The following is a 72,089-nucleotide window of genomic DNA, read 5'->3' as shown; positions in this document are numbered from 1 at the left end:
ATTCCCAAGGTGGCTATCTCAGACATTTATCATAGGGGAACATTTAATTTAAAACTTGGTTATGCAATTAAAACAGTGGAAGAAAGCTTATCGGTAACTCAACATCAAGAAGACTTCCAACCGTTATCTAGAAAAATAATAGAAAATCATAAAGAAAATAATTATAAGTATTTACATATTGGATTAATACAAATAACAATAAAACCTTTAACTCGTTTAAGTTTAAACACTTCAGTGCTCGTATGCCTAAGAGATACGAGACACAATAAGTTTTCGGACTCACTCCTAGGCATGGTTGAATCCAGCCTCTGTAGTGGACCCATTTATTTTAACTGTTTTCCAAATTTTTCTGTTTCATTAATAGATCCAAATATCCTAGATAAATTAACAATAAACCTTAAGACCCATGGATTCCATATGACTCATGGATCTCAAAAGCTAGCCAAAATATATCGTATCTATTACAAAGTTATGAATACTCTTTGTCCGAATATTATGCAAACAGATAAGAAGGATCAAATGATATTATTCCAAAAAAATATAGAAAAATGAAATACTATTATTCCAAAAACTATTATTTGGTCAGATATTATTCTACCTCAATCATGGTCAATTCAAAATGAAAACCAACCACGAGAAGTACCCATGAATAATATTCCCAATCAAATAATTGAACATCAAGACGGTAATATTGAAATAAAATTTCAAAATAATAAACCAATAATACAAGATGATTTAGAAATAAATAGAAAAAGGATTAGAAAACCAATTATTTCAGCAAGAAAATCTTGTTCTACAACCCCAAAAGTCATCATCCTTTCTCCACCATCAATACCTATAGGATCTTCAGATTTACAACTACAAGGAATAAAACGAACATCAGATCTTGTAGTTATACCTATCAGATCATGTAGTTATACCTACTTATACATCTGAACCCGATATAGCCGATTTTCAAATATTAACCCTACAAGTCGAAGAAAATATGGAAATAGATGAATACTTCGTAGATAAATACCGAGCAAAATCACAAAAGAAGAAAGTAGATATTGAATATCTAAAACATGATTATTTAGCTCAAGAAAACCAAAGCATTAGAGAATGGTATCTCTAAGCTTTTCAACCTAGATTAATAGAATTATTCCATAAAAAATACAATAAATTCCTAAAGAAAGAAAAACAAACAAAAGGATTTTTTATCTGGTTACAAGAAATTTGTGCTTAATATAACATTCAAATTCCTCAGTTTAATATTCAAACAATAGAAGAGAAAACTTATATTAACGCAGATGGAACTACCACTGCTAGTACTCATCCTCATGAGAAAAGCATAATACTTAAGGGTGTCAAAACTCCTCCATTAAAAGGTGAACCACCACAATCCTTATATGAAATCATTGCCACACCTTATAAAGTTGTACCCAAGGATATGGGAAAAAAGCATGAATTAATTCCCCATATTGTAGAACAAAACAACTATACAAACTTATACATGCAATCCTTAGGGAAACAGGCAGAACGTATAGAAAAATTAGTCACTCCTCAACCTAAGGGAGTAACCTTTCCTATTCCTAAAGCTGTTTTGTTTAAACCTCATCCGAAACTTAATAGAACTAAATTTCATATTGGCGAAGGCAACAAAACCTTAATGGATCAGTTAATATCCAAATTAGCCCAATTAGATATCAAAGGAATCCCCTCTCCAAAAATAAGTTTTCCTGTACCTATACCTAGTATCCCAGAATCATCTGATAAAGGTAAACAGAAGATTCCTGAGCATGATACTTTAATGCTCCAAGAAGAAGAATCAACTATCGATGATACTCTACAAAACAGAGAACTCGCTTTTATGGATACCACAACCAATGATATCAATAGAATAACATATGGTAAAACATGGAAGCCAATTACAGCTTTACCATATTATAAAAGACCTACACCTGTTGATGTCTAATTAAAAGAAGATGCCATACAACAGACAGTATCCCATTCAGGCAGATCAATTGTCAACTGGATTATAGATGGCCTATCTGATTTAAAAATATTAGATGTTATGAGACATATGACTATGTTTGCATCAGCTAATAAAATGGCTGGCAATCCTGATCAAGAGGTTGCCAAAGCAATAGTAAATGGATTTATAGGCTAGCTACGAGGCTGGTGGGATTATTATGTTGATGATGAAACAAAAAATAGAATCCTAACCAACACCAGACAATGGACAGTCAGAAATGAACAAAATCAAGAAATAATTTATACAGAAAGTGATGCTGTAAACACTTTAATATATACTATCACCATGCACTTTGTAGGAAGCACGACCTTATTAGCAGCAAGATCAGAAGATTTGCTGTCAAACTTATGATGTCCTACCTTATCCCATTATAAGTGGTATAAAGACGTATTCTTTTCAAGATTATTGATAAGAGAAGGTTGCCAACTGGATCATTGGAAAGAAAAGTTTATAGCAGGTCTTCCCTACCTATTTGCTTAAAAAGTCATGGAAAGACTTAAAAAGAAACATAATGAAGTTATCATATATTATGCTTATACATTAGGAGAATTATCAGCAGAAATATGTGCTGAAGGTATGCACAGACTTAAAGTTTGAGCGCCAACTAGATAAACAACAAATTGCTAAATGAAAAGAGCTTGGTGATTTTTGCGAACAGTTTGGTTATCATATAGACAGAAAAAATAAACCTGAAAAACTATATAAGAAAAAGAAAAAATATAAGAAAGAAAAATATAGGTTCGATAAATTACATAAAAAATATAAGACGACTAAACAACAAAAATTTATAAAAAAGTTTTCTCTCCACACTAAAAATAAAAAAAAAATACCAGTATGTTATAAATGTGGAAAACTTGGCCAATATAAACATCAATGTAAATTGAAAAAGAAAATAGATGCTTTACTATTAGATGAGTCATTAAAAACAAATATATATACTATTATCAATTATGATAGTACATCTTATTCAAGTACAAATTCCAATGAATCCTTAATAGGAAATATATAAGAAGATGATTTTAAATGGACAGATTCTTCAGATTCCTCAGAACAATCTACTAATCTTATGCAAGAATCAAATTGTGCTTGTCCCCACCAAACACATAGTCTTCATACCTTAACACAAAAAGATATATTGATTTTAGATCTTATAGAAAAAATTACAAATCCAGATGAAAAAAGATCTCTTATTACTAAATTTATTAATCTAACAAAAACCAAATCCAAAACACCTCATATCATTAAACATCAGATGAATATATATTTGCAGCCATTATAAAAAGGGTAAGTGAACAACATCTCACTATCTAAAAAGAACCTTCTATTTCTGAGTTAAAACAAGAAATAAATGAAGTAAAGAAAGAAGTACACCAGTTAAAAAACAGACTCAAAATCTTAGAATTACAAAATCTATCTAATCATAATTTTGATACAGACGAACTAGAATTCAACCATCTGGTTACAACATATAGTCCTGACAAAGCAGTAGATACTCCAGAAGCGTCAGAAACTAAACCACTTCTGATTAACAAAAGTCTTCCTTTTGTTAACCTCTTGGATAAAATTATTATACAAAAATGGTTTGTACAAGTAACCATTATAGTAGCAGAAGATTATAAATTTCAAACATCAGCTTTAATAGAATCAAGAGCTGATTTAAACTGTATAAATGAAGGACTTGTACCAACAAAATATTTTGATAAAACAACTCAAATCTTAAATACTGCAGATGGCAGTAGACTCTTTATATATATATTTTTAAATCAGATAGGCCATCTATAGTCCAGTTGACAATTGATCTGCCTGAATAGGATACTGCCTGGTGTATGGCATCTTTTTCTAATAGGACATCAACAGGTGCAGATCTTTTATAATATGGTAAAGCTGTAATTGGTTTCCGCGTTTTACCATATGCTTTTCTATTGAAATCATTGGTTGTGGTATCCATAAAAGCGAGTTCTCTGTTTCGTAGAGTATCATCGATAGTTGGTTCTTCTTCTTGGAGCATTAAAGTATCATGCTCAAGAATCTTCTTTTTACCTTTATCAGATGATTCTGGGATACTAGGTATAGGTACAGGAATACTTATTTCCGGAGAGAGGATTCCTTTGATATCTAATTGGGCAAATTTGGATATTAACTGATCCATTAAGGTTTTGTTGTCTTTGCCAATATGAAATTTAGTTCTATTGAGTTCCGGAGGAGGTTTAAACAAAACAGCTTTAGGAATAGGAGGGGTTACTCCCTTAGGTTGAGGAGTGACTAATTTTTCTATACGTTTTGCCTGTTTCCTTAAGGATTGCATGTATAAGTTTGTATAGTTGTTTTGTTCTACAATATGGGGAATTAATTCATGCTTTTTTCCATATCCTTGGGTAAAACTTTATAAGGTGTGGCATGATATCATATTGTGGTGGTTTACCTTTTAATGGTGGAGTTTTGACGCCCTTAAGTATTATGCTTTTCTCATGAGGATGAGTACTAGCAGTGGTAGTTCCATCTGTGCTAATATAAGTTTTCTCTTCTATTGTTTGAATATTAAACTGAGGAATTTGAATGTTATATTGAGCACAACTTTCTTGTAATCAGATAAAAAATCCTTTTGTTTGTTTTTCTTTCTTTAGGAATTTATTGTATTTTTTATGGAATAATTCTATTAATCTAGGTAGAAAAGCTTGGAGATACCATTCTCTAATGCCTTGGCTTTCTTGAGCTAAATAATCATTTTTTAGATATTCAATATCTACTTTCTTCTTTTGTTATTTTGCTCGGTATTTATCTACTAAGTATTCATCTATTTCCATATTTTCTTCGACTTGTAGGGTTAATATATGAAAGTCGGCTATATCGGGTTCAGATGTATAAGTAGGTAGCTGTTCTTTTTTTTCCTTATAGTTGTAGATCTGAAGATCCTGTAGGTATTGATGGAGGAGGAAGGATGATGACTTCTGGGGTTGTAGAACAAGATTTTCTAGCTGGATTAATTAGTTTTCTAATCCTTTTTCTATTTATTTCTAAATCATCTTGTATTATTGGTTTATTATTTTGAAATTTTATTTCAATATTACCATCTTGATGTTCAATTATTTGATTGGGAATATTATTCATGGGTACTTCTCGTGGTTGGTTTTCATTTTGAATTGACCATGATTGAGGTAGAATAATATCTGACCAAGTAATAGTTTTTGGAATAATAGTATTTGATTTTTCTATATTTGTTTGAATAATATCGTTTGATCCTTCTTATCTGTTTGCATAATATTAGAACAAATAGTATTCATAACTTTGTAATAGATACGATATAATATGGTTAGATTTTGAGATCCATGAGTCATATGGAATCCATGGGTCTTAAGGTTTATTGTTAATATATTTAGGATATTTGGATTTGTTAATGAAACAGAAAAATTTGGAAAACAGTTAAAATAAATGGGTCCACTACAGAGGCTGGATTCAACCATGTCTAGGAGTGAGTTCGAAAACTTATTGTGTCTCGTATCTCTTAGGCATACGAGCACAGAAGTGTTTAAACCTAAATGAGTTAAAGGTTTTATTGTTATTTGTATTAATCCAATATGTAAATACTTATAATTATTTTCTATATGTTTTTTTATTATTTTTCTAGATAACAGTTGGAAGTCTTCTTGATGTTGAGTTACCGATAAGCTTTCTTCCACTGTCTTAATTGCATAACCAAGTTTTAAATTAAATGTTTCCCTATGATAAATGTCTGAGATAGGCACCTTGGGAATATTCCAATTTTGTATATGTTTTTCAACATCATTTATTACTATTTCTTCCTTATTTTTTAGTCTTAGAGTTTGAGTTTAAGTTACTGCTTTACCTTTAATATTCCTAATTAAATTTGCCATCTGTAGGTTGCAGATAATGACAATCTAGACGACCAAGGGTCCAGCGTGTTCCCCTAAGCGGCTCTTCCTGGCCTTGGCGTGTACTTTTCCTAGACTTCTTTCGTCTTTTGCCTTAACTCTCGTACCAACTTTCTTAGATGTAAATTTAGTTAGGTTTCTATCGTATTACAGTAAGTTTTTCACTATTGGCTCTGATACCAAAACGGACCAAGATCTAGTGATTTAACATTAACAGCCTTTTATAGAAGATATGTAAAGAGTAAACTATTGTACTTTAATAATTCTTGTAAAATACGATAGTAATTTAAGCAAAACAGGATTATGAAGATGAAGGGGATAAAAGATATATCGATAACAAACCACTGTGTGTGTGCATGATTACCTATTGTAATACTGAACACAATTTTGAGCTGCATATCATATCAACTGTATCATATAAACTGTAACATAATACATTACTACAGACCAGCAAACCATCTGTATAAACACAAACGTTATAAAAATATGGACAAACACTTACAGTTTACAGAACAAACACTTACAATTTACAGATACAATAACTGGAGAATGGCTTCTAATGTTGAGGACAGTATGATGGGAGTGAATGGAAATTATAGTCGCACATAATAAAATTATAAGAGAATTATAAGAGAAGAGGGTAAGAGAGAACCTGGTTTTGGTGAAGTAAAAATATAGGAAAAGACTTGGATAGCATGAGATAGGTGCAAGCTGTTAGGTCAGGACAGCAACGTTGAAGCATTATGACAGTAGCGGTCGTGAGACCAAGAGAGTAGAAAGAGAGCAGAGAAGGGAGCCGAAGACTGTGAGAGGGTAAGAGAGCAGAGGGATGAAGAGAGCAGAGGACTGTGAGCAGGAGAGAGCAGAGAAGGAAGAAAGCTCCGAGACCTGTTGAAAATGAGGGAGTGTGGTGCCTTATATAGGCGAAGGCTGAGGTAGCTTAACGAGGAAGGAAGAGGAGGAGAGCGACTTGATTTGACTAAAGAGGGAAGAAAAGACATAAAGGAGGAAAAAAAAGATGCTTAAAAGAGCATCTGAAAAAGAAAAGACAAAAGACAAAAGAAAAGACAAAAGAAAGCATCTGAAACAGTCATAGTTTTGGCGTCTTATGTCGGTGGCTACAGTGTCTTGTCCTCTTATGTCGGCAGCCACAGTGTCTGGTTTTTAGTTTGTGTTGGCAGCCACAGTGTCTGGTACGGAGGGTATTTTGATATAGTAGCTTGATAATGACATGTTCTGACAGCATCTGGTACAGTTTGGTGAAGCATTTTTTATGGTCTTTGACTGCATTCATTGGGGTCTTTTTCTTCTTCTTCTTCTTCTGGGTTTGTTCCTTCTAGTGGAAAATATCTATTTGCAAGATTTGGAGAGGATTGCACTGTTTCTTCTGATGATACTGGTTTGCGCTCGGCTTCCGCAAATATTTCTCTCATTTGTTTTTCCAGAGTTTCTTTGGCGGCATTGGGATTGGTTTGGAGCATATTTCGGAGATAGGTAGGGAAATCCAATGAAGTATTGACAGTATTATGAGCAGAAGGATTGGGATTATAAATGGGTTTTTCTAGTGGTATTCTTTTGGGTACAATTGTAGTGAGATCCATGTTGAAAATATCCCACTATTTGACAGAGATAGTTTTGCCCAAACGAGGGATATAGGTATAATCGGCTGTATTATTTGAAGACACAGAGTATTCCTATTTCATGATCCATGGGAGTTGATATAAGGTGAAAAAATATAGGTGTGGATGTGTATTATTATCCATCTTATTAAATATGGCAAACTGCTCCTGTGCTTTTTGAAAAGCAGGAGGCAAAATATCAGTTGTAGAACCCCATATAAAAAACCAAATTTTAAACCAGCTGGGAAATCTTTCAAAAATGGGCATCCTGAATTAGATGTACCAACTATGAGAATTATTTGGATTTTGATATGAAAATAATTTATGCCATGCTTCAATGTATTCTGCATATTTATAATATTTATAAGAAAAATCTGGATTATTTAATTTTTTCCCTTGGGTGGGATTGCAACCCCACTCTTCATAGGATAAAAGCTTTTTTTTTTGCATTTTAGAGTATGCAATAACTCTTGTATTTTGTTGATAATAATGGACCACAGAGATAAATCTTGTTTCCATTAATATAGCCTCATAGTATTCTTGGGTTTTCACCCCATTTGTGGGATTGAGATAGTTTATGAGGTAGAGTGGAACATGTTTGGTTGGGTCCATATGGGTATGGTGATCTTCAATTGTGATATCCATGTGGAAAGCTCTTTCTATGAATGAGGAGCGATGAATATTTGGATTAGGCCTCTAAGACAGATGTATTATATTCTGGGTAGGTTATTTGGTGGATAGGTGAAATAGATGGTGAGAGAGTGGCCAAGGGTGGAATCTCAAGTAATGCAGGTACTATTTAAAGAGGGCGTTTCTCATTGTTGCGAGTGCCCATTAGAGTAGGTAAATCAGACAGAGTATTATTGTTATTAGCTGCAAAGAGCTGTAGTGCAAGTGAAAGAGGTGTTTCTTCGTCGTTGGCGTCAGTTTTGCCAACTGGATCATTGGAAAGAAAAGTTCACAGCAGGTCTTCCCTACCTATTTGCTGAAAAAGTTAAAGAAAGACTTAGAAAGAAACATAATGAAGTTATCATATATTCTGCTTATACATTAGGAGAATTATCAGCAGAAATATGTGTTGAAGGATTAGCATGCACAGACTTAAAGCTTAAGCGCCAACTAGACTAAACAACAAAAATTTATAAAAACGTTTTCTCCCCACACTAAAAATAAAAGAAAAGACCAGTATATTATAAATGTGGAAAACTTGGCCACTATAAACACCAATATAAATTAAAAAAGAAAATAGATGCTTTACAATTATATGAGTTATTCAAAACAAAAACAGATACTATTATCAATTATGATAGTACATCTTCTTCAAGTAAAAATTCCAATGAATCCTTAATAGAAAATATACAAGAAGATGATTTTAAATGGACAGATTCTTCAGATTCGTCTTCAGATTCCTCGGAACAATCTGCTAATCTTATGCAAGAATCAAATTGTGCTTGTCCCCTCCAAACACATAGTCTTCATACCTTAACACAAGAAGATTTCGCTACAGATTGAAGTTTCTATCTGTTGTTGCAGTTCTTGAATTTTTTGTATCCACCCCTGCAAAAATTCACGGGTAAGAAAATCAGGTAAGGAATAAGGCAAGAGACGAAAGAAGTCTAGGCAAAGTACCAGCCAAGGCCAGGAAGAGCCGCTTAGGGGAACACGTTGGACCCTTGGTCGTCTAGATTGTCATTATCCGCAACCTACAGATGACAAATTTAATTAGGAATCTTAAAGGTAAAATAGTAACTCAAGCTCAAACTCTAAGAGTAAAAAATAAGGAAGAAATAGTAATAAATGATGTTATACAAAATTGGAATATTCCCAAGGTGCCAATCTCAGACATTTATCATAGGGGAACATTTAATTTAAAACTCGATTATGCAATTAAGACAATGGAAGAAAGCTTATCGGTAACTCAACATCAAGAAGACTTCCAACTGTTATCTAGAAAAATAATAGAAAAACATAAAGAAAATAGCAATAAAACCTTTAACTCGTTTAGGTTTAAACACTTCAGTGCTCGTATGCCTAAGAGATACGAGACACAATAAGTTTTCGGACTCACTCCTGGGCATAGTTGAATCCAGCCTCTGTAGTGGACCCTTTTATTTTAACTGTTTTCCAAATTTTTCTGTTTCATTAACAGATCCAAATGTCCTAGATATATTAACAATAAACCTTAAGACCCATGGATTCCATATGACCCATGGATCTCAAAAGCTTGCCATAATATATCGTATCTATTACAAAGTTATGAATACTCTTTGTCCTAATATTATGCAAACAGATAAGAAGGATCAAACGATATTATTCCAAACAAATATAGAAAAATCAAATACTATTATTCCAAAAACTATTACTTGGTCAGATATTATTCTACCTTAATCATGGTCAATTCAAAATGAAAACCAATCAAGAGAACTACCCATGAATAATATTCCCAATCAAATAATTGAACATCAAGATGGTAATATTGAAATAAAATTTTAAAATAATAAACCAATAATACAAGATGATTTAGGAATAAATAGAAAAAGGGTTAGAAAACAAATTATTCCCGTAAGAAAATCTTGTTCTACAACCCCAGAAGTCATCATCCTTTCTCCTCCATCAATACCTACAGGATCTTTGGATTTACAACTACAAGGAATAAAAAGAACAACAGATCATGTAGTTATACCTACGTATACATCTGAACCCGATATAGCCGACTTTCAAATATTAACCCTACAAGTCGAAGAAAATATGGAAATAGATGAATACCTAGTAGATATATACCGAGAAAAATCACAAAAGAAGAAAGTAGATATTGAATATCTTAAAAGTGATTATTTAGATCAAGAAAACCAAGGCATTAGAGAATGGTATCTCCAAGCTTTTCAACCTAGATTAATAGAATTGTTCCATAAAAAATACAATAAATTCCTAAAGAAAGAAAAACAAACAAAAGAATTTATTATCTGGTTACAAGAAATTTGTGCTCAATATAACATTCAAATTCCTCAGTTTAATATTCAAACAATAGAAGAGAAAACTTATATTAGCACAGATGGAACTACCACTGCTAGTACTCATCCTCATCAGAAAAGCATAATACTTAAGGGTGTCAAAACTCCTCCATTAAAAGGTGAACCACCACAATCCTTATATGAAATCATTGCCACACCTTATAAAGTTGTACCCAAGGATATGGGAAAAAAGCATGAATTAATTCCCCATATTGTAGAACAAAACAACTATACAAACTTATACATGCAATCCTTAGGGAAACAGGCAGAACGTATAGAAAAATTAGTCACTCCTCAACCTAAGGGAGTAACCCCTCCTATTCCTAAAGCTGTTTTGTTTAAACCTCCTCCAGAACTCAATAGAACTAAATTTCATATTGGCGAAGACAACAAAACCTTAATGGATCAGTTAATATCCAAATTAGCCCAATTAGATATCAAAGGAATCCCCTCTCCAAAAATAAGTATTCTTGTACCTTTACCTAGTATCCCAGAATCATCTGATAAAGGTAAACAGAAGATTCCTGAGCATGATACTTTAATGCTCCAAGAAGAAGAACCAACTATCGATGATACTCTATAAAACAGAGAACTCGCTTTAATGGATACCACAACCAATGATATCAATAGAATAGCGTATGGTAAAACATGGAAACCAGTTAGAGCTTTACCATATTATAAAAGACGTACACCTGTTGATGTCCAATTATAAGAAGATGCCATACAACAGGCAGTATCCTATTCAGGCAGATCAATTGTCAACTGGACTATAGATGGCCTATATTATTTAAAAATATTAGATGTTATGAGAGATATGATTATATTTGCATCAGCTAGTAAAATGGCTGGCAATCCTGATCAAGATGTTGCCAAAGCCATAGTCAATGAATTTACAGGCTGGCTACGAGGCTGGTGGGATACTTATGTTGATGATGAAACAAAAAGTAGAATCCTAACCAACACCAGACAATGGAAAGCAAAAAATGAACAAAATCAAGAAATAATTTATACAGAAAGTGATGCTGTAAACACTTTAATATATACTATCACCATACACTTTGTAGGTAGCACGACTTTATTAGTAGCAAGATATGAAGATTTGCTGTCAAACTTACGATGTCCTACCCTATCCCATTATAAGTGGTATAAAGACGTATTCTTTTCAAGATTATTGATTAGAGAAGATTGCCAACTGGATCATTAGAAAGAAAAGTTTATAGCAGGTCTTCCCTACTTATTTGTTGAAAAAGTCAAAGAAAGACTTAAAAAGAAACATAATGGAGTTATCATATATTCTGCTTATACATTAGGAGAATTATCAGCAGAAATATGTGCTGAAGGATTAGCATTATGCACAGACTTAAAGCTTAAGCGCCAACTAGATAAACAACAAATTACTAAACGAAAAGAGTTTGGTGATTTTTGTGAACAGTTTGGTTATCATATAGACATAAAAAATAAACCGGAAAAACTATACAAGAAAAAGAAAAAATATAAGAAAGAAAAATATAGGTCCGATAAATTACAAAAATTTATAAAAACGTTTTCTCCCCACACTAAAAATAAAAAGAAAATAGCAGTATGTTCTAAATGTGGAAAACTCCGCCACTATAAACACCAATGTAAATTAAAAAAGAAAATAGATCCTTTACAATTAGATGAGTCATTAAAAACAAAAATATATACTATTATCAATTATGATAGTACATCTTCTTCAAGTACAAATTCCAATGAAATATACAAGAAGATGATTTTAAATGGACAGATTCTTCAGATTCCTCGGAACAATCTGCTAATCTTATCCAAGAATCAAATTGTGCTTGTCCCCTCCAAACGCATAGTCTTCATACCTTAACACAAGAAGATAATTTGATTTTAGATCTTGTAGAAAAATTACAGATCTAGATGAAAAAAGATCTGTTATTACTAAATTTATTAATCTAACAAAAACTAAATCCAAAGCACCTCCTATCATTAAAACACTAGATGAATATAATTTTGCAGCCATTATGAAAAGGGTCAGTGAACAACATCTCACTGTCCAAAAAGAACCTTCTATTTCTGAGTTAAAACAAGAAATAAATGAAGTAAAGAAAGAAGTACACTAGTTAAAAAACAGACTAAAAATCTTAGAATTACAAAATTTATCTAATCATAATTCTGATACAGACGAACTAGAATTCAACCATCTAGTTACAACATATAGTCCTGACAAACCAGTAGATACTCCAGAAGCGTCAGAAACTAAACCACTTCTGATGAACGAAAGTCCTCCTTCTGTTAACCTCTTGGATAAAATTATTATACAAAAGTGGTTTGTACAAGTAACCATTATAGTAGCAGAAGATTATAAATTTCAAACAACAGCTTTAATAGACTCAGGAGCTGATTTAAACAACATAAATGAAGGACTTGTACCAACAAAATATTTTGATAAAACAACTCAAATATTAAATACAGCAGATGGCAGTAGACTCTTTATCAATTATAAATTATCCAATGCTTCTGTTTGTAATAATCGACAGTGTATCCAAACACTATTTATCATGGTAAAAGGACTAAGCCAAGCAGTCATCCTCGGGTCCCATTTCTTACATTATTATATCCTTTATCCATAAACCATACAGGAATAACATCCACTTACCAGAATGTTCCTATACACTTTGAATTTATTCATAAACCAAAACTGAAAGAAATTAATAATGTTAAAAGCCAATTACAAAACAAACAATTTTTCTCTGCACCCTAAAGCAAGAAATTAAATATAAGCATGTAGAAGAACAATTACAAAATCCATTCATTATACAAAAAATTCAAGAACTGCAACAACATATAGAAACTTCTATTTGTAGCGAACATCCCAATGCTTTTTGGGATAGGAAAAAGCACATTATAAGTCTTCCATATGAACAAGAATTTGATGAAAGACAAATTCCTACAAAAGCAAGACCAATTCAAATGAATACTACTTTATTAGAATTATGTAGAAAGGAAATTACTGAACTTCAAAATAAAAAACTTATTAGACCTAGCTTATCCCCATGGAGTTGTGCAGCTTTTTATGTTAATAAAAATACTGAAAAAGAACGTGGCATTCCTAGACTTGTTATCAATTATAAGTCATTAAATAAAGTATCACAATGAATAAGATATCCAATTCCGAATAAAAAACGGACCAAGATCTAGTGATCTAGTGATTTAACATTAACAACCTTTTATAGAACATATGTAAAGAGTAAACTATTATACTTTAATAATTCTTGTAAAATACGATAGTAATTTAAGCAAAACAGAATTATGAAGATGAAGGGGATAACTGAAATATCGATAACAAACCATTGTTTGTGTGTATGATTACCTATTTTAATACCGAACACAATTTTGAACTGCATATCATATCAATTGTAACATATTACATTAATACAAACCAGCAAACCATCTGTATAAACACAAACGTTATAAAAATATGGACAAACACTTACAGTTTACAGAACAAACACTTACAGTTTATAGATACAATAACTGGAGAATAGCTTCCAATGTTGAGGACAGTATGATGGGAGTGAATGGAAATTACAGTCGCACATAATAAAATTATAGGAGAATTATAAAAGAAGAGGATAAGAGAGAACCTGGTTTTGGTGAAGTAAAAAGATAGGAAAAGACTTGGATAGCATGAGATAGGTGCAAGCTGTGAGGTCAGGACAGCAACGGTGGAGCAGTATGACCGTAGCGGTCGTGAGACCAAGAGAGTAGAAAGAGAGCAGAGAAGGGAGCCGAAGATTGTGAGAGGGTAAGAGAGCAGAGGGATGAAGAGAGCAGAGGACTGTGAGCAGAGAAGGAAGAAAGCTCCGAGACCTTCGAGACCTGTTGAAAATGAGGGAGTGTGGTGCCTTATATAGGTGAAGGCTGAGGGAGCTTAACGAGGAAGGAAGAGGAGGAGAGCGACTTGATTTGACTAAAGAGGGAAGAAAAGACGTAAAGGACGAAAAGAAAGATGCTTAAAGCAGCATCTGAAAAAGAAAAGACAAAAGACAAAAGAAAAGACAAAAGAAAGCATCTGAAACAGTCATAGTTTTGTCGTCGTATGTCAGTGGCTACAGTGTCTTGTCGTCTTATGTCGGCAGCGACAGTGTCTGGTTTGTCGTATGTGTCGGCAGCCACAATGTCTGGTACGAAGGGTATTTTTATATAGTAGCTTGATAATGACATGTGCTGACAGCATCTGGTACAGTTTGGTGAAGCATTTTTTATGGTCTTTGACTGCATTCATTGGGGTCTTCTTCTTCTTCTTCTTCTTCTTCTTCTGGGTCTGTTTCTTCTAGTGGGAAATATCTATTTGCACGATTTGGAGAGGATTACACTGTTTCTTTTGATGATACTGGTTTGCGCCCGGCTTCCGTAAATATTTCTCTCATTTGTTTTTCCAGAGTTTCTTTGGTGGCATTGGGATTGGTTTGGAGCATATTTCAAAGATAGGTAGGGAAATCCAATGAAGTATTGACAGTATTATGAGCAGAAGGATTGGGATTATAAATGGGTTTTTCTAGTAGTATTCTTTTGGGTACAATTGTAGTGGGATCCATGTTGAAAATATCCCACCATTTGACAGAGATAGTTTTGCCCAAACGAGGGATATAGGTATAATCGGCTGTATTATTTGAAGATACAGAGTATTCCCATTTCATGATCCATGGGAGTTGATATAAGCTGACAAAATATAAGTGTGAATGTGTATTATTATCCATCTTATTAAATATGGCAAACTGCTCCTGTGCTTTTTGAAAAGCAGGAGGCAAAATATCAGTTGTAGAACTCCATATAAGAAACCAAATTTTAAACCAGCTGGGAAATCTTTCAAAAATGGGCATCCTGAATTAGATATGCCAACTATGAGAATTATTTGGATTTTGATATGAAAATAATTTATGCCATGCTTCAATGTATTCTGCATACTTATAATATTTATAAGAAAAATCTGGATTATTTAATTTTTTCCCTTGGGTGGGATTGCAACCCTACTCTTCATAGAATAAAAGCTTTTTTATTTGCATTTTAGAGTGTGCAATAACTCTTATGTTTTGCTGATAATAATGGACCATGGAGATAGATCATGTTTCCATTAATATAGCCTCATAGTATTCTCGGGTTTTCACTCCCTTTGTGGGATTGAGATGGTTTATGAGGTAGAGAGGAGCAAGTTTGGTTGGGTCCATATGGGTATGGTGATCTTTAATAGTGATATCCTCTTTCTATGAATGAGGAACGAGGAATATTTGGATTAAGCCTCTGAGACGGCCTTGAATGAGCAGGTGTAAAGGCTGGAGTGGATGTATTATAATCTGGGTAGGTTATTTGGTGGATAGGTGAAATAGATGGTGAGAGAGTGGCCAAGGGTGGACTATCAAGTAATGCTGGTACTATTTCAAGCGGGCGTTTCTCATTGTTGCGAGTGCCCATTAGAGTAGGTAATTCAGACAGAGTATTATTGTTATTAGCTGCAAGGAGCTGCAGTGCAAGTGAAAGAGGTGTTTCTTCGTCGTTGGCGTCAGTGTGGCCGCCCTCACAAAAATTCAGGGGTAAGAAAATCAGGTAAGGAATTGGCAGAACCGTGAAGGTGTTCAATAGTGAAATAAAAAGCAGAGAGAATCTCCTGCCAACGAGCAAAGATTTGTTTGAAGATAAGGTTTTGAACATCTTTTTGCAGAATATCTTTGGCTGCTTTGCAGTCAGTGCGAATGAGAAGTTGTTGATTTAGAATATCGCTTTAAAATTTGGTTACACAATGCACAATGGCAAGTAGTTCATTTTTTACTATAGAATAATTTTATTGGGTGGAATTCCAGGCCTTAGAAGTATACCTGAGTAGTTGTTCATGACTATCAACTTGTTGTTTTAGGATTCCTCTTAAACCCAACTTTGAAGCATCACATTCAATGATTTTAAAAGCAGTAGGGTTAGGAAGGGAAAGACAAGGTAAAGTTTTGACTTTCTGTTTAATCAATTGTACTGCGTTTGTATGAATATTTGTCCAAGGTGGAGGATTCTTTTTTAATCTATCATGTAAGGGTTTGGTATGAATAGCAAGGTCTTGATAAATATCAATAACATAATTGAGACAACTTAAGAGCCGTTGGAGTTCTTTTTCATCTAAAATTTGATCTAAAAATTTATCAGCGAATTGAATTGATCTATATATGGGGATAATTGTTCCTTGATGAATGTTGTGTCCTAAAAATCTAATAGTAGTTTTGAATAAAGTAATCTTTTTAGCAGATACAACTAATCCAGCATGCTTTATTGCATGTATAAAGGTATTAATGTGTTTAAAATGTTCTTCCATTGATTCTGAAAAGCTAAGAACATCATCAATATAAACAATCATAAATTGATAGTAAGCATTGAAAACATCATTCATTATTTTCTGGAATTTTGATGGAGCATTTTTTAATCCAAAAGGCATAACATTCCATTCATATTGGCCAAATGGGACGTTGAATGCTGTCTTATATTTATCTTCTTCTTTAATTTGAATTTGTCAGTACCCTGACTACATATCAAATTTGGAAAATATGCAAGCATTAGCTACTTTATCTAGTAAATCTTTTTTACTCGGAATTGGATATCTAATCCATTGTAAGACTTTATTTAATGGTTTATAATTTATAACAAGTCTAGGAACACCACGTTCTTTTTCAGCATTTTTATTAACATAAACAGCTACAAAACTCCATGGTGATAAGCTAGGTCTGATAAGTTTTTTATTTTGGAGTTCGGTAATTTCCTTTCTACATAATTCTATTAAAGTAGTATTCATTTGAATGGGTTTTGCTTTTGTAGGAATTTGTCCTTCATCAAATCCTGGCTCATATGGAAGATTTATACTATATTTTTTCCTATCCCACAAATCATTGAGATGTTCGCTACAGATAGAAGTTTCTATCTGTTGTTGCAGTTCTTGAATTTTTTGTATCATCAATGGATTTTGTAATTGTTATTCTACATGCTTATATTTAATTTCTTGCTTTAGGGTATAGAGAAATTTTTTTTTGTTTTGTAATTGGCTTTTAACATTATTAATTTCTTTCAGTTTTGGTTTATGAATAAATTCAAAGTGTATAGGAACATTCTGGTAAGTGGATGTTATTCCTGTATGGTTTATGGATAAAGGATATAATAATGTAAGAAATGGGACTCCGAGGATGACTGCTTGTTTTAGTCCTTTTACCATGATAAATAGTGTTTGGATACACTGTCGATTATTACAAGCAGAAGCATTGGATAATTTATAATTGATAAAGAGTCTTATGCCATCTGCAGTATTTAAGATTTGAGTTGTTTTATCAAAATATTTTGTTTGTACAAGTCCTTCATTTATATAGTTTAAATCAGCTCCCGAGTCTATTAAAGCTGTTGTTTGAAATTTATAATCTTCTGCTATTATAATGGTTACTTGTACAAACCATTTTTGTATAATAATTTTATCCAAGAGGTTAACAGAAGGAGCACTTTCGTTTATCAGAAGTGGTTTAGTTTCTGACGCTTCTGGAGTATCTACTGGTTTGTCAGGACTATATGTTGTAACCAGATGGTTGAATTCTAGTTCGTCTATATCAAAATTATGATTAGATAGATTTTGTAATTCTAAGATTTTTAGTCTGTTTTTTAACTGGTGTACTTCTTTCTTTACTTCATTTATTTCTTGTTTTAACTCAGAAATAGAAGGTTCTTTTTGGACAGTGAGATGTTGTTCACTAACCTTTTTCATAATGGCTGCAAAATTATATTCATTTGGTGTTTTAATGATAGGAGGTGTTTTGGATTTAGTTTTTGTTAGATTAATAAATTTAGTAATAACAGATCTTTTTTCATCTAGATCTATAATTTTTTCTATAAGATCTAAAATCAAATTATCTTATTGTGTTAAGGTATGAAGACTATGCGTTTGGAGGGGACAAGCACAATTTGATTCTTGCATAAGATTACCAGATTGTTCCGAGGAATCGGAAGAGGAATCTGTCCATTTAAAATCATCTTCTTGTATATTTCCTATTAAGGATTCATTGGAATTTGTACTTGAAGGAGATGTACTATCATAATTGATAATAGTATATATTTTTGTTTTTATTGACTCATCTAATTGTAAAGCATCTATTTTTTTTTTAATTTACATTGGTGTTTATAGTGGCCAAGTTTTCCACATTTTTAACATACTGGTATTTTCTTTTTTTTTTTTAGTGTGGGAAGAAAATTTTTTTTATAAATTTTTGTTGTTTAGTCTTCTTATATTTTTTATGTAATTTATCGGACCTATATTTTTCTTTCTTATATTTTTTCTTTTTCTTATATAGTTTTTTCGGTTTATTGTTTATGTCTATATGATAACCAAACTGTTCGCAAAAATCACCAAGCTCTTTTCGTTTAGTAATTTGTTGTCTATCTAGTTGGCGCTTAAGCTTCAAGTCTGTGCATAATGCTAATCCTTCAACACATATTTCCGCTGATAATTCTCCTAATGTATAAGTAGAATATGCGATAACTTCATTATGTTTCTTTCTAAGTCTTTCTTTGACTTTTTCAGCAAATAGGTAGGAAAGATCTGTAATAAACTTTTCTTTCCAATGATCCAGTTGGCGACCTTCTCTTATTAATAATCTTGAAAAGAATACGTCTTCATACCACTTATAATGGGATAGGGTAGGACATCGTAAGTTTGACAGTAAATCTTCTGATCTTGCTGCTAATAAAGCTGTACTACCTACAAAGCGTAAGGTGATAGTATATATTAAAGTGTTTACAACATCACTTTCTGTATAAATTATTTCTTGATTTTGTTCATTTCTGGCTGTCCATTGTCTGGTGTTGGTTAGGATTCTATTTTTTGTTTCATTATCAACATAAAAATCCCACCAGCCTCGTAGCCAGCCTGTAAATCCATTTACTATTGCTTTGACAACCTCTTGATCAGGATTGCCAGCCATTTTATTAGCTGATGCAAACATAGTCATATGTCTCATAACATCTAATATTTTTAAATCAGATAGGCCATCTATAGTCCAGTTTACAATCGATCTGCCTGAATAGGATACTGCCTCTTGTATGGCATCTTCTTTTAATTGGACATCAACAGGTGTAGGTCTTTTATAATATGGTAAAGCTGTAATTGGTTTCCATGTTTTACCATATGCTATTCTATTGATATCATTGGTTGTTGTATCCATAAAAGCGAGTTCTCTATTTTCTAGAGTATCATCTTTGGTTGGTTCTTCTTCTTGGAGCAATAAAGTGTCATGCTCAGGAATCTTCTGTTTACCTTTATCAGATGATTCAGGGATACTAGGTATAAGTACAGGAATACTTATCTTCGGAGAGGGGATTCCTTTGACATATAATTGGGCTAATTTGGATATTAACTGATCCATTAAGGTTTTGTTGTCTTCGCCAATATGAAATTTAGTTCTATTGAGTTTCGAAGGAGGTTTAAACAAAACAGCTTTAGGAATAGGAGGGGCTACTCAGGTTGAGGAGTGACTAATTTTTCTATACGTTCTGCCTCTTTCCCTAAGGATTGCATGTATAAGGTTGTATAGTTGTTTTGTTCTACAATATGGGAAATTACTTCATGCTTTTTTCCCATATCCTTCGGTACAACTTTATAAGGTGTAGCAATGATTTCATATAAGGATTGTGGTGGTTCACCTTTTAATGGTGGAGTTTTGACACCCTTAAGTATTATGCTTTTCTCAGGAGGATGAGTACTAGCAGTGCTAGTTCTATCTGTGCTAATGTAAGTTTTCTCTTATATTGTTTGAATATTAAACTAAGGAGTTTGAATGTTGTATTGAGCATAAATTTCTTTTAACCAGATAAAAAATCCTTTTGTTTGTTTTTCTTTCTTTAGGAATTTATTGTATTTTTTATGGAATAATTCTTTTAATCTAGGTTGAAAAGCTTTGAGATACCATTCTCTAATGCTTTGGTTTTCTTGAGCTAAATAATCATTTTTTAGATATTCAATATCTACTTTCTTCTTTTGTGATTTTGCTTGGTATATATCTACTAGGTATTCATCTATTTCGATATTTTCTTCGACTTGTAGGGTTAATATTTGAAAGTCGGCTATATCGGGTTCAGATGTATAAGTAGGTATAACTACATGATCTGTTGTTCTTTTTATTCCTTGTAGTTGTAAATCTGAAGATCCTGTAGGTCTTGATGGAAGAGGAAGGATGATGACTCCTGGGGTTGTAGAACAAGATTTTCTTGTTGGAACAATTGGTTTTCTAGTCCTTTTTCTATGTGTTTCTAAATCATATTGTATTATTGGTTTATTATTTATAAATTTTATTTCAATATTACCATCCTGATGTTCAATTATTTGATTGGGAATATTATTCATGGGTACTTCTCGTGGTTGGTTGTCATTTTGAATTGACCATGTTTGAGGTAGAATAATATCTGACCAAGTAATAGTTTTTGGAATAATAGTATTTGATTTTTCTATATTTGTTTGGAATAATATCGTTTGATCCTTCTTATCTGTTTGCATAATATTAGGACAAAGAGTATTCATAACTTTGTAATAGATACGATACATTATGGCTAGGTTTTGAGATCCATGAGTCATATGGAATCCATGGGTCTTAAGGTTTATTGTTAATATATCTAGGATATTTGGATCTGTTAATGAAACAAAAAAATTTGAAAAAGAGTTAAAATAAATGGGTCCACTACAGAGGCTGGATTCAAGAGTGAGTCCGAAAACTTATTGTGTCACGTATCTCTTAGGCATACGAGCACTGAAGTGTTTAAACCTAAACGAGTTAAAGGTTTTATTGCTATTCGTATTAATCCAATATGTAAATACTTATAATTATTTTCTTTATAATTTTCTATTATTTTTCTAGATAACAGTTGGAAGTCTTTTTGATGTTGAGTTACCGATAATCTTTTTTCCACTGTCTTAATTGCATAACCGAGTTTTAAATTAAATGTTCCCCTATGATAAATGTCTGAGATAGGCACCTTGGGAATATTCCAATTATGTATATGTTTTTCAACATCAGTTATTACTATTTCTTCCTTATTTTTTACTCTTAGAGTTTGAGTTTCAGTTACTGTTTTACCTTTAAGATTCTTAATTAAATTTGCCATCTGTAGGTTGCGGATAATGACAATCCGGACGGCCAAGGGTCCAGCGTGTTCCCCTAAGCGGCTCTTCCTGGCCTTGGCGGGTACTTTGCCTAGACTTCTTTCGTCTCTTGCCTTAACTCTCGGACCAACTTTCTTATATGTAAATTTAGTTAGGTTTCTATGGTATTACTGTAACTTGTTCACTATTGGCTTTGATACCAAAACGGACCAAGATCTAGTGATCTAGTGATTTAACATTAATAACATTTTATAGAAGATATGTAAAGAGTACACTATTATACTTTAGTAGTTTACTCTTTACATATATATATATATATATATATATATAACAATGATTTCATGCAACCGTTGTATAGTAATATGATGCAATAACCTTAAAAAGCCATCTTATGGCCATTTGTTAGATCCAAAATTTGAAATATACACTCTTTTCATTCTAATGAACAATCACAAAAAAAAGAAAAAATTGAAAGCACAACCTAGAAATTATTTTTTTAGCCCAATTAACATAGGCCGTTCATTTTGGTGAGATGCTTAAATCTAGACCTTAGAAGGATCTTTTTCATTTCCAATTTTTTTGAATGGATTTATTATCATTAGATGTACAAAGTTAAAAAATAAAAAAATGATTTTGAGTTTATAAAGGCTAAGATCTTGAAATTCACAAAATCAATGGCCTAGATTCGTTTTTGGAGAGGACTCATTTTGACCATATCAAGAGTTCAAATTGAACTTTTGTTTTTTGGGAGATTGATTATTGAGATGAAGAGGGTGTGTGTGTAAAATTGGAAGTCATACAATTATCACAAACATGGTTTTCTAGAAGTGTCGTTGCATTATACTGTGATACAACCGTTGCATTGGATCATTGCTCATATATATATATATATATATAGAAGATGCTACGGTACGCCTATTCGCGTACCGCTACAGTAACGTTGAACAACCTAGATTGAATATGGGCCGATCTGATGATCATAGATGTCCGGTAGTGTTTCATTTTTCATTTTTTTTTATACAAATCGAAATGATTTGAAATTTAGAGCGTGTATTCATAAAAAATAGGAAAATATATGAAAATTATATAAAAAAATATTTGACGTGAAATAAATTGACCAAAGTACCCTAAAAACGTTTTAGAGGTATTTTTGGTCAATGTTTTTTGCGAATTATTTTTTTTTATATTTTAATGAAGTGCGCCTCACTAAGATGTATACACGCTTCAAATTTCAGATCATTCTGATTTGTAGAAAAACAATTAAAATTTAAACACTTTTGAACAACCATGATCGTCAGATAGGGCCAGATTCAATTTGGGCCATTGAGCGTTTACTGTAGCGGTGCGCACATGGGCGTATATGAACTTTTTCCTATATATATATATATATATATATATATATATATATATATATATATATATATATATATATATATATATATATATATATGCTGTTTTATATTCCAGTTTACCTGCTTCCCCAGTTTTCTATTTATTGATTCTCATTCCGCTATTTATTCAGTAGAAAACTGAACCGATTTGTACATTTATCTGGTTAACATACCTAAAGTCACTGTGACCCAAAGACCACCGGGAGCCAGGAAGGCTATAAGGTGTAGGGACTGTTTCCGGTTGACTCAGGGAAAGAAAACTAAGATATAATGGCAAATTTGTTTAGAACACTATCGAATAGAATCGCTTCTGGTAGATCTAGTAATAATACTCTACAAGTAAATAATAGAGAAGAAATAATAATAGATAATATTGAGAAACAATTGCAAAACTGGACTATCCCAAAGGTCCCTACAAATGATATTTATAAAAGGGGAACATTTGAGTTTAAAAGCAATTTTTCAATAAAAACAATCGAAGAAACTCTCTCAGTTATGGAAAATCAAGATAGCTTTCAACTCTTTTCAACTAGAATTAGTGCAGATCATATAACCAGGGGTCATAACTATCTTCATATAGGTCTTGTACAAATAGCAGTAAAACCATTGACTAGAAAAGGATTAAACAATTCGGTTTTACTTTGTCTAAGAGATAGTAGACATAGAAGATTCAGTGATTCTCTTTTAGGGATCGTTGAGTTGAATGTCTGTAATGGACCCATATATTTCAACTGCTTTTCAAATTTTTTTGTGTCCTTATCCGATCCAAATTTATTAAAAGTGCTAACCCTTAACCTTAAAACTCAAGGTTTTGACCTGGACCCTAGATCCCAGAATTTGGCTTTTATTTATAGAATTTGTTATAAGGTCATGAACACTCTTTGTCCTAATGTAAGATTAATGGATAAAAAGGGACAAACAATATTTTTTCAAACAAATATGGAAAAATCCTATCTTGTCACTCCTAAAGCTATAAGCTGGAAGTAGGTAAACTTACCTGAAAATTGGTCTCTACAAACAGGTTGGCTCAATCCTTTAACCATTATAAAAGGAAATTTAAAGCATGTACCATTATTACAAACTGTTGCATCAGATAGTTTATATTTGGTGGGAACCAATCCTTCATTTATACAGTTTAGATCGGCTCCTGAATCGATAAGAGCAGTAGTTTGAAAAGTGAATTCCTTTTGTACCACTATTTTTATGATGGTAAACCATCTTTGGGTTATCACTTTATCCAGGAGATTTACATATTTATAATCTTGTATTTTTCTTAACATATTATAGTTATTGGAAGTTTGTGGATCGTCTATTACTCTTGGGAGTGTATCTTCCATTTCAGGTGGTAACAGATTGTGATTATAATCATGCATTAGATTATTAAATTCTTCTTCAGGATTTTCTTCTTCATTCCCACTTTCATTTTTAGTGGCTGCTACTTCAAGAATTTGTACTCTAGTTTTTAGAGTTATTAGTTCATTTCGAACCTCATTTATTTCATTTTTTTGGTGTTGAGTTTTATTTTGAACTCTTTTCAAAATATCAGTAGAGTTGTAATCTTCATTAGTAGGAACTAGAGTTGGTTTAGGAGCAAGAGAACTTGAAGGTTCTTTGGCCATGTTGATATAATGAATTAAAGCTTCTCTTTTAGCCTCAGGGTCACTTATTTTATCAATTAGGTCAATTATGAGATTTTCTTCAATGGTCAGAGTATTTAAGTTTGGGTCTTTCAGAAAATTGCATTGACAATTTATATCTTGAGAATCTGTTTCAGAGTCTAAACTGGAGAAAATCAATTCTTCATCATTTATCTCTTCGATGAGTATTTCTTCATCAGAATCAGAAGATTCTTCAGAATCATTCTTTTAATTAAGATGATATCAAATAATTACTTTTTTATTTCAAGGTCTATTTCTAAAGCATTTATTTTCCTTTTCACATGATATTTATTTTTATAGTGTCCTACTTTTCCACAGTTATAGCAAACTGATATTTTTCTTTTTTCCTTTTGTTTAAAGGAGTGATCTTGTAAGAATATCTTAGGAAATGTATTTTTCTTCCTTTTGAATATCTAGACTTTATCTTTCTAGAATTTCTAGAGTCTCTAAATTTCTGTTTGTGAGAGGGCTTGAAAGTAGGTATTGTATTAAAGTCGAATTGCTCACAAAAATCTCCTAATTCCTTTTTCCCCGTCATTCTTTATTTCTCCAATTGCCTTTTCAATTTTAAGTTTGTGCATAAAGCAAGACCTTCAGCACATATTTCTACTTATAATTCTCCAAGAGTGTACAAAGAATAAGGAATAATTCCTCTATGCTTATTTTTCAATCTTATTTGAACATTTTCTCCAAATAAATGAGGAAGTCCAGCAATGAATTTTTCTTTTCAATGGACAGCTTTACTATCTTATCTGGATAGCAGTTTGGAATAAAATACATTTTTATACCATTTGAAATGTGAGAGAGTTGGACAACGAAGATTTGAAAGTAGATCCTCAGATCTAGTTGATAAAAGAGTCGTACTCCTTATAAAGTGAAGTGTGATTATATATATTAAAGTATTTACTGCATCTCCATTAGTAACTATGTTATTAAGGACTTATCCTTGTCCTACCTCACTTTTAACAACCCATTGCTTAGTAGCATTTAGGATTTGAATTTTTGCTTCTTCGTCCATATGAAAATCCCACCATCCTCTAAGCCATCCAGTAAACCCACATATAATGGCTTTAGCAATTTCGTGGTCTTGATTTCCACTTGCTTTACATGCGGTGGCATACATAGTCATATGTTTCATGAGATCGAGAATTTGATTCTTAGACATCCCATCAATATTCCAATTTACTATAGATAGTCCTGAATAGGAGACTGAGGTAGTAATGAGGTTATCTTCTATTTGTAGATCTACAGGAGTGGGCCTAGGATAATACATTCTTGTTGGGGCTACAGGCCTAGTCTTTTTCCCATAGTCAATCCTATTAAGCTCCAAGCTTTCTGGTTTAAAAGATTCTTCTATTTTAGATATTTCAAGATCAGAAGAAACTTTTTGTTGTTGAAGCACTTGGACATTACCTAATTTTTCTTTAATGTCTAATTTTTCAAATCTTTTCATCAGCTCATCTACCAATTCTTTATTATCTTCTTTCCTTTTAACTCCTTGCAGGTTAAATTTTCTTACAGCAATACTCGGAGGCGGTTTGAATAAAACTGCACTCTTTTCTTTATCTTCTTTCTTCTCTTGAGGTTTTATTTTATTTAAGATGTTTTCTATTCTATTGGTCTGTTTCCATATAGTCTGTAGGAATAGATTTGTATAATTATTTTGTTCTATTATATGACTTATGACGTCAATTTTAGCCATCTGGTTATTAGAATCTTTTGGTCCAATTTTGAAAGGTTAAGCTTTATGTCTTGTTTTTCTCCATTTAGGTTTAGACTAGTTTCAGGAGGATGGATAGCTTCAATGCTTTCTTTTTTAACTGTATGAAATGTTTGAAAGGTGTTTTGGACAGTATTAATATTCTGGATAATATTATTCTGAAATTCTGAGTATTTTATTCCTTCATTTTTAAGGATATACCTAAGCCATTTAAATTTTTTTATGTTGTATCATAAATTTATTGAATTTACTATGAAAGAGTTCTTTTAGTCTTTCATTAAATTCTTTGAGGAATCATTCCCTTATTTGTTTATTTTCTTCAGACAAAAAATCTCTTTTTACCCATTCTTTATCTATGACAAACTTATCTTGGGTTTGAATTGTCAGAACTTCGAAATTGAATTCAGACATGGTTGGCTCATCAAGCTCAGTCTGAGAAGAGCTGGGAGTATAAACTAGATGTTGTACCTGTTTTTCATTTTTTCTTAATCCTTCTAAAATGATTTTGTCATCATGTGCTTTTTCATAATTAGATTGAGGTACTGAAGAAGTTGAACTTCTAAAAAGAGTATAAGTTGAAGGTACAGTATTCCTGGCATGCAGCCTATGAGCTACAACTGTATTTGGAATACTCAATCTAGTTCTTCTAAGGGATAGAAATTGAATTTCAATTTTCCCAATTGGATATTCAATTATTTGTTCAGGCTTTTTATTTTTGGGAATAGGTAAACGAGTATCAGTTTATAGAGACCAATTTTTAGGTAAGTTTACTTGCTTCCAACATATAGCTTTAGGCGTGACAAGATTGGATTTTTCCATATTCGTTTGAAAAAATATTGTTTGTCCCTTTTTATCCATTAATCTTGCATTAGGACAAAGAATGTTCATGACTTTATATCAAATTATACAAACAAAATTTATTGATTCTCCTTCCGCTATTTATGGTATTAGAGCTAGTTTTATTCAGTAAACAACTGTACTAATTTGTACATTTATCTGGTTAACATACCTAAAGTCGCTGTGACCCAAAGACCACCGGGAGCCAGGAAGGCCATAAGGTGCAGGGACTATTTTCGGTTGACTCATGGAAAGAAAACTAAGATAAAATGGTAAATTTGTTTAGAACACTATTGAATAGAACCGCTTCTGGTAGTTCTAGTAATAATACTCTACGAGTAAATAATATAGAAGAAATAATAATAGATAATATTGAGAAACAATTGCAAAACTGGAATATCCCAAAGGTCCCTACAAATGATATTTATAAAAGGGGAACATTTGAGTTTAAAAGGAGTTTTTCAATAAAAACAATTGAAGAAACTCTCTCAGACATGGAAAATCAAGATAGCTTTCAACTCTTTTCAACTAGAATGATTGCAGATCATTATAAAAAGGGTTATTACTGTCTTCATATATGTCTTGTACAAATAGCAGTAAAACCATTAACTAGAGAAGGATTAAACAATTCGGTTTTACTCTGTCTCAGAGATAGTAGACATAGAAGATTCAGTGACTCTCTTTTGGGGATCGTTGAGTCAAATGTCTGTAATGGACCCATATATTTCAACTGTTTTATATATATATATATATATATATATATATATATATATATATATATATATATATATGCCATCCTTGATATGAATAGTCTAAATACTTTGACAAAAGAAGAAAATCTTATCATAGAATTGATTGATAAAATTAGTGATCATGAGGCTAAAAAAAAAGCCTTGATGCAATATTGATGCAATATATCAACATGGCTCAAGAGCCGTCTAGACCCACTACTCTTAAACCTTCTCTCATACCTTCAAGAGAAGATTATAGTTTTCACGACATTTTGAAAAGAGTTAAAAAAAAAACTCAAATTAATAGGGAACCTTCGAATCCTGAGCTAAAAAGTGAAATAAATGAAGTTCGCAATGAACTAATAAATTTAAAAAATAGAGCACAAATCTTAGAAATGGTCGATACTACTTTTAAAAAAGAAGGTAACAATGATGAAAATATTGAAGAAGAATTTAGTAACTTGATAAAAGATTATAACCATAATCTTCTACCTCCTGAAATTGAAGACACTATACCAAGGGTTCTGGAAAATGATGACCCTGAAAACTCGACCACATGTAATATGTTAGAAAAAATTCAAAATTGTGAATATATTAATTTAATCTATTGAACAAAGTCATAACTCAGAGATGGTTTGCTATCGTCAAAATCGTTGTTCAAAAAGAATATACTTTCCAAACCACGGCCCTTATTGATTCAAAAGTTGATTTAAACTGCATAAATGATGGCTTAGTCCCAACAAAAAGTTTTAGTAAAACTGCACAGGTTCTAAATACCGCTAATGGAAGTAAAATGATAATAAACTACAAGCTTTTTGATGCTGCTGTTTGCAATAACAACGCTTGCTTCAAATTTCCTTTTATCATGGTTAAAAGATTAAGTCAATAGGTTATTCTTGGAACTCCTTTCCTAAATATGCTTTATCCTATAAAAATTGATAATATTGGTATTGAGGCTAACATAGAGGGACATGAGGTAAAGTTTACCTTCATAGATAAACCCAGAGTTCATGAAATAAATAATATTAAAGATAAAATCTCTACCAAGGAAAAATTCCTTTTTCATCTTAAAGAAGAAATCAAATTTAAAACTATTGAGGAAAAAATACTATCTCCTAAAATACAAAGTAAAATTAATAGTTTCAAAACTATTCTCGAAAAAGAAATATGCTCTGATGTCCCTAACGCCTTTTGGAATAGGAAACCACATATTATTGAACTTCCTTACGAACCAGGGTTTGATGAGTAAAAAATTCCTACAAAAGCTAGGCCTATTCAAATGAATAGTAGACTACTTGAAATTTGCAAAACTGAAATACAAGATTTGCTTGATAAAAAGCTTATCAGAAAAAGTTCCTCACCCTAGAGCTGTTCAGCTGTTTATGTTGAAAAGGCCTATGAAATAGAAAAAAGAGCCCCTAGATTGGTTATAAGCTACAAACCTTTAAATAATGTTTTAAGATGGATTCGATATCTCATTCCAAACAAAAGAGGCCTCTTAGATAGATTGTTTAATGCCTGCATATTCTCAAAATTTGATTTAAAATCTGGATATTGACAAATACAAATAATAGAAAAGGACATGTATAAAACCGCCTTGAATGTTTCCTTCAGACATTATGAATGAAATGTTGTGCCTTTTGGTTTAAAAAATGCTCTTTCTGAATTTCAAAATATCATGAATGACATATTTAATCCTTATACCAAATTTATGATTGTATACATTGATGATATTCTAATTTATTCCGAAACTATAGATCAACACTGGAAACATCTAAACATATTTTTTAAAGCTGTTAAAAATGCTGGGTTAGTTGTATCAATAAAAAAGATAAATATTTTTAAAACAAAAATAAGGCTTCTTGGACATAATAGTTATCAAGGAAGAATAATTCCTATTGATAGGGCGATTGAATTTGCATCAAAATTCCTAGATATTATTAAAGACAAAATCGAACTTCAACGATTTCTTGTTTTCCTAAATTATATCACTGATTTTTATAAAAACCTTGCTTTAAACGCTAAGCCTTTGTTTCAAAGTTTAAAAAAGAACCCTCTTGAGTGGACTAAGGAGCATACTATGGCAGTCAAAAAATTAAAATTAAAAACCAAAGAATTGCCTTGCTTATCATTATCTAACAATGTTTAAAATTGTTGAAACTGGCGCTTCAGAACAAAGACTACATGGCATACTCAAACAAAAATTTCAGGAGCAAGAATAATTGGTGCGTTTTATTTCCAAAACCTGGAATCCTGCCCAATAGAACTATTCCACTGTTAAAAAAGAAATATTGACTATTATTCATTGTGTGACTAAATTCCAGAGTGACTTACTAAACCAAAATTTTCTTATTCATACTGATTGTAAGGCAGCCAAAGATATTATTGAAAAAGGCGTAAAACATCTCGTCTCAAAACAAATATTTACCCGATGGCAAGGTATCCTTTCATCGTTTGAATTTACAATTGAACACATTAATGGTAAAAATAACCATCTCCCTGACTTTTTGACCCCGATAATTTTTACAGGGAGAACAAGAAAAGGCAAAATCATCCAATGGATATAGTTCTGATATTTTTTAAAGGCCATCATTGAAATGAATGGTTTAAAGGCCATTGTTCATTGTGTGACTAAATTCCAAAGTGACTTACTAAACCAAAATTTTCTTATTCATACTGATTGTAAGGCAGCCAAAGATATTTTTGAAAAAGACATAAAAAATCTCGTTTCAAAACAAATATTTGCCCGATGGCAAGGTATACTTTCATTGTTTGAATTTACAATTGAACACATTAATGGTAAAAATAACTATCTCCCTCACTTTTTGACTCGAGAATTTTTACAGGGAGAATAAGAAAAGGTAAAATCATCCGATGGATATAGTTCTCAATCCGAGTAAAAGCCTGGCTCCGCATAGTCATCCAATGAATATATTTCTCAACTCAGGAAAAGGCCTGGCCTCACCATCAACTCCTAGAGTTTTAATAAGAAAGTAAGAGAATGATATATCTCCCCAATAATCCCCTTTAAGTACTAATAACCCGAGTGCGAATAGAACTCTGTTTATGGAAACAACATATATACCACTCATAATTGTTGAGAATGATCACTGGGGAAAAGACCATACCGAAATAGCAGCAATATATTTACGAAATCACCTTCATCCCAATATGGGAGAAAAATTTAGAGAATGGTATGAAGCCATACTCATAAAAACAGGATCTGTGACTATAGTACATCACTATAGAAATAATGATGCAGAGATTGCATACTAAAAATTCCAAATTCTTAAAATCATCTCCAATAGAGATTGGGGATTAGATCTTTCAAAACCAAGGATGTTAAATACTAGAGGATTTAAAATTAAATCCTACCATTATTTCGAATATATCAAGGCTTGGGATGAAGTCTTTGCCTACCAAAATACCAAAACTTTGTATAGTTGGTATGTACATTTTAAAATAACTGAACTCATGGAATTCCCTAATTGGTTAAAAAGTTGGTTCTTGTCATGGGCATCATGCAGCCAGATACTTCCTCAAAAAATGTAGATATCACAGAGAAAATTTTCTAACTACAATAAACATTGTTTAAAAAGAGACTATCATTTATACTTCATAGATTTATATCAGCTCCCTTGGATACTAAAATGGACATATCAACTCTCCGAAGATGATATGGACTGGTGGGATTATATTTTGGAATTTCACCGACAAATATCAGTAAAATGGTGGGACAGTTGCAAAAATAACTCCTTAGACCCAGAGAAAATTTATATGAAGATAATACCATCATCTTCGCCAAGTTCAAATATGGATATAACAGAATACGTCACAATAATGAAACAAAAGAATCCTAAATTATCAAAAGCAAAGCTTAAAAGAAAGTTGCTTTTAGCACTAGAAGAAGATGTTGATATACAGACCACACCAACAAAAGAAGAAGAAGAAATCAAAGATTACAGTCCACTCAATGGTGATGACTGTGCAAGGATTAATTTTTCCCCGATGAATTGAAAGAAAAATTAATAGGGACAATACGACTCCAAATTCACCCAGAACACGTCCCTAAAGCTAAGCAACAAAAGATAAGAGCATTATTATTACCGACAAATTTCTAGCAAAAAGAAGAGCATTATTGCTACCGACAAAACTTTTTACTGTAGGGAATCTTGCTTTCCTAAAAGGTGTTAGGTTCACTGTAGAGAATCTTGCTTTTCCCCCAAAAGATGTCGGTGCGGACTTAGAACATTTTGAAGTCTGACTCCTTCCCTTTTATAAGAGAAGTAGAGAAGAAGAGGAAGTCATCCGAAAACAGGCAGAGAGTTTTCTTGAGTGCTTGGTTTGAAGTTCGAGTGTTTGTTTGTAACAGTTTGTCTGAGTGCTTGGTTTGAGCGGAAGTCACACCCCGTTGGTGCATCAAGCTTATCCTATCTGTATCAAGCCTACTATGTAAGCTTCCTATTTCTATATTCATTAGTTTAAGATATTTGTTGATATTGTTAGTTAATTGAAGGTGTTATATATATATATATATATATGTATGGAAAACACTATGCAACACTTACAGGCGAAAATGAATAGTGATCTTGTCTAGCCCCATCATCGTCCAAAGTTCATCGCGTGGTCACGATTGTTCGGTAGTGTTTCATTTTTCATTTGTTTTTCTACAAATCGAAATGGCTTAAAATTTGGAGCTTGTATTCATTAAAAATAGGGGAATCTTTGTAAATTTTTTAAAAAATATTTTACATAAAACAAATTGACCAAAATACCATTGAAATGTTTCAGGAGTATTTTTGTCAATTTATTTTTATGAATAATGTTTTTTATATTTTTATTAGATGCGCCTCAGTAAGATGTACATACCCTCCAAATTTCAGGTCATTCCAATTTGTAAAAAATAAAACACTATCGGATAATCGTGACCACACGATGAAATTTGGACGGTGATGAGAGTAGACGAAATCACTATTCATTTTCCCCTATAGGCGTTGGAAAGACTTTTCATATATATATATATATATATATATAGGGATATTCTAAACTTCACAACCCTTCAAATTACAAAGGTTGAAGATAGAGATAGTTATGAAGGGTGGATTTATTAATTTTGTTGTCAAGTTTTTTTTAAAAAAGTTACTTGTGTTGGGCAAATTTGTAAATATTACTATACGACATGATATTTTTGTCATCTCCATAAGGGGTAAAATTGAAATTTTAACTAAATGAAAACGGCACTATGCAAATAAAGTTTCAAGACACTAACTTCCAAAATGCCATTAAACTTTCGTGAAAATTTCAAATTTGCCCTTACTTAATGGTAAAGTTACCTATTTAATAAAAAATAATGATTGTTTTGATAAATACACCCATCACAACCCCTTCTAAGTTTAACCTTTGTATTTTGACAGGTTGTTAACTCTAGACAAACTCATATATATATATATATATATATATATATATATATATATATATATATATATATATATGAAAAACTCTTCCCCACACGTATAAGCAAAAATAAATAGTGATTTCGCCTACTCTCATCACTATCCAAACTTCATCGCATGGTCACAGTTGTCCGGTTGTGTTTCAATTTTAATTGTTTTTCTACAAATTCAAATTACTTGAAATTTGGAGCGTGCATATATCTTAGTGAGGCGCACCTAATAAAAATATGAAAAAAATAATTCCTTAAATATAAATTGACTAAAATACCCCTATAAATTTTCGGGATTATTTTTGCTTAATTTATATTTTGTGAATTATTTTTTTCATATTTTTATTAGGTGCGCCTCACTAATATGTACACACTTTCCAAATTTCAAATTATTTCAATTAGTAAAAAAAAAATTTAAATACTACCGGACAACTGTGACCGTATGATGAAGTTTGGACGGTGATGAGGGTAGGCGAAATCACTGTTCATTTTCGCCTGTAGGCGTTTTGTAGTATCATATATATATATATATATATGAGTTATGTTAGGGTACTCACACTTTGTATGCCCATGTGCGTACTGCTACAGTAAATGCCCAACGGCCCAGAATGAAACTGGATCGATCTGATGGTCAGGACCTCATTCTTGTATTTAAATTTTTAATTTTTTTTATATATCCAAATCACTTAAATTTTTAGATGTACTTTTTTTTAAAAATAGACGAATCTAAAAAAAATATTTTATGAAATAAATTGACCAAAATACCTCCAAAATGTTTTGGGGGGTATTTTGATCAATTTATGTTTTACGAATTATTTTTGTTATATTTTTATTAGGTGCACATTGATGAGAAGAATACATGCCTAAACTTTCAAGTGATTTGGATTTGTAGAAAAAAAAATTAAAATTAAAATACAAAATGAGGTCGTAACTGTCTCGTGACAGTCAGATCGGCCCAGATTCAATCTGGGCCGTTGGACGTATTCTTACGAGTACACCCGTCGACGTACTGTAGCATCTTCATATATATATATATATATATATATATATATATATATATATATATATATATATATATCATCTTCGATCACCATAAGAGGTATAAATGTTTTTTCAATAAAAGGGGTCCTGTTAGGACTTAGACTTGGGCTATAAGCCCTTAAGGAGTTTGGCTGGTGATATATATCAATATCTTTGTTTTGCTTTTCTATTAAAGCATTGGGCGATTTGGATGTTATAGTCAGACTCTTATTTGGACTTAGAACTATAAAAATCAGAAATATAATTTAAACATCCAAGGAATCTTTGGAGCTCTTTCTTATCTTTTATGATATCAAGAAACTTATCTGCAAATTGAATTGCCCTATCAATAGGGACAATTCTTCCCTAGTAGATGTTATGGCTAAGGATTTATTTTGGAAAAGGTTAAGCTTTTTTGCTGAGACTACTAAGCCAGCTTTTTTAATATCTTTATGGAAAACATTTAAATGCTTGCATATTAATAAGGGAAAATCTTCCCTTGTTAGAGAATTACAAGTCTTACAAAAAGATCAAAGTTATCAAGACCAACAGATTTCTCAAATAAAAAATGCTTTTAAAGTAGAAAGCTTAGATGTTAATAGGATAAATTATGGACGAAAAACTAGACTAGTTTCTCAAGCTAGGATGTATTATCCTAGACCCACTCCTGTAGATCTCCAAATAGAAGAAGACCTTATTTTAACTGTAGAATAATTTTGCTGTGCTAAGTTCTAAGTTTTGGAAGTAAACTTGACTAATTGTTCTTTCTGATGAATTCTATGTTTAAGAATACCTCCCAATCCTTGTTCTGAAGCATCAGTTTCAATAAAGAAAGAGGAAAATCGTAAAGAAACAGTTTTATTCAAACCTTCACCGAATATAGAAACAGAAAAGTTCAGTCTGCAAGGAATGAAGAAAAAGGAAGACAACAAAGAGCTAGTTGATGAATTAGTGAAGAGATTGTCAAAATTAGATATTAACAAGGGAAAACCTTTCCTTGTTGGAGAATTACAAATCTTACAAAAAGATCAAAGTTATACAGACCAAGATATTTCTCAATTAGAAAATGCTTTTAATGTACAAAGGGCAAAAGAAACTACCTGTCTGTTATAATTGTGGGAAGGTAGGACATTACAAAAATAAATGTAGAGTTAAGAAAAAGATAAATGCACTTAAAATAGATGATGATATTAAAAAACAAATTTTTGATTTTTCCTAATAAAAGAAGATAATTCTGATATTTCTAGTAACTCAGAAGAAGAAATGCTAATTGGAGAAATTAACGATGAAGAATTTATTATTTTGATTCAGAGGATGATAATGAAATTGATAACTCATGCCACTGTAACTTTTACGAAGCCATTATAGATTTGAATAGTTTAAGCTTATACTCTTACAAAAGAAGAAAGTTTGATTATCGATCTAATTGATAAAATTAGTGACCTTGCGGCTAAAAAAGAAGCCTTAATGCAATATATCAACATGGCCATAAATCCTTCTTGGCCTACCACTCCAAAACCCTCCCTCATTCCAACAAAAGAGGAGTATAGTTTTCAAGATACTATTAAAAGAGTTCAAAACAAAACCCAAGCTAATAGGGAACCTTCTATCCCTGAGTTAAAACATGAAATTAATGAAGTTTGAAACGAACTGATAACCTTAAAAACTAGGGTTCAAATTTTAGAATTAGCCACTATTACTCATGATAGAGAAAAATATCTTAACAATGAAAACAATGAAATCGAATTTAATAATTTGATAAATGATTATCACCATGATCATCAACCACCTGAAGTTGAAGATACACTCCCAAACGTTTTAGATAATGAGAAAGGTGACGAGGAGTGTAACATGATAGGAAAAAGCCAAAATCCAAAGTTTTGAACACATAAACCTCCTGAATAAGGTAATAACCCAACAATGGTTCACTATAGTAAAAATAGTAGTACAAAAGGAATATAGTTTTCAAACTACTGCTCTGATTGATTCTGGCACCGATCCGAATTATATTAATGAAGGTTTGGTGCCTACCAAATATTTCAGCAAAACTACCCAAGTTTTAAACACCGCCTATGGTAGCAAATACTAATTGATTACAAACTTTCTGATGTTGTTGTTTGTAACAATGAGGTCTGCTTTACCTTTCCTTTTATCATGGTTAAAGGATTAAGTCAACATGTTATTCTTGGAACACCTTTTTTAAATATGCTATACCCTATAAAAATTGATGACACATGAATTGCTGCCAATATTGAAAGACATGAAGTAAAATTCGACTTCATTGATAAACCTAGAATACATGACCTAAATAATAAAAAAAATAAAATCTCTACTAAAGAAAAATTCTTGTTCTCTTTAAAACAAGAAATCAAATATAAAGAAATTGAAGAAAAACTACTATCTTCAAAAATCCAGCATGAAATTAGTAAGTTTAAAACGACCATTAAAAATGAACTTTTCTCTGACATTCCTAATGCCTTTTGGGATAGAAAACAGCACATTGTACAACTCCTTTATGAACTAGATTTTAACGAGAAAAAAATTCCAACCAAAGCAAGGCCTATTCAAATGAATAGTAGCCTTTTAGAAATCTGTAAAAAAGAGATTCAAGATTTACTTATTAAAAAACTGATTCGAAAAAGCTCCTCACCATGGAGTTGTTCAACTTTTTATGTTGAGAAGGCATCTGAAATTGAAAGTGGAGTTCATCGATTAGTCATAAATTATGAATCTTTGAATAAAGCATTGAGATGGATAAGATATCCAATCCCAAACAAACGAGACCTTCTTTATAGGCTTGTCAATGCAAGTATCTTCTCAAAATTTGATCTAAAGTTTGGATATTGGCAAATCCAGATAGCTGAAAAAGATAGATATAAAACATATTTTAATGTCCCCTTTGGGAAGTATGAATTGAATGTTATGCTATTTTGGTTTAAAAAATGCACCATCCGAATTTCAAAATATTATGAATGAAATATTTATTCCTTTTACTAAGTTTATGATAGTCTATTGAACAACATTGGAAGCATTTAAAGGTTTTTCATAAAGCTATTAAAAACGATGACTTAGTAGTCTCAACAAAAAAGCTTGACCTTTTCCAAAACACAATAAGATTCCTTGGCCACAACATCTATTAAGAAAGAATTGTCCCTATTAATAGGGCAATTCAGTTTGCAGATAAGTTTCCTGATATCATAAAAGATAAGAAAGAGCTCCAAAGATTCCTTGGATGTTTAAATTATATTTCTGATTTTTATTAAGACTTTGCCCTAGATGTAAAACCTTTGTTTCAACGGCTTAAAAAGAACCCTCCAGATTGTACTGATATTCATACCAAAGCCGTTCGAAAAATTAAAATCAAAGCTAAAGAATTACCTTGTTTAGCACTTTCTAATCATGACGCCTTTAAAATTATTGAAACTGATGTTTCAGAACAAGGATTGGGAGGTATCCTTAAACAATGAATTCATAAAAAAGAGCAATTAATCCGGTTTATTTCCAAAACTTGGAACTCAGCACAAAAAAATTATTCTACAGTTAAAAAAGAAGTTCTTGCTTTAGTCCATTGTGTAACCAAGTTCCAAAGTGATCTTCTTAATAAAAAATTTCTTATACGAACTGATTGTAAAGCAGCAAAAGATATTTTCGAAAAAGATATAAAAAATCTCGTTTCAAACATATTTTTGCCCGATGGCAAAGAATACTTTCAGCTTTTGAATTTACTAATGAACATATCAACAGAGACTCTAATTTCCTTCCTGACTTTTGGACCCGAGAATTTTTGCAGGGAGGGCAGAAGACACCAGAACCAGGATAAAAAAAGCCCAATGAACCAGAATAAAAAAAGCCAAATGGATATAATTCTCAGTCCAAATAAGAATCTGACTGCAACATCCAAATCGCCCAATGCTTTAATAGAAAAGCAGAGCAAAGATATTGATATATAACACCAGCCAAACTCCTTAAGGGCTTATAGCCCAAATCTAAGTCCTAAGAGGACGCCCTTTATTGAAACAACATTTATACCTCTTATGGTGATCGAAGATGATCATAAAATAAAAGATCCCACTGAAGTAACATCAATATACCTAAAAAACCATATGCACCCAATGAAATGAGAAAAGTGCGAAGAATTTTATGAAGCTATCCTTATGGAAACAGGATCAACGACAATAGTTCACCACTATAGAAACAATGACAATGAAATTGCACATTCGAAATTCCAGATACATAAGATCATTTCCTATAGAGATTGGGGGCTCGATCCGTTAAAGCCAAGGACATTAAATACCAAAGGGTTTAAAATTAAAACATGTAATTACTTTGAATATATTAAAGCATGGGATGAAGTGTTCACCTATCAGAACACGAAAACCTCGCATAGTTGGTATGTTCAGTCCAAATTAACTAACTTTATAGAATTTCCTAACTGGTTTAAAAACTGGTTTCTTCTATGGGGATTATGTGAACAAATCCTTCTTGAAAAAATAAAAATATCTCAGAGAAAATTCTCTGAATACAATAAATGTTGTTTAAAACAAAGCTACCATCTTTATTTTATGACCTTATACCAAGTCCCTTGGATCCTTAAATGGACATACAAAATTACCAAAGATGACATGGATAGATGGGATTATATCCCAGAACTTCACAGGAAAATACCGTAAAATGGTGGGACAATTATAGAAACGAGTCCTTAGAACAAGAGAATATTTACATAAAAATAATCCCTACTTTTCAACCACAAGATAATCCTAAAATGGGGATAACTGAATATATTACAATTATGCAGCAACAAAATCCTAGATTAACTAAAGCAAAGCTTAAAAGGAAGCTGTTATTAGCTCTGGAAGAAAATGATAAAGATGACAAAATGTCTACATCAACCAAAGTTGAAGATGAAGAAGAGGATTATAGTCCTCTGAATGGAGATGACTGTGAAGGAATTACTTTTCTATACAAAATTTGAGTCTATAATATTTTGTATCAAAATTTTCTGATGCTGCTGTTTTAATGTAGTTTGTTTTCTGATCACTAATTTCTGTAGTGGTCAGCACATACTTAAAAAAGCTTATTGCACACTCAGCACTTAGAAAATTTCTAATTTCTAAGTAAAGACATTTCAATAAGGGATTGGAAATGTAATTTTTAAGTCGTTGATAGCACCGTTTTTATCAGATACAAATTTTCTAAGAAAATTTATAATCATTAATATCTGTTGTTCTATGTATGTGCTGTTTTAAGGTAATTCTACTCATACATTTATTACAATCCCATACAAACTTTCTGATGTTGCTGTTTGTAACAATGGGGCCTGCTTTACCTTACCTTTTATCTTAAAACCTTTTATATCCATTTGCCTAGCATTCGGGCAAAGAGTGTTCATAACTTTATAACAGATCCAATAGACAAAAGCTAGGTTTTGTGATCCCGGATCCATATCAAAACCTTGAGTTTTTAGATTTAGAGTTAAAGCTTTTAAGAAATTAGGATTAGATAAATCCACAAAAAATTTGTAAAACAATTAAAATAGATAGGGCCATTACAAAGACTCGACTCAATGATTCCTAACAAAAAATCAGTGAATCTTTTGTGCATATTATCCCTTAAGCAAAGTAAAATAGAATTTTTTAACCCTGTTCTGGTTAAGGGCTTAACAACTATTTCGAAAAGACCAATATGCAGATAGTTAAAATCTTTCCTTTTATGTTCCTCAATTATCTTTGAAGATAAAAGTTGGAAACTATCTTGGGTTTCCATGACAGAAATAGTTTTTTCCATTGTTTTGATAGAAAAGCTGTATTTGAACTCAAAAGTCCCTCTCATATAAACATTTGTTATCAGAACCTTCGGAATATTCCAATTTTGGATTTGTTTTTCGATATTGTCAATAATAACCTCTTCTTTATTGTTTACTCGAAGATTGTTAGAAGAAGTTGTCCTATTAGATAGTGTCCTAATAAAATTTGCCATTTTGACTTTATAGTTGTTAACCGAGTCAACTGGAAACAGTCCCTACACCTTTCTTGACATTCTAGGTCATTAACAATGATCTTTGGGTCACAGTGACTTCGATTTTAGTTATAACTTGCAAATTTTTCAGAACTTGGCTCTAATACCAAATACAACAGAGCAGGATCTACTCAAATAAAACAGATAATGAATTAATAGAAATAGGTAACTTAAAGCAAGAACAATACAACAGAGTAAAAGATCTAACAAATCTAATTAAGTAAAACAAACTTACATGGTAAGATACACAGATGGTAAGATGCACAGCTAGTAAGATGCACAGCTAAGTGATACACCACTGGATATACAAGCACACTTTTACACTCAAAGCACAAAGCACACTCTAACACTCAAAGCACAAAGCATACGCTAACTGACGATGCTTATTATGGGAGAGGCTTCCCCTATCTATACACTGAAGGTCGGACTTGAAAGTAAGATTTTGGAATCCGTTGAATTATTGCACGGACGCACCAACACTACAGTAAAAAGGTGAATTATTGTACAGACGCACCGACACTACAGTAAAAAGGTATTTATGTTGGCCGTTAGCTACAGTGAAAGATGAATAGTAATATTCTTGATGTCGATGAATAGTAATATTCTTGATGTCAACTATCCAAATGAGTATCAACTACTTGTTATGGGACTCGTGTCCTGGATAATTGGGAGTTGCACCGTCCCCTTTAAAAAGCCTTTTTTTTATGTTTTTATTTTTGGAGGAAAAGTAATTCCTTCACAGTCGTCTCCATTTAGAAGACTATAATCCTCTTCTTCAACTTTAGCTTTGGTTGATGTAGACATTTTTGTCATCTTTATCATCTTCTCCGGGGCTAGTAACAGCTTCCTTTTAAACTCTACTTTAGTTAATCTAGGATTTTGTTGCTGCATAGTTGTAACATATTCAGTTGTCTCCATTTTAGGATCATCTTGTGGTTGAAAAGTAGGGATTATTTTCATGTAAATATTTTCAGGTTCTAAGGACTTGTTTCTATAATTGCCCCACCATTTTACTACTATTTGCCTGTGAAGTTCTGAGATATAATCCCATCTATCCATGTCATCTTCAGTAATTTTTTATGTCCATTTAAGTATCCAAGGGACTTGGTATAATGCTTTGAGTGTAAAAAGAAGCCTTAATGCAATATATCAACATGGCCACAAGGATCTGATCCTTAGCAGATTCATCCATATGAAAGTCCCACCATCCAGGGAAGCACCGTTGGTATATCCGATGCCCATTGTTACAAACAGCAGCATCAGAAAGTTGGTAAGGGAGTGTAATAAATGTATGAGTAGAATTACCTTAAAACAACACATATACCAAGAATACTAATGTTTTTGTCTTATACATATACCAAATTACAAACCTAATATAATTTTGTAATTTCCTTTGTAAATTTGTAATCTTAAGTATCGAAATTTGGTAACCTTTTCAGCAAATTTGTAATCTTAAGCACCGGCAGACACATAAAACAACACATATACCATTATAAATTTGTATATGAAATTTACAATCTGATAAATTTCTGTTTTTATCAGATTCATCCATATACCAACGGTGATAGCACCGTTGATATATCCGATGCCCATTGTTACAAACAGCAGCATCAGAAAGTTTGTAAGGGATTGTAATAAATGTACGAGTAGAATTACCTTAAAACAACACATACTTAGAACACAGGTAAAATTTTTGATATAGCTACAGGCCCCACATACCTTTACTTTGAATATATTATTGTAGTTTTAAATTACTACAGTAAATTTCCTAAAAGGCTCATCCAAATACAACAGAGTAGGATATACTCTGATAAAACAGATAATGAATTAATAGAAATAGGTAACTTAAAGAAAGAACAATACAACAAATTAAAAGATCTAACAAATCTAATTAAGTAAAACAAACTTACATGGTAAGAAACACAGATGGTAAGATGCATACCTAAGTGATACACCAATAGATCTAGAAGCACACTTTTACACTCAAAGCACAAAGCACACTCTAACACTCCAAGCACAAAGCACACTCTAACCGACGATGCCTCTTATGGGAGAGGTTCCCCTATTTATAGACTGAAGGCCGGACTTCAAAGTAACATTTTGGAATCCGTTGAATTATTGCACGGACGCACGGACACTACAGTAGAAAGGTGAATTATTGTACGGACGCACGGACACTACAGTAGAAAGGTGAATTATTGTACGGACGCACTAACACTACAGTAGAAAGGTATTTATGTCGGCAGTTAGCTATAATGAAAGATAAATAGTAATATTCTTGATGTCGATGAATAGTAATATTCTTGATATCAGCCATCCAGATGAGTATCGACCACTTGTTATGGGACTCGTGTCTTGGGTAATTGGGAGTCGCATCGTCCCCTTTAAAAAACCCTTTCTTTATGTTTCTATTTTTGGAGGAAAAGTAATTCCTTCACAGTCGTCTCCATTTAGAGGACTATAATCCTCTTCAGCTTTAGTTGATGTGGACATTTTGTCATCTTTATCATCTTCTTTCAGGGCTAGTAACAACTTCCTTTTAAGCTTTGCTTTAGTTATTCTCGGATTTTGTTGCTGCATAATTGTAACATATTCAGTTATCCCCATTTTAGGATTATCTTGTGGCTGAAAGTAATGATTATTTTCATGTAAATATTCTCAGGTTCAAAGGACTCATTTATATAATTGTCCCACCATTTTATGGCTATTTGCCTGTGAAGTTCTAGGATATAATCCCATCTATCCATGTCATCTTCGGTAATTTTGTATGTCCATTTAAGGATCCAAGGGATTTGGTATAAAGTCATAAAATAAAGACGGTAGTTTCTTTTTAAACAACGTTTGTTGTATTCAAACAATTTTCTCTGCGATATTTTTTTTTTTCCAGGAAGGATTTGTTCACATGATCCCCATAAAAGAAACCGGTTTTTAAACCAGCTAGGAAATTCTATAAAGTCAATTAATTTGAAATGAACATACCAACTATGCGAGGTTTTCGTGTTTTCATAGGCGAACACTTCATCCCATGCTTTAATATATTTGAAGTAATGGTAGGTTTTAATTTAAGCCCTTTGGTATTTAATGTCATTGGCTTTAACGGATCGAGCCCCTAGTCTGTATAGGAAATGATCTTATGTATCTAGAATTTCGAATATGTAATTTTGTTATCATTGTTTCCATAGTGGTGAACTACTGTCGCTGATCCTGTTTCCATAAGGATAGCTTTATAAAATTGTTGGCACTTTTCTCTTTTATTTGTGTGCATATGGTTTTTTAGGTATATCGATGTTATTTCAACGAGATCTTTTGTTTTATGATCATCTGCAATCACCATAAGAGGTATAAATGATCTTTCAATAAAGGGAGACGTATTAGGACTTAGACTTGGGCTATAAGCCCATAAGGAGTTTGGCTGGTGATATATATCAATATCTTTGCTCTGCTTTTCTATTAAAGCATTGGGCGATTTGGATGTTGTAGTCAGACTCTTATTTGGGCTTAGAACTATATCTATTTGGCTTTTTTTATTATGGTTTATTGATAAAATAGATAATGAATTGATAGAAATAGGTAACTTAAAGCAAGAACAATACAACAGAGTAAAAGATCTAACAAATCTAATTAAGTAAAACAAACTTACATGTTAAGATACACAGATGGTAAGATGCACAGCTAGTAAGATGCACAACTAAGTGATACACCACAGGATATATAAGCACACTTTTACATTCAAAGCACAAAGCACACTCTAACACTCAAAGCACAAAGCACACTCTAACACTCAAAGCAAAAAGCACACTCTAAACGACAGTGCCTCTTATGGGAGAGGCTTCCTCTATTTATATACTAAAGACCGGACTTCAAAGTAAGATTTTGGAATCCGCTGAATTATAGCACGGACGCACCAACACTACAATAGAAGGAGAATTTTTGTACGGATGCAATGACACTACAGTAGAAAGGTATTTCTATCGGCCGTTAGCTACAGTGAAAGATGAATAGTAATATTCTTGATGTCAGCCACCTAGATGAGTATCAGCCACTTGTTATGGGTCTCGTGTCCTGGGTAATTGGGAGTCACACCGTCCCCTTTAAAAAGCCCTTTCTTTATGTTTTTATTTTTGGAAGAAAAGTAATTCCTTCACAGTCGTCATTCAGAGGACTATAATCCTCTTCTTCATCTTCAGCTTTGGTTGATATAGATATTTTGTCATCTTTATCATCTTCTTCCAGTTTTTGTAACAACTTCTTTTTAAGCTCTGCTTTAGTTAATCTAGGATTTCGTTGCTGCATAATTGTAACATATTCAGTTATCCCCATTATAGGATTATCTTGTGGCTAAAAAGTAGGGATTATATTCATGTAAATATTCTCTGGTTCTAAGAACTCATTTCTATAATTGTCCTACCATTTTACGGCTATTTGCCTGTGAAGTTCAAGGATATAATCCCATCTATCCATGTCATCTTCGGTTATTTTGTATGACCATTTAAGGATCTAAGGGACTTGGTATAAATCCATAAAATAAAGATGGTAGCTTCTTTTTAAACAACGTTTGTTATATTCAGAGAATTTTCTCTGCGATATTTTTATTTTTTCAAGAAGGATTTGTTCACAAGATCCCCATAGAAGAAACCGGTTTTTAAACCAGTTAGGAAATTTTGTAAAGTCAGTTAAATTTGAACTGAACATACCAACTATGCGAGGTTTTTGTGTTCTGATAGGCGATCATCCCATGCTTTAATATATTTGAAGTAATGGTAGGTAATAATTTTAAACCTTTTGGTATTTAATGTCCTTGGCTTTAACAGATCGAGCCCCCAGTCTCTATAGGAAATGATCTTATGTATCTGAAATTTCAAATATGCAATTTCGTTGTCATTGTTTCTATAGTGGTGAACTAGTGTCGCTGATCCTGTTTCCATAGGGAGAGCTTCATAACATTCTTGACATTTTTCTCCTTTATTTGGGTGCATATGGTTTTTTAGATATATCGATGCTATTTCAGCGGGATCTTTAGTTTATGATCATCTTCGATCACCATAAGAGGTGTAAATGTTGTTTCAATAAAGGGGGTCCTATTAGGACTTAGACTTGGGCTATAAGCCCTTAAGGAGTTTGGCTGGTGATATATATCAATATCTTTGCTCTGCTTTTCTATTAAAGCATTGGGCTATTTGGATGTTGTAGTCAGACTCTTATTTGGACTTAGAACTATATCCATTTGGCTTTTTTTATTTTGGTTCATTTGGCTTTTTTGATCCTGGTTCTAGCATCTTCTGTCGTCCTTGCAAAAGTTCTTGGGTTAAAAAGTAAGGAAGTAAATTAGAGTCTCCGTTGATATGTTCGTTAGTAAATTCAAAAGTTGAAAGTATTCCTTGTCATCGGGTAAAAATCTGTTTTAAAACGAGATTTTTTATATATTTTTTGAGAATATCTTTTGCTGCTTTACAATCAATTCCTATAAGAAATTTTTGATTAAGCATATCACTTTGGAACTTGGTTATACAATGGACTAAAGCAAGAATTTCTTTTTTAACTGTAGAATAATTTTGCTGTGTTAGGTTCAAGGTTTTGGAAGTAAACCTAACTAATTGTTCTTTCTGATGAATTCTTTGTTGAAGAATATCTCCCAATCCTTGTTCTGAAGTATCAGTTTCAATAATTTTAAAGGCGTCAGGATTAGAAAGTGCTAAACAAGGTAATTCTTTAACTTTGATTGTAATTTTTCGAACGGCTTTGATATGAACATCAATCCAATCTGGAGGGTTCTTTTTAAGCAGTTGAAACAAAGGTTTTGCATCTAGGGCAAAGTCTTTATAAAAATTAGAAATATAATTTAAACATCTAAAGAATCTTTGGAGCTCTTTCTTATCTTTTATGATACCAAGAAACTTATTTGCAAACTGAATTACCCTATCAATAGGGACAATTCTTCCATGGTAGATGTTGTGGCCAAGGAATCTTATTTTGTTTTGGAAAAGGTTAAGCTTTTTTTCTGAGATAACTAAGCCAACATTTTTAATAGCTTTATGGAAAACCTTTAAATGCTTCCAATGTTGTTTAATAAACTCGGAGAAGACAAGCACATCATCAATATAGACTATCATAAACTTAGTAAAAGGATTAAATATTTCATTCATAATATTTTGAATCTCGGATGGTGCATTTTTTAAATCAAATGGCATAACATTCAATTCATGGTGCCCAAAGGAGACATTAAAAGCTGTTTTATATCTATCTTTTTCAGCTATTTGGATTTGCCAATATCTATACTTTAGATCAAATTTTGAGAAGATACGTGCATTGATAAGCCTATCAAGAAGGCCTTGTTTGTTTGGGATTGGATATCTTATCCATCTTAATATTTTATTCAAAGGTCTATAATTTATGATTAATCAAAGAGCTCCGCTTTTAATTTCAGAAGCCTTCTCAACATAAAAAGATGAACAACTCCATGGTGAGGAGCTTTTTCGAATCAGTTTTTTAATAAGTAAATTTTGAATCTCCTTTTTCATATTTCTAAAAGCCTACTATTCATTTAAATAGGCCTTGCTTTAGTTGGAATTTTTTGCTCAATAAAATCTGGTTCATAAAGGAGTTCTACAATGTATTGTTTTCTATCCCAAAAGGCATTAGAAATGTCAGCGCAAATTTCTTTTTCAATGGTCGTTTTAAACTTACTAATTTCATGCTAGATTTTTGAAGAAATTAGTTTTTCTTCAATTGTTTTATATTTGATTTCTTCTTTTAAAGAGAACATGAATTTTCTTTGGTAGAGATTTTATTTTTTATATTATTTATCTAATGTACTCTAGGTTTATCAATGAAGTTGAATTTTACTTCATGTCGTGGTAGCAATTCCTGTGTCATCAATTTTTATAGGGTATAGCATATTTAAAAAAGGTGTTCCAAGAATAACTGGTTGACTTAATCCTTTAACCATGATAAAAGTAAAGGTAAAGCTGGCCCCATTATTACAAACAACAGCATCAGAAAGTTTGTAATTAATTAGCATTTTGCTACCATTGGCGGTGTTTTTGGGTAGTTTTGCTGAAATATTTGGGAGGCACCAAACCTTCATTAATACGATTCAGATCGGTGCCAGAATCAATCAGAGTAATAATTTGAAAACTGTATTCCTTTTGTACTACTATTTTTACTATAGTGAACCATCATTGGGTTATTACCGTATCCAAGAGGTTTATGTGCTCAAAATTTTAGATTTTGGCTTTTTCTATCATGTTATAATCCTCATCACCTTCCTCGTTATCTAAAACTTTTGGGAGTGTATCTTCAACTTCAGGTGGTTGATGATCATGGTGATAATCAGTTATCAAATTATTAAATTTGATTTCATTGTTTTCATTGTTAAGATATTTTTTCTATCAGGAGTAATAGTGGCTAAGTCTAAATTTTGAACCTTAGTTTTTATGGTTATTAGTTCGTTTCAAACTTCATTAATTTCATGGTTTAACTCAAGGATAGAAGGTTCTCTATCAGCCTGGGTTAGGTTTTGAACTCTTTTAAGAATATATTGAAAATTATACCCATCTTTTGTTGGAATGAGGGAGGGTTTTGGAGTGGTAGGCCTAGAAGGATTTGTGGCCATGTTGATATATTGCATTAATGCTTATTTTTTAGCTTCAGGGTCACTGATTTTATCAATTAGATCGATAATCAAACTTTCTTTGTTTGTAAGAGTATTTAAGCTAAAACCATTCATATCTATGATGGCTTTGTAAAAGTTACAGTGGCATGAGTTATCAGTTTCATTATCATCCTCTGAATCTGAATCAGAACTTGAAATAATAGATTCTTTATTGTTAATTTCTCTAATTAGTATATCTTCTTCCAAGTTATTAGAAATATCATAATTATCTTCTTTTATTAGGAGAAAATCTATTTCAAGTGCATTTATCTTTTTTTTAACTCTACATTTATTTTTGTAATGCCTACATTGCCACAATTATAACAGACAGGTAGTTTCTTTTGCCCTTTGTGTTTGAAGGGGTGATTCATGAAAGGACGATCTTGGATGAGCCTTTTAGGAACTTTACTTTTCCTTTTCATAGAGGGATTAAATCTAGATTTATGAGAATGTTTAATTTTATTTTTTGAAAAGGGTTTTGAATATGGTAAAGTGTTATAACCAAATTGTTCACAAAAATCCTCTAACTCCTTCTTACCAGTCATTCGTTGCTTTTCTAATTGTCTTTTAAGTTTAAAGTCTGTACATAGGGCTAGACCTTTGCCGCATATTTCAGAAGACAATTTTACTAAGTTATATTGGGAAAAGGGAATGAGCCCATTATGCTTATTCTTAAGTCTTGTTTTAACTTTTCAACAAATAGGTTGGGAAGTCTAGAAATAAATTTTCCTTTCCAATTATCAGCTTTACTGTCTTCCCTTGAAAGTAACCTAGAGAATAATACATCTTTGTACCATTTAAAATGTGTCAGAGTAGGGCAACGAAGATTAGATAATAAATCTTCCAACTTTGCTGCTAAAAGGGTAGTACTACCAACAAAGTGAAGTGTAATAACATGAGTGAGGGTATTCATTGCATCACCTTCGTTTTCTACAGTTTTAAGGACTTGTCCAAACCCAACTTCCCTCTTAACAAGTCATTGTTTAGTAGTATTAGGGAACTGATCCTTACCAGATTCATCCATATGAAAGTCCCACCATCCACGAAGCCATCCTGTAAAGTCACATATGATAGCTTTGGTAATTTCATGATCGTTATTTCCACTATGCTTACAAGCTGTGGCATACATAGTCATGTGTTTCATTAGGTCGAGGATTTGGTTTTCAGACATACCGTCTATATTCTAATTAACAATAGATCTTCCTGGGTAGGAGATAGAACTAGAAATAAGGTCTTCTTCTATTTGGAGATTTACAGGAGTGGGTCTAAGAAAATACATCCTAGTTTGAGAAACTGGTCTAGTTTTTTGTCCATAATCTATCCTGTTAAAATCTAGGCTTTCTACTTTAAAAGCATTTTCTATTTGAAAAATCTCTTGGTTTGTATAACTTTGATATTTTTTGTAAGACTTGTAATTCTCCAACAAGGGAAGGTTTTCCCTTATTGATATCTAATTTTGACAATCTCTTGACTAATTCATCAACTAGCTCTTTGTTGTCTTCTTTTTTCTTCATTTCTTGTAAGGTGAACTTTCCTGTTTCTATATTCGGTGGAGGTTTGAATAAAACTGCTTCTTTATAGCTTTCCTCTTTCTTTTATTGTTTCATAAGTATTAGACTGTTGATGGCATTTTCAATCTTGGTAGTTTGTTTTCCTATAGTTTGTAGGAATAGATTGGTGTAATTATTTTGTTATATAATATGTGGTGTTCCTTCAACCTTATCAGTTTCTTTGGGTCCTAATTTAAAGGGTGAGGCCTTAACTTCGAGTTTTTCTCCTTTTAACTGCAAACTAGTTTCAGGTGGATAGATTGGTTCTATTGTTTCACCTTTAATGATATTGAAGGTCTGAAAAGATTTCTCAGTCATATTTATCTTAAATTCTAGGACTTGAATTCCTTTTATTCTAAGAATATATTTAAGCCATTTAAAAAAATTTACATTCTTTTTATGCTTTATTATGAATTCATTAAAAATTTTATGGAAAACATTTCTTAATTCTTCTTTAAACTCTTGAAAAAACAATCTCTTATTTGATCATTTTCTTCTAACAGAAAGTCCTTATTAATCCATTCTTTATCTATGAAGACCTTGTCTTGACATTGAATTGTGAGGATTACAAAATCAAGGTGAGAAGGGGTAGGTTCTTCAGGTTCAATATGGGAAGAGCTAAGAGTATTAACCCTATATACAGGATGCTGGACCTGGTTAGAAGCCTTCCCAAGCCCCTATAGAATAACTCTTTCATTATGGGCTCTTTCATAATTTGATTGGGGAACAGAGGACGTTGAAGTCCTAGGCATAACTCTATTTAGTGGAGTGGGCATATTCAATCTAGTTCTTCTGGATGATGGAAATTGTATTTCAATTTGTCCATCAGGATATTCAATAATTTGTTCAGGTTCTCTATTTTTAGGAATCTTGAGTTGTCCTTCGGACTGAATAGACCAATTCTCAGGTAATTTTACATGCGTCCATGTTTGTTAAAAAAAAAATCGTTTGACCTTTTGTATTAATTTGCCTAGCATTCGGGCAAATAGTGTTCATAACTTTATAATAGATCCTACAGACAAAGGCTAGGTTTTGTGATCCCGGATCCATATAAAACCCTTGAGTTTTTAGATTTGGAATCAAACCTTTTAACAAATTAGGATCAGATAAAGCCACGAAAAAATTTGAAAAACAATTAAATAGATAGGGCCATTATAAAGACTCGACTCAACGATTCTTAACAAAGAATCAGTGAATCTTCTGTACCTATTATCTCTTAAGAAAAGTAAAACAGAATTATTTAACCATGTTCTGGTTAAGGGCTTAATAGCTATTTGGACAAGACCAATATGCAAATAGTTAAAATCTTTCATTTTATGTTCCTCAATCGTCCTTGAAGATAAAAGTTGGAAACTATCTTGGGTTTCCATGACAGAAACAGTTTTTTCCATTGTTTTGATAGAAAAGCTGTTTTTAAACTCAAAAGTCCTTCTCGTAAAAACATCTGTTACTGGAACCTTCGGAATATTCCAATTTTGGTTTTGTTTTTCGATATTGTCAATAATAACTTCTTCTTTATTGTTGACTAGAAGAGTGTTGAAGAAGCTGTCATATTAGATAGTGTCCTAATAAAATTTGCCATTTTGACTTTATAACTGTTAACCGAGTCAACTGGAAACAGTCCCTATACCTTTCTTGACCTTCTAGGTTGTTAACAGTGATCTTTGGGTCACAACGACTTTGGTTTTAGTTATAATTTCAAACTTGTAAATTTTTCAGAACTTGGCTCTGATACCGAATACAACGGAGCAGGATATACTTAGATAAAACAGATAATGAATTAAGAGAAATAGGTAACTTAAAGCAAGAACAATACAATAGAGTAAAAGATCTAACAAATTTAATTAAGTAAAACAAACTTACATGGTAAGATACACAGATGGTAAGATGCACAACTGGTAAGATGCACAACTAAGTGATACACTACCGGATATAGAGGCATACTTTTACACTCAAAGCACAAAGCACACTCTAACTCTCAAAGCACAAATAGAGTTCCGCCTAGGACTTCAACGTCTATTCCTACAACACTCTAACTTGGTTATGCTATTCCTACAACACTCTAACTTGGTTAATTCCATGTTTGAACTCAGGGATAGTAGGTTCCCAATCAGCCTGGGTTCTGCTTTGAGCTCTTTCCAGAATATCTTGAAAACTATACTCCTCTTTTATTGGAATGAGGGAGGGTTTTGGAGTGGTAGGCTTAGAAGGATTTGTGGCCATGTTGACATATTGCATTAAGGCTTCTTTTTTAGCCTCAGGATCACTAATGTTATCAATTAGATCGATAATTAGATTTTCTTCTTTTGTAAGAGTATTTAAGCTTAACATATCTATGATGGCTTTGTAAAAGTTACAGTGGAATGAGTTATCAGTTTCATTATTATCCTCTGAAGAACTTGAAATAATAAATTCTTAAAAATATATTTAAGCCAAAAAATCTTACATTCTTTTATGCTTTATTATGAATTCATTAAATTTTTTATGGAAAGCATTTATTAATTCTTCTTTAAACTCTTGAAAAAACCAATCCCTTATTTGATCATATTCTTCTGACAGAAAGTTATTTTTAATCCATTCTTTATCTATAAAGAACTTGTCTTGACATTGACTAGTGAGGATTTCAAAATCAAGGTCAGAAGGGGTAGGTTCTTCAGGTTCAGTATGGGAAGAGCCACGAGTATTAACCCTATATACAATATGGTGGACTTGGTTAGAAGCCTTCCTAAGCCCTTAGAGAATAATTCTTTCATTATGGGCTTTTATTATCTGATTGGGGAACAGTGGACGTTGAAGTCATTGGCGGAACTCTATTTAGTGGAGTGGACATATCCAATCTAGTTCTTCTGGATGATGGAAACTGTATTTCAATTTTTCCATCCGAATATTCAATGATTTGTGTAGGTCCTCTATTTTCAGGAATCTTTAGTTGTCCTTCGGACTGAATAGACCAATTCTCAAGTAATTTTACCTGTGTCCAGGATATTGCCTTAGGTATAACAAGGTTAGATTTATCCATGTTTGTTTGAAAAAAAATTGTTTGACCTTTTGTATCCATTTGCCTAGCATTCGGGCAAAGAGTGTTCATAACTTTATAACAAATCCTATAGACAAAGGCTAGGTTTTGTGATCCCGGATCCACATCAAAACCTTGAGTTTTTAGATTTAGAGTTAAAACTTTTAACAAATTAGGATCAGATAAGGCCACGGAAAAATTTGGAAAATAATTAAAATAGATAGGGCCATTACAAAGACTCGACTCAACGATTCCTAACAAAGAATCAGTGAATCTTTTGTGCCTATTATCCCTTAAGCAAAGTAAAACAGAATTATTTAACCATGTTCTGATTAAGGGCTTAACAGATATTTGGACAAGACCAATATACATATAGTTAATATTATGTGTAAGGTAATAGCCCAACAATGGTTTACGTTGGCCGACATAATATAGTAAAGTGAATAAGGATAATGGGCTCATCCCTTTTTCTTCATGTACAATAAAGTCGAAAGCCTAGATAAAACATCAACAGAGACTCTAATTTCTATACAAAAATTTCTTAGCTATTTTGTATAGAAAAGTAGTTTTGTATAGAAATTAGTGATAGCACCGTTGGTATGTCCATTGTTCGTTGGTAATTTTCTAAGTAATTTCTTGTACAATCAACACATAAAAATTTTTGATCCCTTAGTTAAATGTTTTGTATCAGAAAGGTTCTTCATGCATGATCCTATACCCACTCCTGTAGATCTCCAAATAGAATAAGACCTTATTTCTAGTTCTATCTCCTACTCAGGAAGATCTATTGTTAATTAAAACATAGACAGTATGTCTGAATACCAAATCCTCGACCTAATGAAACACATGACTATGTATGCGACCGCTTGTAAGCATAGTGGAAATAAGGATCATGAAATTGCCAAAGTCATCATATGTTGCTTTACAGGATGGCTTCGTGAATAGTGGGACTTTCATATGGATGAATCTGTTAAGGATCAGATCCTTAATGCTACTTAACAATGGCTTGTTAAGAGGGAAGTTGGGCCTGAACAAGTGTTTTAAATTGTGTAAAAAAGAAGTTTATGCAGTGAATACCCTCATTTATACCATTACACTTCACTTTGTTGGTAGTACTACCCTTTTAGCAGCAAGGTCGGAAGATTTATTATCTAATCTTCTTTGCCCTACTCTGACACCTTTTAAATGGTACAAAGATGTGTTCTTCTTTAAGCTACTTTCAAGGGAAGACAGTAAAGCTGAAAATTCATTTCTAGACTTCCCAGCCTATTTGTTGAAAATGTTAAAACAAGACTTAAGAATAAGCATAATGGGCTCATTCCCTTTTCCCAATATACATTAAGATAATTGTCTGCTGAAATATGCGCCAAAGGTCTAGCCCTATGTACAGGCCTTAAACTTAAAATACAATTAGAAAAGCAACGAATGACTGGTAAGAAGGAGTTAGGGAATTTTTGTGAACAATTTAGTTATAACACTTTACCATCTTCAAAACCCTTTTCAAAAGATAAAATTAAACATTCTCATAGATCTAGATTTAATCCCTCCAAAGGAAAAGTAAGGGATTTTTGGTTTGGGAAACTGGTCTAGTTTTTCGTCCATAATCTATCCTGTTAACATCTAGGCTTTCTACTTTAAAAGCATTTTCTATTTGAGAAATCTCTTGGTTTGTATAACTTTGATCTTTTTGTAAGACTTGTAATTCTCTAACAAAGGAAGGTTTTCCCTTATTAATATCTAATTTTGACAATCTCTTGATTAATTCGTCAACTAGCTCTAAGTTGTCTTCTTTTTTCTTCATTCGTTGCCGGCTGAGCTTTCCTGTTTCTATATTCGGTTGAGGTTTGAATAAAACTGCTTATTTATGGCTTTCTTCTTTCTTTTCTTATTTCATAGGTTTTAGGCTGTTGAGGGCATTTTCAATCCTGGTAGTTTGTTTTCCTATAGTTTGTGGAAATAGATTAGTGTAATTATTTTGTTCTATAATATGTGGTATTTCTTCAACCTTATCAGTTTCTTTAGATCCTAATTTAAAAGGTGAGGCCCTAACTTCGAGTTTTTCTCCTTTTAACTGCAAACTAGTTTCAGGTGGATGGATTGATTCTATTGTTTCACCTTTAATGGTATTGAAGGTCTGAAAGATTTCTCAACCATATTTATCTTAAATTCTGGGACTTGAATTCTTTTTATTTTAATAATATATTTAAGCCATTTAAAAAATCTTACATTCTTTTTATGCTTTATTATAAATTCATTAAATTTTTTATGGAAAGCATTTTTTAATTCTTCTTTAAACTCTTGAAAAAACCAATCCCATAATTGATTAGAAAACAACAGCTTTTCTAAGTATGTGTTGTTTTAAAGAAATTTTCTAAGTATGTGTTGTTGTAATAATTCTTCTAATGTTGTTGTTTTTAAGGTAGTTTATGATACCTGAGTATATATGGTTAATACTCCTAGCACTTCCCATAGTCTCACCAAAAAAGCTTAACATTTTCCAAAACAAAATAAGATTCCTTGGCCACAACATCTACCAGGGAAATGCTTTCTATAGTCAAAACCCTTTCATATATATATATATATATATATATATATATATATATATATATATATATATATATATATATATATATATATATATATATATATATATATATATATATATATAGGAAAACTCTTCCCAATGCATAAAATATAAATTGACCAAAATATCCCCAAAAATTTATGTGGGTACTTTGGTCAATTTATATTTTACGAATTATTTATTTCATATTTTTATTAGGTGCGTCTCACTAAGATGTTCACACACGTCAAATTTCAAACCATTTTGAACAGTAAAAAGAAAATGAAAATTGAACACTATCGGACAACTGTAACCGTGCGATGAAGTTTAGATAGTGATGAGGATAGTTCTTCATTTTCACCTATAGGCATTTTTGTAGTATCTTTTATTTATATATATATATATATATATATATATATATATATATATATATATATATATATATTCTAGATGTTATGGATATGCAACCACATATGCTCATATTGCTTACACAGGCATGAAAACAAGAATTATAAGTGGATGAATGAGGTGTACTTCAAAGAATTTGGCTCATTTATTCCACATTAATTTCATGTGCATGCCGATCACGAAATTGCAACACATGATTAATTTAGGAAGTGAAAGGAAAGTGAAAGATAAGATCTTGGAAATTCTCTGAGTTGTTTGATCTTTTTCTTTTTTTAGAACAAGAGATTAATAATGGAAAGGACTGAAAAAAGGCTTAGGCCTTAATAATGTTTTGCTATAAATTATAAAAAAGAAAAAAAAAAGAAAAAAAAGAAGGGAAAAAGTTACAGCTTGAAATCCCCTCAAAAAATCCAGTTTTGAAAAAAATGTAGTTTTGATGTCAACAGTGCATAGCCCTTGGCCATGCCGAGTAACTTGGCCGAGTCTATGTGGACTTTGGAATTCGGTACACCCCAAAAAAGCGAAAAAAAGGAGAGCTAAAATAAGTGTAAAAATCTCAAAAAAAATCTTTAAAAAGTTAAAATGAATAATAGACTAATTAGGAGACTAAATAAGATGAAAAAAAGATGGATTATTGAAAAGTGGATTTATATCTTGAATATTTCAGAAAAATTAAAAAAAAAGAAAAAATATGAAAGTTCCCAAATGATATGAAAAAACAAATAAAATATTCTAAAGAAATATTTCTAACCATTATGCTGGTGTTTTTGTTTTTTTCGATTTTTACTCATTTTTATATGATTTTTTAAGCATTTATTTGGGCTTGACAAGTTGTACATCCATAGGGCGAGTAACTATGCCAAGTCTGAGTGGGACTTAGCCGCGTCCTTTCACACTGGGTGCACAAAAAAAACCCCTTAACGATTGTTTGAAAATCAAAATTTTATGTCCCTGTTCATGGAATTCGAAGCTTAAAAGTGGTGGGGATCCAAGGGGTCTATATGAACTCTTGAAAGAGAAATGACACTATGATACCTTCCCATACCCATGTGAGTAGGACCCCAAAGGATCACCATTAAATTTAGTATAGATTTCTAGAAAAGATATCACATGAGTGTGGGACTTGACTTTTTTAGAGACATATGCCAAATTTGATAGTGATCATTTGGGGTCCTATTCACATAGGTGTGGGAGGGTCTCATAGGATCATTACTCTTCTTGAATGAAGATCCAAATAATATCTCAACAAAATACACTATTGGCTTGAAATCAGATCTATAATTTTCTAGACCGAGATTTTCCAGCACTAAAACTTTAATTTTCATATAACCCTAGGGGGTGAAGGGAGTATTCTAGAAAACGGGGTGAAAGTGGGCGGTTTCCAATGTTTAAGGGCCTGGGAAACAATTGGCATTGAATGCTGTGTGGGCAAAACATGGAAATTGAGGGATGACAATGCATTTCTACTTTTCTAAGGAAAACTTGGCAAATGATACAGAATACGCCAACATTCCTTGACGTTTCTCCATAAATTTACGCATATAGGGTAAAAAGTCTTTTTTTATACATTTCCAAATGTGAGGTAAGTTTTTGTATCTTATAAGTAAAACAAAATACTTAAAATTCAATAGACCCTTTTTTTTTCTTCTTTTCAAAATAGATGATGTAAACGAATTTATGGCCATAAATTTTTTTTTTTTTTTTTTTTCTTTTCTTTCGTATATAGATGGATATATTACTTTTCATTCAGAAAGAATGGATATAGATGGATATATTACTTTTCCATCAGGAAGAATAGAGAAGACGCATAACCTAATAAAGCACTTGATGTACACCTGAAGGACGCTAACCAACAAAAAAACGTAAAGGATACAAGCATTTAAAGGCGATATGGACCTTCACAGTTAAAAGATTTTCACTTCCTCAACCGTTAACTTAGATTTCAAGTAAAATAAATTGGATTATACATCTAGATGCATGATTCATGCTTTAACATTCTTAAAAATAAGAAGGAAATAGATGCATGAATTATGCTTTAAAAATTGAAAGTTAACGCATTTATGTGTGGGCCAAATTAAAGTACTTTGGGACCCTAAAGAGATGTTATTGTCAAAGAGAGAAAGTTTTGTTCCTCCATCGTCATCACAGTAAAGATTCCTGTACATCTTGTTTCATTAGGGGGGGGGAAAACCGACGTTGCAAGGGGCACATCATAAAAAGACTCCTCTCCTCACCTTTCAAAAATGACTCAAAAGAACATGGCGTAACTGTGGTACCATTGTGGGGCTCCATCCCACTTTGGGTAGTTTCAAGCTCTTTTCTTAGTTGGGCAGCCGGGATGTTTGATTTTTTTTTGGGTGCACTTGGCATACGGATGCATCCGTAGGTGTAGAGATAAGGTACACCTTTAAATTTTATCATGGTATATAATTTTGATGTAAAATGTTCTTAGGATCATCTTAAAATTTACTTTTATATCTAATTATAAAATTTCAAAATTTTAAAATAGTTAAAATCAAGTAGATCTATAAACATATGAAAATCTTGAAAATGGACGGTGTAGATAATATGTTGTAAAATGCACTATTTTTCATACTTAAAACCTTTTTATTTTTTATGGTCAATCACATGGTTTTTCAACATTAAAACTACTTTTTCCATTGGATTTTTGAAGTGCACCCGTAGTTCTACGTTATAAGGTTGCATCCTTATATAAACTTTTTCCTTGATTTTTTTTTTTAGGTAATTTAGTGGGGAAGACCTTAAACAACGGATCGGTGCCTCGGATTGGGAACTCCAAAAACCCATCCAGATTGGTGAATTACAGTTTCGGATCTAGAATCGACTGAATCGGTCGGATTTAGCTTTAAAAAAAATCAAAAAAATTATTAAAAATCATTATAAATATTATTTGTTAGGAATCCAATAAGAAATTAGGGTATTACATTAGTAACTTTTATTTTTTTTGCATTAATATGCAAATATTGAGATGTTCTTTCTCTGTATAAAGATTCTCATCAAACATTTATTAAAATATAACTAAATACAATATTATACATTGAAATAAGAATCATTGGTTTGTATTTTATTAGTTTATCATCATTTTACCATACAAATAAGAATATAAATTTGAAATTTGTCTTATAATATCATCTAATTTAAAAATCTAATTTATAACTATAACAAAAAATAATACATTGCATAATATACATAATATAAGAGTACCTAATATCTCACATTGCTTGTAAATATAGGGTTCTTGCCTACTTATTTATTATTTTATTTTTTTAAAAATTTAATTTAGTATTTTTGAAAAAATAGCTAAAAATAACTAGAAATCACAAAAAAAAAAAAAAAAAGAAAGAAAAATCTAAATAGTAAATTAATGATATACATAATACAAGAATATCTAATATCTCACAAAATTAATTTAGATAAGATAGTCTACTTCAGATAAAATTAATGATCATCTACAGAAGCTCTCAAATAATTAATATTTCATTTAAAAACATTAAACGTTTAGAATTGGTGAGGTACCTTTATGTCAAAAAAAAATAAATTGAATTTTTTATGGAGATTTTTCTAGCAAAGATTGACCTTGATTCCAACTCATTTAATAAACCCTCAACCATTGTTTATCCCATAATTTATGGAGTAAATATAACACCCTTTAATAAACTTTTCACTCATTGTTTATCCCAACAAAACTACTATTATTTATCTCAATATTTATGCACTCAATCAAACACCACTTAAATAACTCTTTAACCATTATTTATCCCTATATAATAGTTACGACTAGAGAGAGAATGATAAAGATATCCCACATCGAATATTTGTTGGAGGAAATCATATTATAAATTTAGTAGAATGGTGAGATCACGCGTGCGTGGTGTGGGATTGAGACGGCATGCGATGTGTGTTGAGATCATTTACAAGGCACGTGGTGGATGGAGCTTGTGTTATGACCTCAACTTATTTTTATTGAATCTCGGTAAAAAACAGTCGAATCCTGTTTTATGGTCAGATCTAGGACATGCTGGTTGTGTGCAGGTTTAAATGTGGGCAAAGGTGCGTGCAGGATTAGGCGCGGGCGGAAGAGTGCTGAATTAGGAGCCGAATCCCGTTTGTGTGCAGGTTTAGATGCGGGCAAAGGTGCGTGAAGGATTAGGCGCAGGCGGTGCAGGATTACGCGCGGGCGGAAGAGTGCTGGATTAGGAGCCGAATCCCGTTTGTGTGCAGGTTTAGACGCGGGCAAAGGTACGTGCAAGATGAGGCGCGGGTGGAAGAGTGATGGATTAGGAGCCGAATCCCGTTTCATGGCCGGATCTAGGACGGGTTGGTTGTGTGCAAGTTTAGACGTGGGCAAAGGTGCGTGAAGGATTAGGCGCGGGCGTAAGAGTGCTGAATTAGGTGCTCGTAAGAGTGCTGGATTAGGTGCGGCCAGAGGTGCGTGCAAGATTAGGTGTTGGCAGAAGAGTGCAGGATTAGGTGTTGGCAGAAGAGAACTGGATTAAGCACAAGCATAGGTGTGTGGTGGTTGGACACTGTCGGAAGAGTACTGTATTAGGTGTGTATTGGGTTAGGCGAGGGCAAAGGTGTGTTTATGTGCAGGTTTAGATACGGGCAAAGGTGTGTGTAGGATTAGGTGCAGGCAGTGTAGGATTAGGCGTGGGAAGAAGAGTGCTAGATTAGGAGTCGAATCTCATTTGTGTGCAGGTTTAGATGCGGGCAAAGGTGCGTGCAGGATTAGGCACAGGCGGAAGAGTGCTGGATTAGGAGCTGAATCCTGTTTCATGGCCGGATCTGGGACGGGTTGGTTGTGTGCAAGTTTAGACATGGGCAAAGGTGCGTGTAGGATTAGGCGTGGGCAGAAGAGTGTTGGATTAGGTGCAGGCAGAGGTGCGTGAAGGATTAGATGCTGACATAAGAGTACTGGATTAGGCGCAAGCATAGGTGCCTGGTGGTTGGGCGCTGTCGGAAGAGTACTGGATTAGGCGCATATTGGATTAAGCACTAGCAAAGGTGTGTGCAGGATTAGGCGCGGGCAGAAGAGTGCTGGATTAGGTGCGGGCAGAGGTGCATGTAGGATTAGGTGCTGGCAGAAGAGTACTGGATTAGGAGCAGGCAGAGGTACGTGGTGGTTAGGCACTGTCGAAACAATACCAGATTAGGCACGGGCGGAGGTGCGTGGTGGTTGGGCGCTGGTGGAAGAGTGTTGGATTAGGTGTGGTGCATGTAGAGGTGTGTGCATGATTAGGTGCTGGCGAAAGAGTACTGGGTTAGGCACAGGCAAAGGTATGTGCAGGATTAGGTGTTGGCGAAAGAGTACTGGGTTAGGCACGGGCAAAGGTGTGTACAGGATTAGGTGCGGACGGAAGAGTGCTGGATTAGGTGCGGGCAGAGGTGTGTAGGATTAGGTGCTGGCGGAAGAGTACTGGATTTGGCACAGGCATAGGTGCGTGGTGCTTGGGCGCTGTCAGAAGAGTACTGGATTAGGTGTGGTGCGTGTAGAGGTGCGTACAGGATTAGGTGCTGGCAAAAGAGTATTGGGCTAGGCGCGGGCAAAGGTGTGTGCAAGATTAGGCGTGGGCGGAAGAGTGGGCAGAGGTGTGTGCAGGATTAGGTGCTGAAGGAAGAGTACTGGATTAGGCGCAGGCATAGGTGCATGGTGGTTGGGCGTTGTCCGAAGCATACTGGATTAGGTGCGTATTGGGTTAGGCATGAGCAAAGGTGTGTGCAGGATTAGGCACGGGTGGAAGAGTGCTGGATTAGGTGCAGGCAGAGGTGCGTACAGGATTAGGTACTGGCGGAAGAGTACTGGATTAGGCATAGACAGAGGTGCGTGGTGGTTGGGCGCTGTCGGAAGAGTACCAGATTAGGCGCAGGCAAAGGTGCTTGGTGGTTGGGCACTGGTGGAAGAGTACTGGATTAGGTGTGGTGCATGTAGAGGTGCGTGCAGGATTAGGTGTTGGCGGAAGAGTACTAGATTAGGCCCATGAATAGGTGCATGGTGGTTGGGCACTGTCGGAAGAGTACTGGATTAAGCACGTATTGGATTAGGCGTGGGCAAAGGTGTGTGCAGAATTATGCGCGGGCGGAAGAGTGCTGGATTAGGTGCTAGCGAAAGATACCGGATTAGGTGCAGGCAGAGGTGCGTGGTGGTTGGGTGCTGTAGGAAGAGTACCGGATTAGGCGCAGGCAGAGGTGCGTGGTGGTTGGGCGCTGGTGGAAGAGTACTGGATTAGGTGTGGGCAGAGGTGCATGGTGGTTGGGTGCAGATATGAAGGGGAGAGAAGTGCATGATGGTATTGGGCGCGGGTTTGAGAGCGAAGGCGAGGGTGTGGGCAGAGGTGCATGGTGGTTGGGTGCAGATATGAAGGGGTGAGAAGTGCATGATGATTTTGGCCGCCAGTGTGAGAGCGAAGGTGGGTGTGAGTGAAGGAGCAATGGAATGCAGGGTGTGGGCAGTGGTTGAGGAGATCAAAGGGATGAAGGTGGGTGGAGAAAGAAAAAGGCCCTAGATGTGGGTCCGTGACTTCGAGTGAGAAAGAGAGAGAAAGAAGAGGGAGAAGAAAACAAAGGAATAGGAGATGCTCGGGCCTACCCTGGGTCCGAGCAAGAGAGAGAGAATGAGAAGGAAGGAAAGAGGAGAGAGAAAATAAAGAGAAGAGAAGAAATATGAATAGAAGAGAGAGACAGAAAGACAAGAGAGAGAGAGGGAGAGAGAAGAGAGAGATTGGACTTAGGATGTGTTTGGACCTAGGTGCACACCTATAGATCCCTTTGCATGCACATTAGAGAAAGAGGTTTAGGCTTGATGGGTCAAGGTTAGGGTCTAGGTGTGGTTTATGGAACTTTAAGGTGTGTGGTGGTCTAGGGTTTGTGGTGTAATGTATAGTGGAAGGAATAGGCTATGGTGTATGGTGGTTTAAGGTTTGTGGTGTAGGGAATAGGCTACGGTGTATGGTGATCTAAGGGTATTTTCTCTTTCTACGAAATGTTTCTCTCTCCTCTCCTCTTGGTCTTGAACTCACAAGTAAATCAAAGCAAAGTAAAGGGAACAAGCTAAAATTTACTCCAAATGCTCAAGTATTATCAAGTGATCAAGAGTTCAAATACCTTATTACAAATGACTTCGGTTTCCTTATATAAAGCAACCACTAAACAAGGGTGTAATGCTCACAAGTACCCAAAATTATAAAAAATACACATTTAATGAATTAAAATAATCATCATGTATTTGGACCAAATGACCAAAATACCCCTTAGTACTTTTCAACAAATGACAAAACCATCCCTCCATGAGGGGCATATTTCTATTGCTATTCTTCAAGAGATTTTTTGGACATTTATGATGGTAATTTGGGCGATCAATTGTCGTAGATTTGATGCTTGAACTTATGTAAACGATTTGATACCCTATGATCGTCTTGAAACATATTTTTTAAGGAATAACCCAAAATCCAGCCAAGGTCATAAACTTTGCAATTCTTCAACCATCAATGTGATATGATCTATGACGTTCTAAGTCTTTATTCTTGCCGCAAATCAAAGAGGACACTGTCATATCATTTTGCAGTAAATTTCGATTGTTTTGGTCTCTATTTGAGCATTTCTCATTTGAGCAATTTTCAAATTTGAGAAGTCGTCGAAAAATAGGATTCCAGTGATCAGAAAATTATGTCATTTTTTACCTTAAAATTCGGGTCATCCGGCCTCCGATCATACATAAAAATTATAATAAACTATAGCTCTTCCCAACATGATCGCAACAGACCCATAGTTGCGACGATTCGACACCGGGACCTTGAGCTATGACCTCTCCAAGAATCAGATGTTCTCTTGTATAATATCTGAATTTTCATGTTTCTGAGCCCATATTCTATCTAGAAATTATCTCGTTTCGAGCTACGCCATGATGCGTGCTTTATGTCAAAATGATTGGGTCATCAAGATCTATCTCGTGTCCAAATTTCAGCTTAATTAGACTCAAAACGAGCTATTTATGATCATTTGAAAATCATCCCAAAATGAGAAAATACAGTTTTCATAAATGGAAACTGATTCATCGAGATTTGACTGCAATAGTGCAAAACCCGCCCTTTTATGGTAAGTTAGACCCAAAATGCTCCTGGAGAATCCGATTGAGCCCAAATTTAGTCCCTAAGGGTTTTTCGACATTCCGGATTCAATGGAAGTGGTCTGGTACTGTTTTGAAACCCAGAAAATAGGTCTATAGTTGTAGGGTCTATTTTCAATACTACAGGAACTGAATTGAAAACCGAGTTTCGTCTTGATCATATCAAAACTTATTAAAACATGAAAAAACTTTATAGGTGTCCTTAGGGTATCCTAAACTACCATCTCGTGCAATTTGAGGACATTCTGATACTTCTTTAGAGGTCGCCTAGTTTTTGGCTTATTGTTGCAATGTTCTCATTGTCTGGTGTGTCTTGGGTGCCAGTGGGACCAGGCTACTACTGGCTCTCTTCTTACTCGCATTAGGGACACAAGTGCATCAAAAATGATGTATAACAAACACTAGGACATATCTCCATTTCGGGTGTTGCAGTTGTTTCTTGGTGCAATAAGTCAAATGGCATTATTGGCATATCTAATATAGAAATGGAGTATATAGAAGATGTATAGCATTGCAAGAGAGTGTGTTGCTCTTGAGAATCCTATAAAGCTTCAAGATCATAAAGACTAAAAATATATAAATACTGAGAACTTCTGAGTATTTGTTATCCATCATATTCATTTTACAGTTAACATAATACTTAAAATGTGACTCACTATAATAAAATGGATCTCTCTAAGTCAATTTTTATAGTGAAAAATAAAATAAAAGTTTTATGCATATAATATAAACATTTTTCGGCTTCTTTTAAAAATGTTAAAATGTTGAAAACATGAACCAAATTCTTTATACCTCGTTCATTCACTCCTAATTCTTATTTTCATGCTTGTGTAAGTAATAAAATTGGATATGGTTGTGTATGCATAACATGAGAGAGAGACAGAGAACCAACTTAAACTATGGGCTTCAACCCATGATTTGTTGTATTTAGTAAAGGGGCTCTTCATGCTCGAAATAAAATGTTAGCTTTTGTACAAGAAATAATTTATCATATATGAAATGGAATTTGAGCCACGTAACCGAATTAGCTCCGACAATTTGCGATCTAGATCAAGCAATTTCAATCCAGAACAAAGATTTTTAAAACCTTGGAGAAAAGTATAGAGTCTATGTTGAGGGGTTAGGACCTGGGTGTCCCTAACTGGTTTTTTGTTCTATTATTACCTTCTGACTTTTTCATTAAATGGATGTTGCTTTTGAATTACTATTTATATGAGTAATTCATATTACTCTAGTTTGTTCAGAATGTGCATAGATGGTTTTGATTGCACATTCATACTTACATGCTAGGATGCTTGTTCATTGTTTAATATATCGTTGGTAGGCTTGGTCGATTCTTTCGCACAACGCTAGCCACCGTCAATACTTAGGACATTGGAGGATGAGACACACACGGGATGTGTGAATATCGCCTTGATATGAGATCCATATGAGATTCCATGGATGGAAATTGATACGATCCATCCCATTGGATCATGTAGCCTATACATTGGATATGATAGGATGCACGACTTAGACTGAACTAAAACATGGTTGGTGTAAATCTGATGTCTATCATAGTACTGTTTATCGTTTATGCCATAATATGTGTCTCATACCACACGTACTCAACAAGAACTACCTTATAGTAGAGGTATATAGAATGATCATTGTAGTCTATTATGTTGTGCGAGATATAGTTGGTGATTTAGTGCCATCAAATGCCCTTATTGACCCTGTGATTATATTAGGAACTTGAGACTTAATGTTGCTACTTTAATGTGCTATCTCATAGTCATGTATAGTTTGTTTGGGTTAGGGGCAAAGCTAAAAAAGTAGTTGGGTCAAAACATAATACTAGTAGGACTAGGGTAAGACCATTCTCATCACACTCCGATTGGTACATAACGAGTGAACTTTAAAGATACTCGTTAGCTGATCACCAACATGAGGAGTTTATTCTCAGTGTTCTTTTACAAAATCTTTTTGAAAAGACTATTACAATATAATACAATATTTTTGTAATTGAATTTCTTGGTTTGCTTGAGAATGAGGTTTATTAGATAAGTTGAGTGGAAGTACATGAAGGAGTTAAGTAATTTTTTGAGTATAGAGTACCTCACAAGTATTTAGTTGAGATACTCAATCTAGTTATTAAGTGAGCCTAGGGCAGGTGGAGTATTTTTCATTTTCTAAAGAGAAGAGGTGAGCCTAGGGCAAGTGGAGTATTTTTCATTTTTTAAAGAGAAAAGGTGTTCCATGTTAGTGTTTAAGAGAAAACTTAATATGGTTATCTTTGTATATATATAGTCGTTGCTTAAGATCATATGATTTGTTTCCTTATGTAGCGCATTAGAGAATTTCTCATAAACCAACATGTTTCCACCTATTATGGGACGAGTGAGAGACGTTGGATTTTAGGGTGGTGTTTGAGGTCATTTTTCATAACTTATATCCCCGGTGCGAATAAGGAGAGAACAGTTTGGGACCTAGGTCGGTAGGTACTAAAATGCCTACGGACTACGAAAGTTGTAGGTCAATAAGCCTTGATCCAGAAGTGAAATTTTCGACAGTCTTAGAATGGACAAAGAAGAATCAAAATCGTGCCTAAGAGTCTCCTAAGAACACTTGTCATGTTTCGCTGCAATCTGACGTGTTTAAAGCAGTGCAAACGACAAAACAGTTTTGGAAATTCTGCCTCCGTCATGCTAAAAATGGACTCTGAACTACAACACCATTATCAGAACGTCAAATGGTCTCCAGACTATCGCCATGAGATTCAAAACTTTTAAAAACCCCCGTGTATCAATTTTCAGCTCATTTAGACGCTTCTGGAGCAAGTTATGGCCACATTACCCAAAATGGGTAGGTCGTACATTATTACGATGAACCCTCGGTGAACCAATTTCCATTAATGGAAATTGTGGTTTTCAATTTAGGGGGCAAACTTCACATGGGCATATCTCCCTCATCACGGGTCGAATCAATACCAAATTTTGGAAGTATGTTCGTCTCGTCGACCCGATCGATTTGATATGCTGTACACATGATAATACAGCCCGAGCCAACAGAAATTGAGGAGAGAAGTTCCCTGAAAACCTTCCAAACGTAACTGAAAATTTCCAGCAGCACGTCTCCTGAATCAAATGGTCATATCACAACATTCGCTTGTCGGATCGACCTCAAACTAGACCCATTACAAGCATGAGGTCAGAGGCTTCATCTGAGCCGAACCTCGCACATGATGGACGGTCAGATTTGATGCACGATGAGTTTGACATTTTTGTAATTTCAGCCACGGGAATCCAAACTCCGGCCAAAGTTTCCCAATTTGGAAAACGGTCGCCCGGGCACCAAATCGAACCGTTCTTTTTGTAAAACAATCGTGGCAACATGTTCGACATGCTAGAAACATGTTGAATCTTAAATATTGCACGTTTTCCCATGTTTTGCTGCATCATGATCATGGTCCGAGAGTCCGATCTATGGTTCGAAAAGGGTATCAAAACGATCGTCTTCCCCAGTTGATCAAGAAAAGAAGAATCTTTTGGCCGGATAAAGACCAGAAGGATCCGAACGGATCCCGAAAGATCGTGAACATTGCATGGCTATTACAGAGACAAATTCAAAATTTCACGGATTGTTGGTGCAGGGGAAAAATTTCTTAATTTTCTTTAAATCATTTAATCATTACTTTTCATCAATTAGGTTAGAAATTGATCATCCGCCCATGTTTGGGCACCACTTCTATATAAGGACGTACCCTCTACATGTATAGGACCTTCTTTTCATGAATTAAAAAAAAAACCCTTTTTGCTTGAGTTTTAGCCTTTTGGGTCGCAGCTTGGAGAGAGACAGAGGAGAGAGAAAATTTGGATGAGTACCCCTAGGCAACTTTCTCTCTCCTTTCTCTTCTTTCTCTCTCCTCTTTCTTTCTCTCTTTTCTCTCTCTCTTTTCTCTCTCTTCTCTCTTCTTTCTCTCTCTTCTTTCTCTCTCTTCTTTCTCTTCTTTTGTCTTTTTTTTTTCTCTCTATTCTTTCCCTCTTCTATCGTGCACATCAGTGAATACTGCCGAGCACGACTTCCTCTTTATTCTTTCTCTTCTTTCCTTTCTCTTTCTTCTCATTTCCATTCTTCTCTCCCTTCTTTCCTTTCTATCTCTTCTTCTTTTCATTCTCTCTCCTTCTTTCCTTTCTCTCTCTCTCTTTCTCTCCTTTCTCTCTCTTCTTTCCTCTCTCTCTCTCTGTCTCTCTCTCTCTCTCCTTTTTCTCTTTCTTCTTTCTTTCTTCTGTCGTGCATTGCAATGAACACGGTTGAGCGCGATCTTCTCCCTCTTCTCTTTTCTCTCTGTCTCACATGGCAATGAACACAGTCGATCGCGACTCTCTCCCTCTTTTATCTTCTCTCTGTCTTTCACGGCAATGAACACTATCGAGCACGACCTTTTCTCTCTTCTCTCTTCTCTCTGTCTCGCACTGCAGTGAACACTGCCAAACACAACCTTCTCTCTCTTCCCTCTTTTTCGCACGGCAGTGAACACGGTCGAGTGCAACTCTATCTCTCTGTCTCGCACGGTAGTGAATGCTGCCAAGTGCGACTCTCTCTCTTCTCTCTTCTTTTTGTCTGGTGCGGCAGCACACACTACCAGGCGTGACACTTCTTTCTTTATTTTCTATGTCTTGCACGACACTGCGTACTATCGAGCACGATCTCTATCATCTTTCTCTTTTCTCTCTCCTTTGCTTGTTTGATCAGAGGGAAAGCCGAGTCTTGTGCTACAGTGCTAGTCTTGTCACTGAGCAGCCTAGCTGTCATGCCGGTCTAGTTACCGTGCCCGTCTAACTGCCGTGTCAGACCAACCATTGCGTTAGACTAGCCGCCGTACCAATTTTGTCATCGAGCACCCTAGTATTCGTGCTAGTCTAGATATCGTGTCCGTCTACCTACGGCGCCAGACCAACCGTCGCGCCAGTCTTGCCACTGTGCCAATCTAACCACCCGGTCAAATTTCTTCTCTCTCTTTCACCTTCTGTCATCTCTTTTCTTCTTTCCCTCTCTAAAGCAAATACTTCTTTTTCTCCATCTCTGAAGGATCTGGGTGAAAAACAAACCAACCTTCGTTCCTCTTTTCTCTCTTCTCAAAAGTACATTTTATCTCTGAAGTGTTGGGTGAAAGCCAAACCAGTATTCGTTTCTCTTTTCTCTTTAAATTATACATTTTCTTTGGAGGAATAGGTGTAAGACATACTAGCCTTCACTCTTTTTCTTCATTTCTTTTCCAAAATACACATTACCTTTGGAGTACTGGGTGAAAAGCATACCAGCCTTCAACTTCTTTCTTCTTTATTCATTTGGAATACTGGGTGAAAAGCAGACCAGCCTCTGATTCCTTTATTTCTCTTGTTTGAAGTACTAGGTGAAAAGCAGACCAGCCTTCAAATCATTCTTTCTTTCTTCTTTTCGCTTTCACCCTCTCCATCTCATCTTTTTCTTTCTTCGTTTATTGTAACATATGTACTAAGAGTCCCTTGTCAAGGAGACGCCGTAAGGCTATCAAATTGACATGGACTCCATCATGCTATTTTCCATTTTTCTTCGAGTGCTCACACTATGACAAGGTGGGATCCTCAGACTCACTTGTGTGTATTCTAATGTGTGTGTGTGGTTGCAGATAAGGAGAAGTAAGTCAAGGGAGACGATTTCCAACCGACCACAGGCCAGGGGGCATTCTACAAGATCTAAGAGGACGCCCATCTGAGTTAGCCCGAGCATGTCATGGACCTACGTGAGGTAAGTCCCGCCTCATGACTAAATTCGTCTCTCACCGGTTGGCATTCCTGCCCATGTTTTCCTTACGCGGTTCAGGAGAGAGCGATCTCAAGTCCTGAGTCCATCTCGAACCTAGAGCCACACCACCATGTTATCCCGACCCAAGGGTGAGATCGAAGCATCTAACCAGGTGGATCTACCCATTTGTGAAAGGATCTCTTTGGAATCCATAATATTGTTTGTTGCAGAAGAGAGAGTTAGAATCCTAGTGGGATTGGGATGAATATCTTTTAATAAGGATACTATAGATGTAATTATATATAGGTTAGGACTCCTTTCATGATGAGCGAATTTTGGAAGGGGCGATATCTACAAAGAGGAGATTTTAGAGAGAAAATTAGCCGGAGAATCTTTTTGGGATCTTGTGAGGCCTCTCAAGCCACGTCCATCAAAGGGCTCAGGGATTTGAACTGTATATATCATGCTTCCAGTTCTAGTACTCCGTAGTTAGCCTGAAGTTGCGAGAATTGAAGTGCCGAACTGGATGAGACATTCGTATAGAGAAACAAAGATCACACCTACTATAAGAAGAGAATCAGATCTGAAAAAAATATGTGACATCTATTCCATAAATTGTTTTTGGTGTTTCTACTGCTTCCGGAGTTCACTGAGGAATCCTATAAAAAGGTTAAAATATCCGGCATGGCTTACATTTCTAGTTGGATGTGGATTTAATCCATAGAATGAGTTTATTTTTAAAAAAATGCTTTACTTTCATGCAAAACATGAGATAAAGGAAGGAACCTGATAAAAAATGCAATACTTATTTAAAATTTTTATCAAATAAGCAAGCAGGATAAGCATTCACCGACTTTAGTCTAAAGATGGTATTTTCATAATCTATATTTATAGTAATACAATAAAAGTGTAATTCATAGATTTTATAGAATTTCAAATTTTCAAAGAAAATAGACGAGAAAGATGATACTGTCATTTTTTAAGGGAAAAGGGCGTATACTACTTCATTTAAAATCAGAAAAACATTATGCAACGTATATGGGCGAAAATGAATAGGGATTTTGCATATCTCCATCACCGTCTAAAGTTCATCACATGGTCATGATTGTCCAGTAGTGTTTTATTTTTCATTTTTTTTCTACAAATCAGAATGACCTGAAATTTGGAACGTATATTCATCAAAAATAGGGGAATCTTCGAAAATTACAAAAACAATATTTTACATTAAAACAATGGACTAAAATATCCTCAAAAAGTTACGGGGGTATTTTGGTCAATTTATTTTTATCGATATTTTTTTTATATTTTATTAGATGCGCCTCAGTAAGATGTACATACCCTTCAAATTTCAGGTCATTCGATTTGTAAATAAAAAATAAAAAATAAAACACTACCTGACAATCGTGACCGTGCGATGAAATTTAGACGGTGATGAGGGTAGATAAAATCACTATTCATTTTCGCCTGTAGACGTTGAAAAGATTGACTTTTACATATTTTTCACTGTCTTAATTATATTATTTATTCCTTTTTTTTTCATTAATAACCCCTTCATCGCAACCTAGAAAAGTAGCCACTTTCTCTCTCTTCCTCGTCCATAGAACTCTTCCTCTGACTCTCGACCTCTTTTGAACCTTAATATCTCTCTCTCACATCATCTTATGAACCTCACAAATAAGTTAAAAGATGCACATCGTATTCCATTTATACCATAGGGTTATTAGAAACGGAAAAACATATATGTTATGATTAAAATAATAGACAATGTAAAAATTAAAGAGGGGGATTAAATGTCCTTTCATGTTTTGATTTAGAAGACGCAAGGGGTAAGTATAAATTTAAGGGTGTGGTTTATATAAGGTTGAAACCTTAACCCATTCGCTTTGAGGGAGCTGTTTCTCCACTTGAGTAGTCAAAATGGTGTCATAATCAATGGATGCATATCCGTATTTTTCGATGTAAATGCCGAGAAGTCTTGGTCTCATATTGACGACATGGCCCACGCTAAAATTTGGACTCATTTTCACTCATATGGCCTCAAAATAGAGATGGTTTTGTATTATGAGGGTGTGTTTTGATTTAGAAGACCCAAGGGGTAAGTATAAATTTAAGGGTGTAATTTTGGTATAAATGTTTTTTAGAATTATCAAAAAATCTATTTTTATCACTAAATATAAAATTTTAAAGTTCAAAAATGGTTAAAATACAATAGATCTATAAACATATGAAAATCTTGAAAATGGATGGTCTAGATAATGTGTTGCATGATGCACTATTTATGTGACTCAATTTTTGTTATTTTTTTCTCATTTTATACATCTCGATGCCGAGATGATGAATTAGAGGGTTTTTCAACATTAAAACAACATTTCCCAATGGATTTTTGATGTGCTTCTATGATTCTACATTTTAAGGTTGCAACCTTATATAAACTTTTTCCTTTATATATTTATATTTACAATTTTAATATGTTGAAATTTCATTTATGATT

Source organism: Amborella trichopoda, chromosome 6 (assembly GCF_054954075.1).
Source record: "Amborella trichopoda isolate Santa Cruz 75 chromosome 6, AtrichopodaSantaCruz75HAP2 v2.0, whole genome shotgun sequence".
Taxonomy (NCBI): Eukaryota; Viridiplantae; Streptophyta; class Magnoliopsida; order Amborellales; family Amborellaceae; genus Amborella; species Amborella trichopoda.
This window is presented reverse-complemented; position numbering follows the sequence as displayed.